The 70,166-nt window shown below is 47.6% G+C and overlaps 4 protein-coding genes across 7 annotated transcripts in view; all 4 read left to right on the plus strand.

Annotated features, from left to right (window-relative positions):
- LOC310745929 (uncharacterized protein) overlaps nt 1–661 on the plus strand; it is a 55,640-nt gene extending 54,979 nt beyond the window's left edge. Inside the window, exon 23 of the mRNA XM_083579230.1 lies at nt 1–661. This exon is cut by the window's left edge and continues 1,124 nt beyond it. The gene's annotated coding sequence lies outside the window, so the exon portion shown is untranslated.
- Nucleotides 662–7,193: 6,532 nt separating this feature from the next.
- Nucleotides 7,194–37,772, plus strand: LOC310746173 (uncharacterized protein). 3 transcript variants are annotated; one of them, XM_083580003.1, is made up of 11 exons: nt 7,194–7,446; nt 15,397–15,450; nt 15,726–15,782; nt 17,262–17,351; nt 18,947–19,036; nt 24,845–24,898; nt 25,165–25,221; nt 26,141–26,230; nt 32,241–32,369; nt 35,442–35,561; nt 37,346–37,772. In XM_083580003.1, exons 1-11 carry the CDS (start codon nt 7,384–7,386, stop codon nt 37,490–37,492), a joined length of 951 nt encoding a protein of 316 aa, XP_083436129.1. In that variant the 5' UTR covers nt 7,194–7,383; the 3' UTR covers nt 37,493–37,772. The 3 variants fall into 3 exon arrangements, with proteins under 3 accessions (XP_083436129.1, XP_083436130.1, XP_083436131.1); XM_083580004.1 differs by lacking the exon at nt 17,262–17,351 and having other exon boundaries at nt 15,726–15,794; XM_083580005.1 differs by lacking the exons at nt 18,947–19,036; nt 32,241–32,369; nt 35,442–35,561; nt 37,346–37,772 and adding an exon at nt 26,945–27,801 and having other exon boundaries at nt 7,228–7,446.
- A 921-nt stretch (nt 37,773–38,693) lies between these two features.
- On the plus strand, nt 38,694–52,872 carry LOC310746116 (uncharacterized protein). 2 transcript variants are annotated; one of them, XM_083579868.1, is made up of 4 exons: nt 38,694–38,784; nt 41,556–41,705; nt 45,821–45,947; nt 50,934–52,872. In XM_083579868.1, exons 2-4 carry the CDS (start codon nt 41,682–41,684, stop codon nt 52,241–52,243), a joined length of 1,461 nt encoding a protein of 486 aa, XP_083435994.1. In that variant the 5' UTR covers nt 38,694–38,784; nt 41,556–41,681; the 3' UTR covers nt 52,244–52,872. The 2 variants fall into 2 exon arrangements, with proteins under 2 accessions (XP_083435994.1, XP_083435995.1); XM_083579869.1 differs by lacking the exon at nt 38,694–38,784 and adding an exon at nt 40,766–40,965.
- Nucleotides 52,873–57,705: 4,833 nt separating this feature from the next.
- LOC310746112 (uncharacterized protein) overlaps nt 57,706–70,166 on the plus strand; it is a 14,706-nt gene continuing 2,245 nt past the window's right edge. Inside the window, exons 1-4 of the mRNA XM_083579863.1 lie at nt 57,706–58,190; nt 62,831–62,951; nt 64,808–64,924; nt 68,474–70,166. The exon at nt 68,474–70,166 is cut by the window's right edge and continues 163 nt beyond it. Of these exons, the coding sequence (XP_083435989.1) occupies nt 58,185–58,190; nt 62,831–62,951; nt 64,808–64,924; nt 68,474–69,747 (1,518 nt within the window). The 5' untranslated portion in view covers nt 57,706–58,184 and the 3' untranslated portion in view covers nt 69,748–70,166. The remainder of the gene's footprint in view (nt 58,191–62,830; nt 62,952–64,807; nt 64,925–68,473) is intronic.

The following is a 70,166-nucleotide window of genomic DNA, read 5'->3' on the forward strand; positions in this document are numbered from 1 at the left end:
GCTGCCAGCCCAGTTGGCTGCTGTGGGCGCCATTTTGCCTCCGGGGTCCTTCCCCACATTCCTGCCCCTGCTTCTTCGTCATTTCTCTGGAGCTGCTTGGCAAAATCTTTTGGATGCCATTTGAGCTTAGGTCCTCCGTCTTGAGGGTGCCCCGTCGTCGTTTCTCAGGCTGAGGATGCCCCCCTTAAATGCACCATCCATCCAAGTTACAACAGCCCAGAGACTGGTGTTTGGGGGGGCACCCCCTTGCCATGGGGGCCAAGCTCTCTTCCTCTTAAGGCTCAGTGAAGCCCTTTCTTTGTGTTTATATTAAAGACCTTTTGGTCTGGGCAGGCCTCGGCTGGCTGGCGACAATTCAGGGTCAACGTGTGTTTTTAAAACGTGTTGCTTTTATATTTTTCAAAGAACCAATATTTTATATGGGTATTTTGCTTCTAGGTGTGGTTGTTAACATGCCTGCCCAGAGCCTTTGTGGAGAGGGTTGGCTATAAATATGAATATTAAAGAAATGAACTTGAATAATAAAGAAATGAAGTTGGGGAAATATCTGTGCCTCTTGGAAGGGTTATTTTCGAGGGTGTGTGCAGCTTCTGGGTGGCTCGTAGGTGTTTGATTGTTGAAATATTTTATTTATTTTCATCATTAAAAATTTACATGCAAACAGTTTGTGTAACCATTTTGTGAGATTCTCTGAATGAAAATTGTGGAGAATGTCCTGATACGTAGTTTTAAGTTCTGTTTTAGGGACCCATGTAGGGGATGGGGCGCAGTCACGAGGCTCATAGGTGTTTTGGGTCAGGTGTGGGGAACCTTTGGCCCTCCAGATGTTTCTGAACTACAACTCCCATCAGGCCTGGCAAGTGGGGATAATGGGAGCTGTAGTTCAGCAACATCTGGAGGGCCAAAGGTTCCCCCCACAGAGAACTTCTCTTCCTGGGCGTTCCACTTGATTTCAGCTGAGAACTAATTCCAGGGGACTGAAGCAGCAACACTAGAAGCCCGATTTCTAGTAGCACCATAGAATTTTAGAGTTGGAAGGGACCTCAAGGGTCATCTATCCCAACCCCCTGCAATGCAGGAACCCCACCTAAACGAAGGGCATGAGCTGCCCTCAGCTGCGCCCCCTCCGAGCAGCGCAGTTGATGGGCACCGATAGAGGAAATGAGCAGTGACTCCGGTAGAGGTGTCAACCTTTTCGCCTGATTCTTCCGCCTCAAACATCAGCTTCCTATTACAGCAAGCAAAACCAAAAGACAATAAAAACCCCCTCACATGGGACAGAGTTGCTCCCCGACCCCCAGCCCTGGAGTTCTGACAACCCCCTTTGCTTACTGAATCTCTGCATCCTGTCTGAAGTTTGTTAAAAGTGCAGAACGATTGCCAAGGAAAATGTGTTGGCAGCCAGTCCCGGGATCTTCTCCGCAGGCACCCAGTTCCCCCAAGTGGAACTAAAGTGGTTTTCTGCTGGTCTTCAGCCTCAAGTGCCATGAAGTAATAGGAGCAGACACAGACCCCCCTCTCTGCCTGTTGTGCCAGGCAATTTCCTGGCTTGGACACATCATTGGAGAGGCGTTTTGGACACCCTTGTGTTCCCCTGAAGCAGTCCTGCAAACTGGAGATCACCTCCATGGTGCTGTTTGTGGGGGGAAACGGAACCCCAGAATTTCCAGCTCCACCAGGCAAAGATCACCCCAACAGATGATTGGGCTACGCCATATTGATGGATACAAATGACAAAGAGTTCTTCAGAAAAACCTTACTGCTTCATCTTAGGCCACATTCACACCATATGTTTAAAGTTCTAGGATACACCTTTAAACGGTCATAAGAGCATAAGGATCAGGGCTGCAAGAACACCAATTGTCAAAAATTGGAAAAAAGAATCAATACCGACAAAAAAAAAAAAATGGCAAGGCAAATTATTTAGTTATATTGAATTGGCTGAATTGACAGAGTCTATTGGGGGTCAACCCAAGCAAAAATTCTAAAAAGAATGGGGAAAATATAGAGAATACCTTAAAAAGCAGTGCCCTCAAATTAATACTTGGACTTGTTTCAATTAACTTCTGCAAAACAAATTATGGCGTAAAAGTTAAAAACAGAAAAAAGGGGTAAGAAAGAAAATGGAAATGGTTCACCAAAAATACAAATAGAACTGTGCTGAGGATGAAGGAAGTCAGTTGGAAGAAAAGAAGAACTGAAATGTGGTATATACATATTGTTTATTATTCGTTTTGTATAAGTTTCTGTACGTTACTTTGATAATTGTTTTTTCATTTTCAGTTTTTTTCTTTATTTGTTTTTTATTATTTTTATGTTTAGTTGTACGAGTGTGTGCGTTTGTGCTGTAAAATAAAATTTAATAAAAAATTATATATACATATATATAAAAAGAACATAAGGATCAGGCCAATGGCTCACCCAGTCCATCTTCCTGTCCTCAGAATGACCAACCAGATACCTGTAGGAAACACACAAGCAGGATTCAAACACAAGAGCCCTCTCCTTTCCTACGGTTTCCAGCAACTGGGATTCAGAAGCATCGCTACCTCTGACTCTGGAGGCTGGGCAGAGCCATCAGGGCTAGGTGCCGTCCATAGCTCTCTCCTCTTCCATGAATGGCTTCCCCCGAAGAATTGTGGGTTCTGAGAGGGGTTGTGAAACCCCTATTCCCTTCCCAGAGTTGGGAGTTGACTGTTTATGAGCAAAAGCAGGATCTGGACAGTAGCGTCAGGCCGAATGAGCACAGCCACTCAGCTCTGGCAGGTCTTGCTCCCATGAAGCAGCTGCTGAGATCGGAGGACCCTGTCACCACACAGGGGAGACTGCGCCTGCATGTGCCAACCTCTCCTCCGCCCTGTTCATTCCTCTCCTAGTTCTGGGAGACAAGGCAGGAGGAGAGCTTGTCACAGCAGCAGGAGGAGACACACGTGACTCTGCACTAGCCAGACCCATCTCTGCCTCTTGGTCTCCCACCTCTCCTACTTCAGCTTCTGCTTCTAATTCTGGACTTCTCTCTGCCACAGACTCTCCCCGCTCACTAAGCCCTGTTGCCTTTTCAGCTTCCGATACCTCCTCCTCTCCCTATGACCACTCTTCGTCACCCCACCACCAATCCCTGGGCTCTGAGCCTTCTCCCCCGGGGGGGGGGGTTCCCCAGCTGGTTCCCCCCCCATTCCTCTGTGTCCAACTAGGCTATGGCACCCAGTATATACTTTGATTGGCAGCAGCTGAGAAAGGGTTGTTCTTCTCACCTGCCACCTGAGACTCTCTTCTCCAGGTAAGCTGGGAACTGATCCTGCGACCCATATTAAAGAATATGGGAATCTGCCTTATACCGAGTCAGATACCACCGCTCCCCCAAGCTCACTGTTGTCTACACTGACTGGCAGCAGCTCTCCAGGATTTCAGACATGAGCCTTTCCCAACCCTACCAGGAGATTCCAGCAGGATACTCTACCCCTGAGCTGAGCTACAGCTGAAGAGAGATGGCTCTTCTCTGCTGCCCCTTGACAGGTCACCCCTGTTTCTCAGTTTCCCGAGAGGCCTGTGCAGATACAGGGGCTGCCATGTTTTTCTGGATGTAGTTACAAGGCTGCTGTAACATTTGACTCTACCAAAGATCTCATTCAGGGCACTGATTCTTAGAGGTTGACTCTGCAAAGTCTGGACTGCTCTCTGCCACAGACTCCTCCCGCTCACTAAACCCTGTTGCCTCTTCAGATTCCAACACCACCTCTTCCGCCTTCTCCCTCTGACCACCCATCATCATCCCACCACCCCTCCCTGGGCTCTGAGCTTTCTTCCCTGGGGGGGGGGTTCCCACCCCTCTGCATCCATGTCAGGTGTGCGTGCAGGAGCCAGGCCCTGTGACCAGGACTGGGGCCTTCCTAAGTTTGTTCTGAAGAGGCAAGGCGTGGCCTTACAGGTGAGGCCGATTGGTAACTCACAGCACCTGGTGGCAAGAGCTGGGAAGGGATATAAGGTCAGCATTTCCCTTCAGCTCTTTGCCACAGCAACACGCTCCCTGCCTTGCTGTGTTTGGCTTCTTGACTCCTTGATCCTCGGACCCCTGTCTTCGTGACTCCGTACTCCTTGATCCTTGCACCCCTGACTTCGTGACTCCTTGCTTCTTGATCCTTGGACCCCTGACTTCGTGACTCCTTGCTTCTTGATCCTTGGACGCCTGCCATTGTGACTCCTTGATCCTCGGACCCCTGCCTTCGTAACTCCTTGCTTCTTGACCCTTGGCTTCTTGACTCCCAGCTCTCTGACCCTTGGACTCTTGGCTTCCCGACTCCTGGCTTCTGGACTCCCATTCCTGCTCCCACCCCACCATCTTGCCCCCGGTCCTGACGTCCCCAGCCGGGACTTCGATCGCCCATGAACCAGACCATGACAATCCAACCCGTCCGTGTCATCTCATAAATGCTTTAGCTGAGACTCCTGCATCACAGGGGGTTGGACTAGACCCTTGGGGGTGGGGGTCTCTTCCAATTCTACCATTCTATTATTTTATTATCCCCTCTGGGAATTGTCGCTCGGTGTGGGGAATAAAGCTCTTCTAACAGAGGGACGCGGGTGGTGCTGTGGGTTAAACCACAGAGCCTAGGACTTGCTGATCAGAAGGTCGGCGGTTTGAATCCCCGCGACGGGGTGAGCTCCCATTGCTCGGTCCCAGCTCCTGCCAACCTAGCAGTTTGAAAGCACGTCAAAGTGCAAGTAGATAAATAGGTACCGCTCCGGCAGGAAGGTAATTGGCGTTTCCGTGCGCTGCTCTGGTTTCGCCAGAAGCGGCTTAGTCATGCTGGCCACATGACCCGGAAGCTGTACGCCGGCTCCCTCGGCCAGTAAAGCGAGATGAGCGCTGCAACCCCAGAGTCGGCCACGACTGGACCTAATGGTTAGGGGTCCCTTTACCCTTTTAACAACTGCCCCCGTTAAATATCTAGTCCTGGATCACTTCCTCAGCCTGTCACCTGCCTCCTTTCTCTGAGGAAGGACAGCTGTAACCTTTTCCAACAAGCCACAACTCATCAGAGGCTTTTTGGCTCTCTAGATGACTTGCTTTGCCTCCTTGGGGCTTGGCTGGTGCTGCCAGACCTGTTTTCACTTTCTGCACTCCTGGATATGAAAATTGGAGATGGACAAGTTGGCTCATTCAGACCGTGGGGAGGAATAAAACCCAAAAGCCCCCTGCTATTGTCTTTAGTTGCACCAGGAAAAATGCCATGTCCTGGAGGCAGTAAATTCTGAATATGGTGGAACCTCAGTTTTCAAACGTAATCCGTTTCAGAAGGCCGTTTGACTTCTGAAACATTCAGAAACTGAGGGCTGTCGGCAAATTCAATTGAGAAAATTGAAAAACACGCAGTGGAAGCCATTCGACTTTTGAGGCACGTTTGAAAACGGAAGCATTTACTTCTGGGTTTTTTGCATTTAGGCTCCGAAACATTCGTCAATGGAGTCATTCGAGAACCGAGGTTCTACTGTACTAGTTGCTGGAAAAGGGAGGGAGGGAGGGAGGGAGGAAGGAAGGACGGACAGTTACAAGCATGTGAGGCGAGGAAGAGGTGACCTGTTAGAAGCTCATAATCGAAACAGGAGAGAATCTGTACCGGGTGGAACCCACAGAGAAGATGGAAATGATGTCTTCCCCAAGCTCAAGAGAGACAAGAGATTCCACAATGAGACCTCTGCCATTTGGCCTGCCATTTACCAGGAACCAACTATCCTGAGAGGAAACGTTCTGACACGGAGGAGCCTTCACAGAATGCTGCAGCACAATTGCTGACATGATCGAGGGCTTGTCAACAGATGACGTCTGTGCTCAGAGATAATGCACTGGCTGCCTATTTGCTACTGGGCCAAGTTCAAGGTGTTATTATTACATACCCCTCAACTGTCCCGGAAAAACCAGGACATCCTGTCACCCCCCCCCAAAATGTGGGAATTTTGGCCACTGCAATCTCATGCTGTGATCTCACCCTTTTTTCGGAGCTGTGGTTTCATACAGCGACCCCCAAAACATGTGGTTTTGGGTGTCGTGCCCCCCAAAGCACAGTTTTTTGGGGGGTTGTGATCTCATGGAAGATTCCCCCCAGTGGTTTTATTTGATCTGTTTCTGGTATCTGGCATGATTGCGGCCATTATATGTATTACAGCATGAACAAACAGTCAAAAGTTCCAAAGATCAGCATATTGCAACGATGGCGTTTTCGCATTGCTACCTTTAAGCCTACGAAAAAATGTCAGATTTCTTGATGTACATAGCAAAATCAAAGCCTTTCAGAGTTAAATGTGACTTTCATTTTTCCCTGGGCCATTCTTAATTTCTTTGTCCATTTTCCCACTAAAGCAGTGCTCCATATTTTGCTGAACCAGCAAGCTTTTGTAACTGCCTTTCATATCTCCTGAATTGTGCAATGCTCACTGCTGCTAGCTTTGCTTTTTAAACCTATGTTGTTCCAGGGGGAAATGTTCCATACCGCTAGTTTGGGTGGGGGTCTGGCTCTATATTTCCCCTCCAGATGTTTTGGAGTAGAGTTCCCATCAACCCCAACCAGTAACTTGAACGCCAGTGGCAACACAAGAGCAGGGCCTTTTCTGCAGTGGCTCCCCGTTTGGGGAATGCTCTCCCCAGGAAGGTTTGTCTGGCTGCTTCATTATACAGTGGTACCTTGGGTTAAGTACTTCATTCTGGAGGTCTGTTTTTAACCTGAAACTGTTCTTAACCTGAAGCACCACTTTAGCTAATGGGGCCTCCTGCTGCCGCCGCGCCACCAGAGCACAATTTCTGTTCTCATCCTGAAGCAAAGTTCTTAACCCGAGGTAATATTTCTGGGTTAGTGGAGTCTGTAACCTGAAGCGTATGTAACCTGAAGCGTATTTAACCCAAGGTACCACTGTATACCTTTAAGCACCACAAAGATGGCTGATAGAGTGATTTAGGGCATTTGAATACTTTCAGTACTTTCCCTTGGTACAATAGGGTCCATGTTTTGTAACCCTGTCTTGTTTAACAATAAATAGCTCCAGTCCCTGCCTTCCATGCCTGTGTTTTATTTACTTTGGTTTTATTTTATGTTTGTTTTTGTTCAACACTTTGACTTTTCGCAGTATATAAATAAGAAAGAAAGAAAGAAAGAAAGAAAGAAAGAAAGAAAGAAAGACATGGAGCTCAACAGGTGGGGGCAAGTTGTTAAGTTGTTTTTGCTAACAGGTCCTCACGGCAGAGAGTTTCCGCTTGTCCAACCCCCTCAAATTTACTGGAAACGAAGAGTCAAGGTCCAGGGCCAGAGAAAGAGGGAGGGACTTTCCTGGACTCCTCATGTCCACGTCCCTCCAGCTTTAGGCTCTGAAAACAGAGTCAAACTGGCAACCATGAAGACGTTTTGGCTGGTCCTGGCCCCTCTCTTCGCCTTTGCAGCTGCTGGCACTGGGCAGGTGAGCTTATTTTTTGCAACGCTCTTATTCCTCTTATAGTATTTTAAATGTATGCGCACAGAGAACAGAAAGCAGACAGAGAAAAGTTTCCCTTCCTCTCTTTTTAGTTTAGAGATAAGGAGAGGAAGAGGCGACATGAGAGAAGTTTGTAAAACCTTGGAGAAAACTTCTCTTCCCTCTCTCAAAAGACTAGAACCCGTAGGCGCCGAACGGAAGGTTGGAAGATTCAGAATGGACTAAAGGACATTCTTCTTCATGCAGCAGATAGTTAAACTATGGAACTCCTTGCCACAACAGGCAGCGATGGCCATCAACTTGGATGGCTTTACAAGAGCCTAGAAAAGACCGTAGGCAAGATAATATTCCATCTTTTTTATAATATTTTTTATTAGTTTTCAACCACGATCCAATAATAGCCTCATTATAACAATTCCAATTTATAATACAATTAGTAATACCAGTCGTTCAACCAAATTATATACCGGTAAGTTAGATAAGGTGGTCCCCCACATGCTAGAATTGATGGTCTGATTATTTTCTTTATTTCTGCATTCTAAAATCTGATTAATTTCAATTACATTCCAGTCATAATAATAATCCCTTATGCAACAACTGCAATATTAACAACTTCCCTTCGTATTGACACATTAAATGATTTATAAAACTGCAAGTGAGGCACTCAAACTACATCCTTGCTCATCCTGTGTGTGGCATTTATTCTGTCCGTGGTGCTGCTTCCAGATAATATTTCATCTTAGACACCTATGAGAATAAATAATGGCAAAAATGACGGCAAGAAGAAGAGTTTGGACTTCATATCCCGCCTTTCACTCCCTTTAAGGAGTCTCAAAGCGGCTAACAATCTCCTTTCCCTTCCTCCCTGACAACAAACACTCTGTGAGGTGAGTGGGGCTGAGAGACTTCAGAGAAGTGTGACTGGCCCAGGGTCACCCAGGAGCTGCAGTGGAGGAGCGGAGACGCGAACCCGGTTCCCCAGATTACGAGACTACGGCTCTGAACCACCACACCACACTGGCTACACACCACACTGGATTGTGGGGCAAAAATGACAGCATCCATCAGGGGCTGCTCCAATAAAAAATTCTATACAGAATGGGGATGCATAGGGGAATACATGAAGAAATATGGTGTTAAAGCAGAACTCTTCATAGGCAATTGTTAAGCGTGTAAGGACAAAATAAGTAATTATAATTTATTAGTTTTCATGTTATTTTATTAAAGCAACTAGAAAAAAATATTATGTTGGGAAGATCTCACACAGGTGAAGAGAAGCTGTGGGGAGGAGGGGAGGGTTGGGTTGAATTTGGGAAATAAAATACCGTATTTTTTGCTCTGTAAGACTCACTTTTTCCCTCCTAAAAAGTAAGGGGAAATGTGTGTGCGTCTTATGGAGCGAATGCAGGCTGCGCAGCTATCCCAGAAGCCAGAACAGCAAGAGGAATTGCTGCTTTCACTGTGCAGCGATCCCTCTTGCTGTTCTGGCTTCTGAGATTCAGAATATTTTTTTTCTTGTTTTCCTCCTCCAAAAACTAGGTGCGTCTTGTGGTCTGGTGCGTCTTATAGAGCGAAAAATAATATATGGGACAGCAAAGGATATAATAGATTCTTATAGAATAGTAATATATTGTAACCAGAAGAGAAGTTCAAAAGGGGAAGTAAATGTATTTTTAGTATTTTCATTATTGTAATAGTTATTATTATTTCTTATTGGTAGAAGGCAATGTTAACTTGAACTTCTTCGTTTCGCTGTCGGTATAATTTTCTTAAGTCAATTAAAAGAGAGAGAGAGAGAATACAAAATATGTGAAGTGCATTTGACAAAAAACGCTTTATTCCTGCATTGCAAGGGGTGGAGCAGGAGAGGGATCTCGTGGTCAAATCCTGATTGTGGGGTTCTCATAAGCACCTGGTCGCTGTGAGAACAGGATACTGGGCCCAATGGGTCCCTGGCCCGATTTAGCAGCCAGACGTTCCTTCTTCTCTTAGTTCCTAACCAAAAGAAATTCTGGGTTCTCAGCCGTGAAAGTTATGCCTTCCAGTTCTGAGAGTGGCATCGGTTGTGGTTTCTCAGCGAAGAAGAGGCGAAAGCACTCTGTGCATGCTCCGATCCCCTTTATACTGTTACCAGTTCTTCCTCGGTTTGAGCCCCAACACAGCCAATATGGCCCGCTAGTCTGAGCCCATCCTAAGCCACAGCGAAGAATCCATCAGACGTCAGAATGTTGCCTCTGGCTGGGTGACTCTCTGGTTTCCCAGATCCTGCACCCTGCCACATTCCCAGAAGGCCCAGGGGTTGGGAGGGAGAGGACCGACTGTCCATCACCTCTTCTGATATTTACCTGACCCTGCCGCTGCCTGCAGGGCTTGTGCAATAAGGCACACCTTCTTCCAGGAACTCTGGACAGCAATTTGTGAAATTCGGATGCAAAGGAGCCCCATAGCCAGGCCCCAATGAAAGGCAAACAGCATAGGCTCTTCTGTTGAACTATCATGTCAACACCTACCCACAAAGAAGCAGCAGAAATTGTTTCTTTTTTTCTTTTTGTTAAAATCTCATCTTTCTTTCTTTCTTTCTTTCTTTTCAAGTTTATACATTTCACTAATGTTATGCATTTCATTAATTTTACAATCATTTTGACATTTCAAAACTCGACTTCCTTCCCCCTCTTTCTGCGGTTCCTTAAATTTATTTTTAACATCTTCTGCATATCCAAATTTAATTTGCTCATTTATTCATCTTCTTTAAATATATACTCCTATGAAACTGCAGGTTATTACAATAAACCTGCCAGTGTTTTTATCTGTTTATAATTTATCTGTAAATATTCAACAAACCATTTTTATTCATTTATTTAAAAAATGTTATCTTGATTTCTTACTCTTCTGGTAAGTTTCGCCATTTCTGCATATTCCATCAGTTTTTGTATCCATTCTTCCTTTGCTGGGACTTCTGCTTCTTTCCATTTTGGGGCAAGAAACATTCTTGCCGCTGTACATGAAACATGGATAAGTTTCTATACATTTTAGGTAGTTCTGTCCCTATAATTCCCAAAAGAAAGGCTTTTGGTTGTTCTTTACAAAGGTTGTTTTAAACATCCTTTTCATTTCATTATATATCATTTCCCAGTAAGCTTTGACCTTACTACAAGGCCACCACATATGATAAAAAGAACCTTCTTTCTCTTTACATTTCCAACACTTACTTGATTTAGATTTATAGATTTTTGCCAATTTCCTCAGTGTTAGATATCACTGATACATCTTTTCCATATAATTTTCTCTTAAACCATAACATGCTGTAAATTTTATATCCATATTCCACAATCGTTTCCATGCTTCCATGTCTATATCTTGACCAATATCTATTGCCCAATGTATCATGTACTTGTTCATCCTTTGTCTCCCAGCAGACACTGGTTTCATCCTTCTGCCATTCCTTCTTTTTTCCGGACCCCAAGTACAGAATCACAGATTAGGATGATGCACTTTGTCTCTCCATGTCCAGAATGAACCACCAGCAAGACCACCCCCAACTAGGGGTGCCAAGGGGTCTTGTGCTCCTCCCCAAAAAAACCTCAGGGAAGGGCTGTCCACTGGCAAACCCACCGCAGCTGCACCCCTCACAGGCGCCTTCAAGGTTGCGCGGGAAAAAGGAGGCAAACCGCAAAGCCCATCCGTCATGTGCGCAACATATCTGCATGCCACAAGGCACAGGCCATCGATAGGCCTCTCCTCCACCCTCTTTTAATACCCAATGGTCATTTACACCTCCTGCGCCCCAGTGCCACCTCCTTAGTGCTTCCCCCCCAAGCAATCCCATTCCCCATGATTTAATAAATCACATGAAACAATTGAGCTCCATTGTGGGCTTTTATTAGGTCCCATCATGCTCATCGTCTCAACAGATTCCACAGCGGGTTTTTGTTTGTTTGTTTCGTAACAATTATATATTGCTTGATTAACCTCTTTTTAAAAGCAGTTTGCAAGAGATGAAACAATAAATTAATCAACAAATCCACGATGGGAGTTGAAAACCTGCGGAAAGTTAAATACTAAAACAGGCTGAATCAAACACTGACTTTCTAAGCATCTGCCCAGTCTTGTCCAAAAAAGAATGTTTTAAGCAGGTGCCGAAAAGAGCACGGCGAAGGTGCTTGGTTGGCATCAAGAGGCAGGGAGTTCCGCAGGCTCCGTGCTGCTTTCAAATGTGGGGGCAGGTTGGTGCGCTCTGCACAGCCAGCTGCTCCTTGGCAAACGAGGAAGTGCCCGCTTCTGCCTTTGCGTCTTAACCCACAGCTGGTTTGCCACTCCAAGGACAGAAGACGGACAGCTGGGGGAGGGTAGGGGGTCCTCCCTCAGGAAATGCTCTTTTCCCCCCACCCCTCCACTTGGCCTAAGCATTATACCATCCTGATTTGCAGCGCCCTGCAGAGACAGAAGAGCCGCTTTTATACAACCCAGATCGCTTTCGGATTCATATGCCCAGCTTGGCAGAACTGGAGCAAAGCCAGCAGGTACGTCTGGCCCTGGGGTGGTGGAGAAGGAATCCCTGTCTTCTCAGGAGTCCAGCCTAAGAGATGTTTGCCCAGCTTGGCAAGGCTCTCATTGACGGGTGAAATAGGAGCCCTTGTGGGAATGAAGGCAAGGAGGGATTATTCCAGGTTGAGGTGATGGCAAATCTGAGCCTTCCAGACGCAGCAGGGGAGAGTAAGGACTCATCCCGCCCTCTGTTTGTGGCACATTTGTTGTTGTTTAGTCGTTTAGTCGCGTCTGCCTCTTAGTGACCCCCTGGACCAGAGCACGCCAGGCACTCCTGTCTTCCACTGCCTCCCTCATGCTGGTAGCTTCAAGAACACTGTCCCACCATCCCACCCTCTGTTTGTGGCACACTTCCTGTTGTTGTTTAGTCGTTTAGTCGTGTCCGCTTCTTCGTGACCCCCTGGACCAGAACCCGCCAGGCCCTCCTGTCTTCCGCTGCCTCCCGCAGTTTGGTCAGACTCATGCTGGTAGCTTCGAGAACACTATCCAACCATCTCATCCTCTGTCGTCCCCTTCTCCTTGCGCCCTCCATCTTTCCCAACATCAGGGTCTTTTCCAGGGAGTCTTCTCTTCTCATGTATTTGAGCCTCAGCTTCAGGATCTGTCCTTCCAGTGAGCACTCTGGGCTAATTTCCTTAAGAATGGATGCGTTTGATCTTCTTGCAGTCCATGGGACTCTCAAGAGTCTCCTCCAGCACCATAATTCAAAAGCATCCATTCTTCGGCAATCAGCCTTCTTTATGGTCCAGCTCTCACTTCCATGCATTACTACTGGGAAAACCATAGCTTTAACTATACGGAGCCCCCCTGCCTTGTCGGGAGACCCCTCACTCCCTTGCCAGAAAAAGCCCCCTTGATATCCGCTGGGTCAGCTTCACAATCTGGCAGCCCAAGGAGATGGCCTGGAAACATTGCCCCGTCCCTGATTCTCTTTTGGCCCCAGGGCGGAGATTTCTCTCTGCCTGTTCCTGCAAGAGCCATGGGCTGGCTGGGAACAGGGGCAGCACTTTGATGCTCTTTTTCCTCCGTGAACAGGAGCGGAGACGAAATTGGCCGTGGTACTGCCCCGGTTGCTACACAGCTATTAGTCAGGTAAGCACAAAAGTTTTCCACAGAGAGGAGGAGAGGTGCAGAGCTGGTCTCTGAGCTGCTCCTCTGTGGACACAGAGACGGACTGGCAGCTAGTGGATTTGAAAAGGAAAATGAAGGTAGAGTCATAGAGATACAGCGGCACCTTGGTTCTCAAACTTAATCCGTTCTGGAAGTCCATTCCAAAACGAAAGCGTTCCAAAAGCAAGGCGTGTTTTCCCATTGAAAGCAATGCAAAACTGATTAATCCATTCCAGACTTTTAAAAACCACCCCATAAACAGCAATTTAACATGAATTTTACAATCTAACGAGACCATTGATCCATAAAATGAAAGCAATAAACAATGTACGACGCGGGGGGCGCTGTGGTTTAAACCACAGAGCCTAGGGCTTACCGATCAGAAGGTTGGCGGTTTGAATCCCCGCGACGGGGTGAGCTCCCGTTGCTCGGTCCCTGCTCCTGCCAACCTACCAGTTCAAAAGCACGTCAAAGTGCAAGTAGATAAATAGGTACCGCTCCAGCGGGAAGGTAAACGGCGTTTCCGTGCGCTGCTCTGGTTCGCCAGAAGCGGCTTAGTCATGCTGGCCACATGACCCGGAAGCTGTACGCCGGCTCCCTTGGCCAGTAAAGCGAGATGAGCGCCGCAACCCCAGAGTCGGCCATGACTGGACCTAATGGTCAGGGGTCCCTTTACCTTTAACTTTACAGTCACACAATCAATCAGTAGCTGAAATGGGTTCCACACAGTCACAAAAATGAAAAGAAAAAGGCAAAAAAAACAGAGAACAGACAGACCTTAGTGTAACACTCAAAATAAAGAATGTTTGGCTTCCGAAAAATGTTCGCAAACCGAAACATTTACTTCTGGGTTTGCAGTGTTTGGGTTCCAAGTTGTTTGAGTACCAAGGCGTTTGAGAACCAAGGGACCACTGTAATGGGGGGAAAGATTCCATTCTGGGCAGATGCTCTTTTGCAGTGCTCATACCTCTTTCTCAAATGCCAGTTCTTCAGGGTTTTAAAGGGGGCTTTGGAATATATCCCCTGTGGGTGGGGAATGGCTGTGTGAGTGCCACCCAAGCTAGCCAATCAGCGCTCTGCACAGCCAGCTGCTCCTTGGCAAACGAGGAAGCGCCCGCTTCTGCCTTTGCGTCTTAACCCACAGCTGGTTTGCCACTCCAAGGACAGAAGATGGACAGCTGGGGGGCGGAGGTCCTCTCTCAGGAAATGCTCTCTTCCCTCCACTCCTACACCTGGCCTAAGCATTATACCATCCTGAATTGCAGGTCCCTGCGGAGAAAGAGCCGCATTTATCCGACCCAGATCTCCTTCGGATTCAGTTTGCCACCTTGGCAGAACTGGAGCAAAGCCAGCAGGTATGTCTGGCCCTGGGGTGGTGGAGAAGGAATCCCTGTCTTGTTGAGAGTCCAGCCTAAGAGATGTTTGTCCAGCTTGGCAAGGCTCTCATTCACGGGTGAAATAGGAGACCTTGTGGGAATGAAGGCAAGGAGGGATTATTCCAGGTTGAGGTGATGGCAAATCTGAGCCTTCCAGAGGCTGCAGGAGAGAGTAAGGACTCATCCCGCCCTCTGTTTGTGGCACATTTGTTGTTGTTTAGTCGTTTAGTCGTGTCCGCTTCTTCGTGACCCCCTGGACCAGAGCACGCCAGGCCCTCCTGTCTTCCACTGCCTCCTGCAGTTTGGTCAAACTCATGCTGGTAGCTTCCAAAAGATAGCTGGTAGTTTACAAAAGATAAAGATAACAAATCCATGATGGGGGTTGAAAACATGCGGAAAGTTAAATACTAAAAGAAGGCCTGAAAGAAACACTAACCTTCTAAGCATCCGGACAGGCTTGTCCAAGCAAGAAGGTTTTAAGCAGGTGCCGAAAAGAGCACGGCGAAGGTGCTTGGTTGGCATCAAGAGGCAGGGAGTTCCGCAGGGTCCGTGCTGTTTTCAAATGTGGGGGCACGTTGGTGAGCCTGCCCCCTAGACTAAATTCTAGCCTCGGTTGCTGCACAGCTTTGTCTGACAGCAACCAAGGCTAGCCAATCAGCACTCGGCGCTGCCAGATTCTCCTTGACACAGGGGGAGCCGGTGGCTTCTGGGTTTGTGTCTCCAGAGATTGTGAACCCACAGCAGGGCCATCCCTGAAAGGACAGAAGTTGGAGGACTGCTGGAGCCTCTCGGGAAAAGCTTTCTTTTCTCCCACAACCGAGCTTGGTCTCAGTATTAGACAAGGTTGAACTGCAATGCCCTGTTGTGCAACTGTCCGGCACTCCCCATTTCACTCCTTCTGCAGGGGGCTCCCAAGAGAAACGTCCGATCGGTGGAGGACACCTTGCCAAGTCACCAGGTATGTCTGGAGCTGTGGGGGCTGGAAGGTGGGCGGAGGGAGCCCCCCTGCCTTGTCGGGAGACCCCTGACTCCCTTGCCAGAAAAAGCCCCCTTGATATTAGCTGGGTCAGCTTCACAATCTGGCAGCCCAAGGAGATGGCCTGGAAACATTGCCCCGTCCCTGATTCTCTTTTGGCCCCAGGGCGGAGATTTCTCTCTGCCTGTTCCTGCAAGAGCCATGGGCTGGCTGGGAACAGGGGCAGCACTTTGATGCTCTTTTTCCTCCGTGAACAGGAGTGGACACAACATTGGCCGTGTTTCTACCCCGGTTGCTACACACCTCTTCATCAGGTAAGCACAAAAGTTTTCCACAGAGAGGAGGAGAGGTGCAGAGCTGGTCTCCGAGCTGCTCCTCTGTAGACACAGAGACAGACTGGCAGCTAGTGGATTTGAAAAGGAAAATGAAGGTAGAGTCATAGAGATACAGCGGCACCTTGGTTCTCAAACTTAATCCGTTCTGGAAGTCCATTCCAAAACCAAAGCGTTCCAAAAGCAAGGCACGTTTTCCCATTGAAAGCAATGCAAAGCCGATTAATCCGTTCCAGACTTTAAAAATCCTCCCCTAAAACAGCAATTTAACATGAATTTTACAATCTAACGAGACCATTGATCCATAAAATGAAAGCAATAAACAATGTACTTGAAATATACTCAGAGTCGCAAAGTGATTTCATGCTCTTTATTCAGCTCATAGTGGTGAGGAGGAATGAATGAATGAAAGTCCCCTCAAAGTATCTGCTTTATATACATTATTTACACAATGGGCTGCACATGATTGGCTAATTCCGGAATTCTACTGTAAGCCAATCAAGTTGTGGATTCACTTCTATCTGGAGCATGATTGGGTGGTTCCTGCCAACCAATCATACTGCTGCATTGTTCTAGGACCAATCAGGCTGCTGCATTCTGAATCCTATTGTTCTGGGACCAATCAGACTGCTGCCTTTTGGATCCTATTGTTCTAGGACCAATCAGACTGCTGCCTTTTGGATCCTATTGTTCTAGGACCAATCAGACTGCTGCCTTTTGGATCCTATTGTTCTGGGACCAATCAGACTGCTGCCTTTTGGATCCTATTGTTCTAGGACCATTCAGACTGCTGCCTTTTGGATCCTATTGTTCTAGGACCAATCAGACTGCTGCAGTTTGGATCCTATTCAACTCAGTACATAACAGTACTGCAGTCACACAATCAATCAGTAGCTGAACTGGGTTCCACACAGTCACAAAAATGAAAAGAAAAAGTCACAAAAACACAAAATAGATAGCAAAAACAGACTGACCTCAATGTAACACTCAAAATGAAGAATGTTTGGCTTCTGAAATTGTACGCAAACCGAAACAATTACTTCTGGGTTTGCAGTGTTTGGGTTCCAAGTTGTTTGAGTACCAAGGCGTTTGAGAACCAAGGGACCACTGTAATGGGGGGAAAGATTGCATTCTGGGCAGATGCTCTTTTGCAGTGCTCATACCTCTTTCTCAAATGCCAGTTCTTCAGGGTTTTAAATGGGGCTTTGGAATATATCCCCTGTGGGTGGGGAATGGCTGTGTGAGTGCCACCCAAGCTAGCCAATCAGCGCTCTGCACAGCCAGCTGCTCCTTGGCAAACGAGGAAGCGCCCGCTTCTGCCTTTGCGTCTTAACCCACAGCTGGTTTGCCACTCCAAGGACAGAAGATGGACAGCTGGGGGGCGGAGGTCCTCTCTCAGGAAATGCTCTCTTCCCTCCACTCCTACACCTGGCCTAAGCATTATACCATCCTGAATTGCAGGTCCCTGCGGAGAAAGAGCCGCATTTATCCGACCCAGATCTCCTTCGGATTCAGTTTGCCACCTTGGCAGAACTGGAGGAAAGCCAGCAGGTATGTCTGGCCCTGGGGTGGTGGAGAAGGAATCCCTGTCTTGTTGAGAGTCCAGCCTAAGAGATGTTTGTCCAGCCTGGCAAGGCTCTCATTGACGGGTGAAATAGGAGACCTTGTGGGAATGAAGGCAAGGAGGGATTATTCCAGGTTGAGGTGATGGCAAATCTGAGCCTTCCAGACGCAGCAGGAGAGAGTAAGGACACATCCTGCCCTCTGTTTGTGGCACACTTCCTGTTGTTGTTTAGTCATTTAGTCGTGTCCGCCTCTTCATGACCCCCTGGACCAGAGCACGCCAGGCCCTCCTGTCTTCCACTGCCTCCCGCAGTTTGGTCAAACTCATGCTGATAGCTTCGAGAACACTGCCCAGCCATCTCGTCCTCTGCCGTCCCCTTCTCCTTGTTCCCTCCATCTTTCCCAACATCGGGGTCTTTTCCAGGGAGTCTTCTCTTCTCGTGAGGTGGCCAAAGTCTTGGAGCCTTAGCTTCAGGATCTGTCCTTCCAGTGAGCACTCAGGGCTGATTTCCTTCAGAATGGAGAGGTTGGATCTTCTTGCAGTCCATGGGACCCTCAAGAGTCTCCTCCAGCACCAGAATTCAAAAGCATCCATTCTTTGGCAATCAGCCTTCTTTATGGTCCAGCTCTCACTTCCATACATCACTACTGGGAAAACCATAGCTTTCACTATACGTACCTTTGTTGGCAAGGTGATGTCTCTGCTTTTTACGATGCTGTCTAGGTTTGTCATCACCTTTCTCCCAAGAAGCAGGCGTCTTTTAATTTTGTGACTGCTGTCTCCATCTGCAGTGATCATGGAGCACACTTCTTGGGCACAGGTATTTCGGAAGCATCTCTGCCTCTGACTACAGAGGCAAAGCGTGGCCCTTGTGGCTAGTGGCCATCGACAGGCCTCTCCTGCACCCTCTTTTAATACCCAATGGTCATTTGCACCTCCTGCGCCCCAGTGCCACCCCCTTAGTGCTTCCCCCCCAAGTAATCCCATTCCCCATGATTTAATAAATCACATGAAACAATTGAGCTCCATTGTAGGCTTTTATTAGGTCCCATCATGCTCATCGACTCAACAGATTCCACAGCGGGTTGTTTGTTTGTTTCGTAACAATTATATATTGCTTGATTAACCTCTTTTTAAAAGCAGTTTGCAAGAGATGAAACAATAAATTAATCGACAAATCCACGATGGGAGTTGAAAACATGCGGAAAGTTAAATACTAAAACAGGCTGAATCAAACACTGACTTTCTAAGCATCTGCCCAGTCTTGTCCAAAAAATAATGTTTTAAGCAGGTGCTGAAAAGAGCACAGCGAAGGTGCTTGGTTGGCATCAAGAGGCAGGGAGTTCCGCAGGCTCCATGCTGCTTTCAAATGTGGGGGCAAGTTGGTGCGCTCTGCACAGCCAGCTGCTTCTTGGCAAACGAGGAAGCGCCCGCTTCTGGCTTTGCATCTTAAGCCACAGCTGGTTTGCCACTCCAAGGACAGAAGATGGACAGCTGTGTGTGGGGGGGTCCTCTCTCAGGAAATGCTCTCTTCCCCCCACCCCTCCACTTGGCCTAAGCATTATGCCATCCTGAATTGCAGCGCCCTGCGGAGAAAGAGCCGCTTTTATACGACCCACATCGCTTTCAGATTCATATGCCCAGCTTGCAAGAACCGGAGCCAAGCCAGCAGGTACGTCTGGCCCTGGGGTGGCGGGAGAAGGAATCCCTGTCTTGTCGGGAGTCCAGCCTAAGAGATGTTTGCCCAGCTTGGCAAGGCTCTCATTGACGGGTGAAATAGGAGTCCTTGTGGGAATGAAGGCAAGGAGGGAGATTATTCCAGGCTGAGGTGATGGCAAATCTGAGCCTTCCAGAGGCTGCAGGAGAGAGTAAGGACTCATCCTGCCCTCTGTTTGTGCCACACTTCCTGTTGTTATTGAGTCGTTTAGTGGTGTCCGCCTCTTCGTGACCCCCTGGACCAGAGCACGCCAGGCCCTCCTGTCTTCCACTGCCTCCCGCAGTTTGGTCAAACTCAGGCTGGTAGCTTCCAAAAGATAGCTGGTAGTTTACAAAAGATAAAGATAACAAATCCATGATGGGAATTGAAAACATGCAGAAAGTTAAATACTAAAAGAAGGCCTGAAAGAAACCCTGGCTTTCTAAGCATCCGGACAGGCATGTCCAAGCAAGAAGGTTTTAAACAGGTTCCAAAAAGAGCACGGCAAAGGTGCTGGGTTGGCATCAAGAGGCAGGGAGTTCCACAGGCTCCGTGCTGCTTTCAAATGTGGGGGCAAGTTGGTGCGCCTGCCCCCTAGACTAAATCCCTGCCTCAGATGCTGCACAGCTTTGTCTGACGGCAACCAAGGCTAGACGCCCGGCACTTGGCCCTGCCAGATTCTCCTTGACACTGGGGGAGCCAGTGGCTTCTGGGATTGTGTCTCCAGAGATTGTGAACCCACAGCAGAGCCATCCCTGAAAGGAGAGGAGATGGAGGACTGGTGGAGCCGCTTGGGGAAAGCTTTCTTTTCTCCCACAACCGAGCTTGGTCTCAGTATTAGACAGGGTTGAAGTGCCATGCCCTGTTGTGCAACTGTCGGGCACTCCCGGTGTTATGTACTGAGTTGAATAGGATCCAAACTGCAGCAGTCTGATTGGTCCTAGAACAATAGGATTCAGAATGCAGCAGTCAGATTGGTCCTAGAACAATGCAGCAATATGATTGGTTGGCAGGAACCACCCAATCATGCTCCAGATAGAAGTGAATCCACAACCTGATTGGCTTACAGTAGAATTCCGGAATTAGCCAATCATGTGCAGCCCATTGTGTAAATAATGTATATAAAGCAGATACCTTGAGGGGACTTTCTTTCATTCCTCCTCACCACTATGAGCTGAATAAAGAGCATGAAATCACTTTGCGACTCTGAGTATATTTCACTGGCGACGAAGGTGGGATCCCGCTGAGCTGACTGCCACACACAGCACCGCAGCACCGCCACCGGCCGCACCGCTGCCTCGCACCGTGTATCCAGGCTTCAGCTCCGGGACACAAGGAACTCAGAATGGCAACCGACAGCAGCTTCTCGCCGTTCAACCCAGCATCTGGAGACTGGGAAGCGTATGCCTCCCGTTTCACCTTCCTCCTAGAAGCCAAAGGGGTCACCGATGAAGAAGACGCCAAGAAGAGGGCGATATTCTTCAGCGTCTGCGGAGAGGAGACGTTTGAAATCGCCCGGGCTCTCCTTGCACCCGAAGACGTCGCTACTGTTCCATACAAAACAATAATGGAACAGCTGAAGGGGCACTTTTCGCCACAGCCCTCTGTGGTGGCTCGTCGAAATGCCTTCTATGCAAAGCGGCAAGCCCCTGGGGAAACCATAACTGGGTTTGTGACCTCTCTCCGCCAAGCTGCCCGGTTCTGCAACTTCTCAGAGCTGGAGAACATGCTTCGTGACCGCCTCGTCGGTGGCCTGAAGGATGAGAAGCTGCAACGACGCCTCTACGCTAAGAAGGACCTAACGTTCCAGGTCGCTCTGGAGGAGGCCCTGGCAACGGAAGCTGCCGAGAGGTCGACGCAAGAGGCACGGCCGAGCCAGCCGTCCCAACCGAGGGTCCACCACGAAGACCTCACCGACGACTCAGGATCCAACAGGGAGGAGGTGCACCGAGTACAGCAGCGCACTCAAGCAGCCCACATACCACAGCTGCCTCGACGAGAAGCAGGGAACTGCGCAAGCTGTGGAGACAGTCACGAGAGGAGGACCTGCCGTTTCCGCAACGCAGAGTGCAGGCAGTGCAGAAAATTGGGACACATCGCCCGGGTGTGTCGAGCTCGGCCCACCCGACGCCAGGCATCAGATGACCAATCCAAGAGCCCCAGGTCCCGGGGCCCAACACACCAAGGCAACTCGACGGAGCTCACGGACTTCCAGGTATACCAGTTGCCCCACCCCAACGTAGAGAAAATTTATGTAGAGGTACAGATAGAGGGGGCCCCATGCCGCATGGAGCTTGACACGGGTTCAACTCTATCCATAATCTCGGCAAGGACCTTAAGGAAACTGTGTCCTACTGGGGGTCCCAAACTCAGGCCGGCCCCATTCACCCTCCGGGACTTCCAGAAACGTAAGGTCCCCACAATGGGGGTGGGGACCTTCAGGGTGCAATACCGAGGGCGGACGCGGCAACTGGACTTGCTTGTGGTCAAGGGCCCCTACATTAGCTTACTGGGATTGGCATGGTTTGGACCACTGGGGCTAGCCGTCACCGGGGTGAACCACACGAGCTTACAAGTGGACGTGGACGCCATATGCAAGGAATTTCCGGGGGTTTTTGATGGGAAATTGGGACAGTATACGGGCCCCCCCATTGCTCTACAGCTTGACCCCGCAGTACGACCAGTCAGGCTCAAGGCCCGCCGGGTCCCGTTCGCCCTGAAACCCCGTATAGACGAGGAATTGGACCGACTCGTGGAGCAAGGCATGCTGGAGCCGGTGCCTAATGCCCCCTGGGAAACCCCAATCGTCACACCCGTCAAGCCGAATGGTTCGGTCCGCATCTGCGCAGACTACAAATGTACCATAAACAAGGCCCTCACGGCCCATGCATACCCAGTGCCAGTGGTCAGCCATGTCCTTGCCACCCTGGCTGGGTCGAAAATTTTTGGCAAGCTGGACTTGGCCCAAGCATATCAACAACTGCCAGTAGATGAGGCCACAGCAGAGGCACAGACGATTGTGACGCACAGAGGAGCGTTCAGGGTAAAGCGGCTGCAATTCGGTGTCAGCGTGGCACCAGGCATATTCCAGAATCTAATGGACTCTCTCCTTAAAGGGATTCCTGGCGTCACCCCCTTCTTCGATGATGTGTTGATTGCCGGGCCCACACCAGAGGAGTTTGAGGACCGCCTCCGCACCGTTCTGCACCGTTTCCAGACGGCGGGTCTCAAGGTGAAGCGGGAAAAATGTCTACTAGGAGTGCCTCAGGTGGACTTTCTGGGATTTATGGTGGACGCAGAAGGGGTCCACCCGACTGGGGACAAGGTACGGGCCATTTGTGATGCCCCAGCGCCCAAGAACAAGACTGAACTTCAGGCCTTCTTGGGACTATTGAACTTTTACCATTCCTTCCTTCCCCACAAGGCGGCGGTAGCGGAGCCCCTACACAGACTCCTGGACAAGCGGGCCCCTTGGGTGTGGGGCCAGCGCCAGGAGGCCGCATTCCAGGCAGTCAAGGACTTGCTTGTCTCAAACTCGGTCTTGGCACACTTCGACGAGAGGCTGCCGGTGGTGCTAGCATGCGACGCCTCACCCTATGGCATTGGCGCTGTCCTGGGACACCAACTCCCGGATGGAAGAGAGGTACCGGTGGCATACTTTTCCCAGACACTCAACGCAACCGAGCGGAACTACTCGCAAATCGACAAGGAGGGTCTGGCAATCGTGAAGGGAGTAAAAAAATTCCATGATTTCTTGTACGGGCGGCCCTTCACCGTGGTGACTGACCACAAGCCCTTGCTTGGCTTGTTTGCCTCCGAAAAGCAGACCCCCCAAGTGCTGTCTCCTCGTGTCCTCAGGTGGTCAATTTTCCTTGCCAGCTACCAGTATGCACTGATTTACCGCCCTGGGAAGGCGATGGGCCATGCGGACGCCCTCAGCAGGCTACCACTACCGGAAACAGGCCCCGACCCAGCACCTGCACAAGAGGTTATGAGCCTGGAGCTGCTTCCCGACCGCCCCATTCAGGCACAAGAAGTTGCACACCATTCCAAGAAAGATAGGGTCATCTCCCGCGTCCTGGACTGGGTGTGGAGGGGATGGCCCAGCAGCAGCCCCGGGCCAGAATTCGCCGGCTACACAACCCGCAAACATGAACTGTCGGCCCACAAGGGGTGCCTGTTATGGGGAAGCAGGGTCGTTGTTCCCCAGCCCCTCCGCAAAAGGGTCCTCACAGCCCTACACGAGACACACCCAGGGGTAGTAAGAATGAAGGCCCTTGCCAGGAGTTATGTGTGGTGGCCAGGGATTGACGGAGAGATAGAGGCCTGGGTCAAACACTGCCAGGCCTGCCAAGAATCCCGCCCAGATCCCCCAAGGGCCCCAGTCCAGTCCTGGGAGTCCGCCCGAGCACCATGGTCACGCCTGCATGTGGACTTCGCTGGCCCCTTTCAGGGGAAAACATTCTTCATAGTGGTGGACTCCTACACCAAATGGCTGGAAGTCGCATTGGTACCGTCCACTTCTACGTCCGCAGCCATCCGGGTACTACGCAGGCTGTTTGCAACCCACGGGCTCCCTGACACTCTCGTCTCAGACAACGGGACTGCATTTACGTCAGGAGAATTCCAAACCTTCACAGCGCAGAACGCCATCCGCCACATCCGTTCGGCGCCATTCCACCCTGCCACCAATGGCCAAGCAGAACGCATGGTGCGGACCACCAAGGACACCCTTCGCCGCATGACGCAAGGGGATTGGGAGTACCGCCTTGCCACATTCCTCCTAGCACAACACAGCACCCCCAGCTCAACGACTGGCCGGAGCCCCGCTGAACTACTAATGGGTCGGCGCCTTGCAATCAGATTGGACCGCCTTCACCCCGATAGAGCTCAGGATGAGGTAGTGGTGGGGGAAGGCAGGAACCCCCGGACCTTCGAGGCCCAGGACCCAGTGTACGCAAAGAATTTTGGGGCAGGCCCAGCATGGGTACCCGCCACAGTCACCAGGGTCACTGGTCCCGTGTCGTACGAGGTGCTAACGGATGGGGGGCAATGCTGGCGCCGCCACTGCGACCAGATACGGCGACGATTCCCGGGAGAAAACCAGGAGGAGGAAAGGTCAGAGGAGTCCCAAGGGAACAGAGGGGCAGTGAGGCCCATAGAGCAGGAGGGGCCAGCAGGAGAGGCAGAATCAGTAAATACAGAGAGGACCCGCGAAGCCAAAAGGACACCGGAACCAGAACCACGACTGAGCGAGCCGGTTGCACCAGACCAGACAGGCCCATCACAGCCAGCATCCTTGGAACATGAGCCAGAACCTGAACCCCGGACCAGGGAACACCCCAGGCCGCAACGCACACGTAGGCCACCGGCGTACCTCGAGGACTATGAATGCGACCTCCCGGGCAGGACTGGAACTTAGAGGGGAGGGGTGTTATGTACTGAGTTGAATAGGATCCAAACTGCAGCAGTCTGATTGGTCCTAGAACAATAGGATTCAGAATGCAGCAGTCAGATTGGTCCTAGAACAATGCAGCAATATGATTGGTTGGCAGGAACCACCCAATCATGCTCCAGATAGAAGTGAATCCACAACCTGATTGGCTTACAGTAGAATTCCGGAATTAGCCAATCATGTGCAGCCCATTGTGTAAATAATGTATATAAAGCAGATACCTTGAGGGGACTTTCATTCATTCCTCCTCACCACTATGAGCTGAATAAAGAGCATGAAATCACTTTGCGACTCTGAGTATATTTCACCCCATTTCACTCCTTCCGCAGGGGGCTCCCAAGAGAAACGTCCGATCGGTGGAGGACATCTTGCCAAGTCCCCAGGTATGTCTGGGGCTGTGGGGGCTGGAAAGTGGGCAGAGGGAGCCCCCCTGCCTTATCCGGAGACTCTTGCCATAAAAAGCCCCCTTGATATTCACTGCGTCAGCTTCGCAATCTGGCAGCCCAAGGAGATGGCCTGGAAACATTGTCCCGTCCCGGACTCTCTTTTGGCTCCAGGGCGGAGGTTTCTCTCTGCCTGTTCCTGCAAGAGCCATGGGCTGGCTGGGAACAGGGGCAGCACTTTGATGCTCTTTTTCCTCCGTGAACAGGAGCGGAGTCAACATTGGCTGTGGTACTGCCCAGGTTGCTACACAGTTATTAGTAAGGTAAGCACAAAAGTTTTCCACAGAGAGGAGGAGAGGTGCGGAGCTGGTCTCTGAGCTGCTCCTCTGTGGACACAGAGACGGACTGGCAGCTAGTGGATTTGAAAAGGAAAGTGAAGGAAGAGTCATAGAAATATAGCGGTAACTTGGTTCTCAAACTTAATCCGTTCCGGAAGTCCGTTCCAAAACCAAAGCGTTCCAAAAGGAAGGTGCGTTTTCCCATTGAAAGCAATGCAAAGCCAATTAATCCGTTCCAGACTTTAAGAATCCTCCCCTAAAACAGCAATTTAACATGAATTTTACACGAGACCATAACAAGATCCATAAAATGAAAGCAATAAACAATGTACCGCAGTCACACAATCAATCAGTAGCTGAACTGGGTTCCACACAGTCACAAAAATGAAAAGAAAAAGGCACAAAAACACAAAATAGATAGCAAAAACAGACAGACCTCAGTGTAACACTCAAAATGAAGAATGTTTGGCTTCCGAAAAATGTCCGCAAACCGAAACACTTACTTCTGGGTTTGCAGTGTTTTGGTTCCAAGTTGTTTGAGTACCAAGGCGTTTGAGAACCAAGGGAGCACTGTAATGGGGGGAAAGATTCCAGTCTGGGCAGATGCTCTTTTGCAGTGCTCATACCTCTTTCTCAAATGCCAGTTCTTCAGGGTTTTAAAGGGGGCTTTGGAAAATATCCCCTGCGGGCGGGGAATGGCTATGTGACTGCCAGCCAAGCTACCCAATCAGCGCTCTGCACAGCCAGCTGCTCCTTGGCAAAGAGGAAGCGCCGGCGTCTAGCCTTGCGTCTTAACCCACAGCTGGTTTGCTGGACAGAAGATGGACAGCTGGGGGGGGTCCTCTCTCAGGAAATGCTCTCTTCCCTCCACCTGGCCTAAGCATTATACCATCCTGAATTGCAGGTCCCTGCGGAGAAAGAGCCACAATTATCCGACCCAGATCTCCCTCAGATTCAGATGCCCACCTTGCCAACACTGGATCCAAGCCAGCAGGTACGTCTGGCCCTGGGGTGGCGGGAGAAGGAATCCCTGTCTTGTCGGGAGTCCAGCCTAAGAGATGTTTGCCCAGCCTGGCAAGGCTCTCATTGACGGGTGAAATAGGAGTCCTTGTGGGACTGAAGGCAAGGAGGGATTATTCCAGGTTGAGGTGATGGCAAATCTGAGCCTTCCAGAGGCTGCAGGAGAGAGTAAGGACTCATCCTGCCCTCTGTTTGTGCCACACTTCCTGTTGTTGTTTAGTGGTTTAGTCCTGTCCGACTCTTCGTGACCCCCTGGACCAGAGCACGCCAGGCCCTCCTGTCTTCCACTGCCTCCCGCAGTTTGGTCAAACTCATGCTGGTAGCTTCCAAAAGATAGCTGGTAGTTTACAAAAGATAAAGATAACAAATCCATGATGGGAGTTGAAAACATGCGGAAAGTTAAATACTAAAAGAAGGCCTGAAAGAAACACTGACCTTCTAAGCATCCGGACAGGCATGTCCAAGCAAGAAGGTTTTAAGCAGGTGCCAAAAAGAGCACGGCGAAGGTGCTGGGTTGGCATCAAGAGGCAGGGAGTTCCGCAGGCTCCGTTCTGCTTTCAGGTGTGGAACAGATGTGAAGTGAAACCTGGAGTTGTTTCCGCCGATCAAAGCGGTTGGGTGGGCGCAGGCAGGGGGGGTGAGGTTTGTTGGGGTGTCTCCTACCTCCTCCTTCCCCCTTTCCCTGCAGGATCTGTGGTTCAAGCCCAGGACGAAGAGGTCCGCCAGGGGGGCTGCCTCAGCGCGGGCCAGGGGGAAGCAGCGCTCGGGTGCCCGGGCTGTCTGCCGGGGCTGCTACTCGGGGCTGATGATTGTGGCCCCGCCTGCCCAGGGGAGCAAAAACGAGACTTGGATCGGGAGCCACTCGGAGTCCGAGGGAGATTCCAGTGAGGAAGATACTCTGCCTCCCAAAGCCTGAGACCCCACCCAGGGCACAGAGTCCTCGCCGGACGCTGAAGACCAGACCTGGAGGGGACACCAAGGATCATCTAGTCCAACCCCCTGCCATACAGGAATCGCAGCTAAACATGTTGCTGGAAGTATTTTAGTGTGCCTTTCAGATTATGTGTTATCACCGATTGTAACCTTGTAAGCTGCTTGGAAGACATTTTGACATGTAAGAAGTCGATTAATTAATTAACAAAACATGCAATAAATAATCAATAATTTCAATATTTTTATTTCTTTTAAAAAAATAGAATAGCAGCTGGGAGGGGAGGATTCTGGAATTTGGGAACATGTCGAGGTGAGGGGATTTACAGCATACAATGGTATCTTGGTTTACAAACTTAATCCGTTCCAGAAGTCCGTTCCAAAACCAAAGCGTTCCAAAACCAAAGTTCGCTTTCCCATAGAAAGGAATGCAAAACAGATTAATCCATTCCCAAGAAAGTAAAATCTCTCACTGCCTCCATTTCTTCCCCTTCTGTTTGCCAGGAGGTGATGGGACCAGTGGCCATGATCTTCGTTTTTTTGATGTTAAGCTTCAGACCATATTTTGCGCTCTCCTCTTTCACTCTCAATAAAAGGTTATTTAATTCCTCCTCACTTTCTGCCATCAAGGTTGTGTCATCTGCATATCTGAGGTTGTTGATATTTCTTCTGGCAATCTTAATTCCGGCTTGGGATTCATCCAGCCCAGCCTTTCGCATGATGAATTCTGCATATAAGTTAAATAAGCAGGGAGACAATATACAGCCTTGTCGTACTCCTTTCCCAATTGTGAACCAATCAGTTGTTCCATATCCAGTTCTAACTGTAGCTTCTTGTCCCACATAGAGATAAGGATTACAAATCAAATAGAGATTACAAACTCTAAGGGAGATTACAGACTCAAACTCATAAAGAAATGTATAACACAATAATTCATTACAGAATTAGAGATAAGAGTTGGCCTGAGTTCTTGGTGTGCTTTTTTCTTGGTATATTTAATAACAAGAACTCCAAATTATTTAACATGTGATAATGTAGTCGCTGCACATATTGCGCGTGCACATGGTCATCGCGTTGCCTAGACATTGCTGACGTTCTCTTTGCAACACAGGGGTTTGTTTGTTTCCTAAAAAGAAGGCACACCCACCGCCTCTAAGCCTCTCAGCCCCCTACTCACCCCCCTGCTCCCATGTTTTCCTGCCCCATCACCTGGTCCAGGTGTGGGGTCAAGTGGAAAAACCCCAGATGAGCAGCAATCAGGATTTCTCTCTGCTGGATTTACTAATGTTTAACAACTGGCGCCGCCTCCGTGACTCAACCTCTCCTGACTGCAACGGCGGGACGGGGGACATAAAGCAGCAAGAGGAGTCGGGGCAAGCATCCCGCAGGGACCCTCTTCGCAGGACCCTCGGAGATGGGGCCCTGGCTGTCCTGGAGCTTAGCTGCCACCTTCGCTCTTGTGGCTTTTTCCGATGGGGGATATGGAGCAGAGGCCCCCAATGCTCTTCCAGAGGCAGAGGTTGGTACTCTGTGGGGTGAAAGGGTTTTTTCCATGTATCTGGTGGTTCCACAGACCTCTTTCCCCGTCTCATAGCTTATGAAGAAAGCTGGTTCCAGTTCTTGGAGTTGAACCGCGCTTGTGGAGTTTCTGGTTTGATATGGGGCAGGGGGATGTTAGACGCTCCAAGTGTCCCTATTTCCCAGGGACAAGCCCGGATTTAGAAAAGTTGTCCCTGTTTTTGATATGATCCAGGAATTTCCCGCTATTCCTGAGGGCATCCCTATTTACATCAGTGAAATGTTAGTGGGTATGGAGTTATGTGACCCCTGAGCCAAGGATGTACGTAGTTATATAACCTTTAGAAGACACCTGAAAGCAGCCCTGTATAAGAAAGCCTTTTAAGGTTTTATTATGTTTTTATATATGTTGGAAGCAGCCCAGAGTGGCTGGGGCAACCTAGTCAGATGAGCGGGGTACAAATATATTATTATTATTATTATTATTATTATTATTATTATTATTATTATTATTATTACCTCGGATTACAGACACTTTGGGTTGTGCGATTTCGGGTTGCGCACCACGCTGAACTTGGAAGTACCAGAACAGGTTACTTCCGGGTTCCGGCGCTTGCGCATGCGCAGAAGCACCTAATCACAACCCATGCATGCGCAGACGCAGCGCTGCGGGTTGCGAACGTGCTTCCCGCACGGATCACATTCACAACCCGAGCGTCCACTGTATTATTATTATTATACAGGAAAGCCCTATTTATCATCAGAGAAGTGTTGGAGGGTATGAGATGTTTGGGATCATTAGGTATTACCGTAGTATTTTTAGAGGTAATATGTAATGTGGGGGGTGGGGTGGGGGGGAGTATCTTCAACATTTATCCTAATCCTCAGCTGTTAAGGAGCTACAATTTGGAGATTTCAGAACTGGAAGGGACGTGGAATGCATGAGGCAGCTGTGACTCAATGCCAGAGCACCTCCTTTGCATGCAGAAGGGGTCAGGATCAGACCCTGACGTCTCCCGTCTGTCTGAAACCCTTGGGAGTCGCTGCTGCCCAGTGTAGACCCCCAGACACGACTGAGTTAGATGCCCTAGTGATCCAGTTCAGCATAAGGCAAGATCTTTGTCGTACACTGGAAAGCACCTGATTTTGGTTCACTGAGATCCATATCGGGTTGGTACCAGTGCCGGATTTACATGTAAGCTAAACAAGCTATAGCTTAGGGCCCCATTCTCTTGAGGGCCCCCAAGAAATTTAAAGGAAGAAAAAACTGGATGTACATTTCCAAAAAAATAAGATAAAAAGCAAATAAAATAAAACCTACCTACAGCAACAGTGTTTTGTGTTGTGTAGGATCCTATGATGTAAGTCACGGGCCCCCCTGCTAGCCTGCTCCCTCAAATATCATTCATTTACTATTATTATTTCATGTTATAGCAAATTTCTAGAGACAAGATGATGAGTCTTTGTAAATTGTGTTTCTAAAGGAACTTTTCTTCTTGCCAAATGCCAATGTGTTTGCATTATTAAGTTTGTTATGAATAAAAAATCCTTTCAAGTTAGAGCTTAATAATTATTTCACTATTAATATACTACTTCTTAATTGTATTTCAGTTCAACAATATCCTGCTCCCTAAAATATCCCTGGTTTGCTCCTTTCTATATATAGGGTGCCTACATTCTGCATGTGCAAATGGCTTTAATAATAATAATAATAATTTTATTTATACCCCACCCTCCCCGGCCAGAGCCGGGCTCAGGGTGGCTAACACCAATAAAATTTCAATAAAAACATAATAAGAAAAGGAAAAGGAAAAGGAAAAGGAAAAAAAAAAGCACAATTTAAAATGCAGCCTCATTTTAAAAGTCAAAACCATAAGGGGAGGGAAACATAAGAGTCAGACTGAGTCCAAACTAAAGGCCATATACCTATGAGGTCCATAAATTACCATATAGCATATATTCAACACAAAAAACAGTGACAATTTGTGGTTGACAAAGGACAGCTGGGCATAGAAAGGGCCCCATTACCTTCAGGAGCTGAGGGCCACATCAAACCTAAATCTGGCCCTGGTTGGTATATTTGTTAGGACAACAAGAATGTCATGAAATACGCTTGCCATCTTCCGAGCTCTTCACAAAGTTGGCACACACACGGTTTTGTGGGACTTTGCAGAGGACTCTGGTGGCACCTTCAACATGGAGAGTCGTAGCCACCAACTCGTTCCCATGCATGCAAAGATTTACACCTGCACAGTGGAACCTCTCTGCTCTTTCCCCCCTTGGTATCCTATAAATCTATTCTGACAGTTCCAACAACAACAACAACAACAACAACAACAACAACAACAACAACAACAACAACAACTTATTATTTGTAACCCGCCCATCTGGCTGAGTTTCCCCAGCCACTCTGGGCGGCTTTCAACAAAGATTAAAAATACATTAAAATGTCACACATTTTAAACTTCCCTAAACAGGGCTGCCTTCAGATGTCTTCTAAAAGTCGGATAGGTGTTTATTTCCTTGACATGTTCCACAGGAGAGCGTTCCACAGGGTGGGCGCCACCACCGAGAAGGCCCTCTGTCTGGTTCCCTGTAACCTCACTTCTTGCAGTGAGGGAACCGCCAGGAGGCCTTCGGCGCTGGACCTCAGTGTCGGGGCAGAACGATGGGGGTGGAGATGCTCCTTCAGGTATACTGGGCTGAGGCCGTTTGGGGCTTTAAAGGTCAGCACCAACACTTTGAATTGTGCTCAAAAACGTACTGGGAGCTAATGTAGGTCTTTCAGGAAAGATGTTATATGGTCATGGCAGCCACTCCCAGTCACCAGTCTAGCTGCCACATTCTGGATTAGTTGCAATTTCTGGGTCACCTTCAAAGGTAGCCCCTGAGAGCCTGGTGCCCAGGTGCCCCACATCCCTAGTGCCTATGGGTAAGAAAGCCCTGGCTCCAAGCAATAGCTTGTTTAGCTTATATGTAAATCCAGCGCAGGTGGCACTGTGAGTTAAACCACAGAGCCTAGGACTTGCTGATCAGAAGGTCGGCGGTTCGAATCCCCATGACGGGGTGAGCTCCCGTTGCTTGGTCCCTGCTCCTACCAACCTAGCAGTTCAAAAGCACGTCAAAGTGCAAGTAGATAAATAGGTACCGCTCCGGCAGGAAGGTAAACGGCGTTTCCGTGCACTGCTCTGGTTCGCCAGAAGCGGCTTAGTCATGCTGGCCACATGACCCGGAAGCTGTACACCGGCTCCCTCGGCCAATAAAGCGAGATGAGCGCCGCAACCCCAGAGTCGGCCACGACAGGACCTAACGGTCAGCGGTCCCTTTACCTTTACCTTTAAATCCAGCACTGAGTGGGGAAGCTTTCCCCCAAGGCATCGGGCTGCCTGCTGAGAGAACAGGGTGCAAGAACAGGATCGGGACCCTGACCCAGCAGCCAGGTTTTCCATAGGTTCTCAGGCCCTCCAGACCCACTGATGCTGAAATCCTAATTGGAGACTCTCCAATATCACTGCCATTTGCTGTTGACCTTGCAGGACGACCCCGGGAAGAGGGACCTGGAGGTGCTGCGGATTCCCAGGACGACCCAGCGCCAGAGAAGCAGAATGACCGCTTACCGAACCGGCAGCCTCTCCGCCCTCAGCAGAGGCCTCATGACGAACTTGGTGAGTGTCTGGGCTGTTGTGTGACGTCAAAGATGTCTCACCCTGAGTCAGAGCGGTGGTCCATGGTGCCCACTGACTGGCAGCAATTGCTCTTCAGGGTTTGGGGTTTGGGTCTCTCTGAGCCCTACCTGGGGATGTTGGGGGTTGGCACGAGAACATATCAAGACCCACCTGGATCAGGCCAAAGGGGGCTCATCTAGCTCCGCATCCTGCTCACACTGGCCAACCAGGTCCCCCTTATGAGAAACCCTCACGCAGGATCTGAGCATGAGAGCACTTTTCTCTCCTGGGGCTACTGGGATTCAGAAACATTGTTTCCTCCAGCTTTGGCTCATAGCCATCAATAGCCCCCTCCTCCTCCTCCAGTCCTCTTTTAAAGCCATTTTGGCCATCGCTACTTCCTGTGTCGGGGAGTTCCACAGCTAAACTACTCATGGTGCAAAGAAGCACTTTCTTTTACCTGCGCTGAATCTTCCAGCCTTCGGCTTCATTCCAAGTTCTAGTGTTACAGGAGACTGTACCCACTTCCTCCAGGTAACGCATAAGTTTGCAAACTTCCTTTTTTTAATTAATATTTTATTAAGTTTCCAAAAATAACAACAAAAGCATCATCAGCAAGTTTTTAAACCATAATTTGGATTGACACCCCTCCCCTCCCTCTCTTGGTTCCATTATTTAATACACGTCCTTAAATCCTTGCACTCTTAATATTTCAATTTTAAACCTTCATCTTATTACAAGCGACTTTTAAAAGTTATACTAATGGAAAAATCAACACACAAAGCTTAAACAATATGCATTGAACATGTGTCCCTTTTTAAAAACTCAAAGTCCTCTTTCTTTCTTGGGTTTCAAGTTAACTAATTTGTCCTGCATAGTTCAGTAGTTTATTTTGCCAATCTTCTTTGGCGGAGGGTTCTTCCTTCTGTAGGAGCTGGCTAGTCTGGCTAGTTGGTCTTGGCCTGGGATCCACTCCTGAGTACTGGAACAAAGTCTTTCGTTCAGTAAGTCCAACAAAGCCTGGACATCTCAATGTCATAATTTCGATTTTTTTTACAACAGTCATTTTCCACATTCCTTTCCCGTCTTTATATGTCTTCTCCCAGGCCTAATTTTGCAAACTTCTATCCCGTTTGCCTCTCGCCCGCCTTTTCTCCCCACCGAAACAACCAAAGGCTTTCCTCGAAACCGAGAAGCCTGTGGCCTTCTGCATGCGCGGCACCTGCCCTCTCCGTGCCGAGATGCTCAGACGGGGCAGCCCCCCCTGGACCCCCAGGACACTCTGTCCTCTCGGGGCTTAATCTGGCTCCTGGAGGGAATGTCCTCTTGGTAATCCAGGACGGCCAGACAGTCTAAGGACTCCTCATTCTGCTCCACGGAACAGATGAGCCCAGGGATCGCGGCCACAATGCGGCCAGAGTCTAGTTGCAATCCTTTCTATCGGACAGGCTCCAAAACACGTTTTGTCTCGGCCAGCTCCCTCTGAAGCTGGATCCAAGGAAGATTCCTGGAGAGAGACAGGGACGCAGACTGCGAGTTTTGCAGACTGATAATTTCTCATCTCCTGCCTTAGCTAGTAAATTCCTCAGTTGAGCCACACTAGCCTCTCGGCTCAGTTTCACAAACTATAGAGCCATAGAACCATAACCCACTGGTCTGTAAGGGCGGAGGTGTTCTTTTAGTATACAGGACACTCCATTAATTTAGGGTTTTGTTTTAATTTTTTTATTTTTATATTTTATTTATTTCTACTTCTCAATTTTCTACATTTCACTCATTTTATACATTTCACTTATTTGCAATCATTTTGACATTTCAAAACTCGACTTCCTTCCCCCTCTTTCTGCGGTTCCGTAAATTCGTTTTTAATACCTTCTGCATATCAAAATTAATTTGCTCATTCATTCATCTTCTTTAAATATATACGCTTATAAAACTTCAGATTATTACAATAATCCTGCCAATGTTTTAATCAGTTTGCAATTTATCTGTAAATATTCAACAAACCGTTTCCATTGTTTTATAAAACAATATTGTTATCTTGATTTCTTATTCTTCTGGTAAGTTTCGCCATATTTGCATATTCCATAAGATTTTGTATCCATTCTTCCTTTGCTGCAACTTTGGCTTCTTTCCATTTTAGGTCAAGTAACAGTCTTGCAGCTGTAGTCGCGTACATTAATAAGTTAAAATTTTTATTAAAATATTTTTAAAATTAAATTTTACATAACAAATTGAAATTCAAACATTAAACACCCACATCATCATTTAAGATTCCCTGAATCCTTCGACAGTTACAATTATCATTCTCCCCCCCCCCCCAGCTTACCTTATTTTCTCTTTTTTAAAAAAGAAAAATAATCTATTTTTACCATAGTTTTTTTGTACACTACAAGCATTACTCAAACCCTGCCAAAGTTTTTAGTTCTTTACAGTGTTCTCTTAAATACATTCTAAATTTTTCCCATTCTTTCTTAAAATTCTTCTCTTCCTGGTTTCTGATTTCCCCCGTCAATTTTGCCATTTCTTCGTAATCCATCATCTTCATCAACCATTCGTCTCTGGTACATGAATAAGTTTCTATACAGCTTAGGTAGTTCTGTCCCTATAATTCCCAAAATTTGGGGAATAATTAATTTCGGGTTTTAAGCACCGGGAGCTCCTTTGGGTTTTCAAAATACAGAGGTACATTTCCAAAATATAAGATAAAAGCAAATAAAATAAAACCTACATCCAGCAACAGTGTTTTGCGTTGTGTAGGATCCTATGATGTAAGTCAGGGGCCCTGAGGGCGTGGCATGCCATCCGTAGGGGCGTGGCATGCATCCTGGGGGCGTGGTGTGCCATCTGTGGGGGTGTGGCATGTGCCCTGGGGGCGTGGCGTGTGTCCTGGGGGCGTGGCGTGCCGCCTGCAGGGGTGTGGCGCCTGGGGTAGTGGTGTAGTGCGCTCGGCACGTGTCCCATGGGGGTGGCCACGTTGGTACCCCCCCTCTCCGATGGTGCCGGGAGCGGTATGCCCCCCCGTTCCTCCGCCAGCGTTTCCAACTCTGCACTCTCTTTCCTCCCTCACAGAGCGCTTCAGAAAAAGAGAGAGGAGAAAAGGTCCGCCACGAGAGAAGAGCAAGCAGAAGCAGGGACCTTTGCTGGGGATGCGACGGGACTCTGTTACCCATCCGAGGAGGAAGCAGAGAGGTAACCCTGTTGTCTAGGCTCTGTTAAGCTCTAGGTTAGATTACGGCAGTGTCGGATTTACGTACAAGCTAAACAGGCTATAGCTCAGGGCCCCACTCTCTTGGGGGCCCCCTCAAAAAACAACCTGGATGTACATTTCCAAAATGTAAGTTAAACAGCAAATAAAATAAAACCTACCTACAGCAACAGTGTTTTGTGTTGTGTAGGCTCCTAAGATGTAAGTCAGGGGCCCCGCCTGTTCGCCTGCTCCCTAAAAAATCACTGCTTTGCTCCTTTTTACATATAGGGTGTCTACATTCTGCATGGACTGGTCACATAGCAACATGGGCAAATGGCTTGAGATACCTATGAGGTCCATAAATGGCCATATGGCATATATTCAACAAAAAAGCAGCGACAATTTGCTGTTGACAAAGGACAGGGGGACACAGAAAGGGCCCCATTACCTTCAGTAGCTGAGGGCCTCATCAAACCTAAATCCAGCCCTGGATTATGGCAACATGTTATATGTAGGGCTGCCTCTGAAGACAGTTTGAAACTTCAGCTGGTGAAGAATTTGGCGGCTAGATTGCTGACTGGGGCAAGGAGGCACAACCTCCAACATTTCTCCGATTAAAATAGGGACGTCCCACTCCATAATGATAATTTTAATATTTATACCCCACACATCTTACTGGGTTGCCCCAGCCACTCTGGGCAGCTTCAAACATATAGAAAAACACAATAAAACATTACACATTTTAAAACTTCCCTATACAGGATTGCCTTCTGACAGCTCGGGGGTCGGATAACTCCAAACCCTCCAATATTTTTCCAAGAAAAATAGGGACGTCCTAAGGAAAAGCGGAACATTCCAGGATCAAATCAGAAACCGGGACGGCTTCTCCAAATCAGGGATGTCCATGGAAAATAGGGGCACTTGGGGGGTCTAAGGTGGTTTGAGCATCTTACACCGATCCTGGTCCGACTGCGCTGGCTGCCAGTTAGTTTCCGAGCCCAATTCAAAGTGCAGGTTTTGACCTATAAAGCCTTAAACGGCTCAGGACCGCAATGCCTCAAGCACTGCCTCTTTCCGTATGAACCTACCCAGACCCTGAGATCACCTTCTGAGACCCTCCTTCATGTGTCTCCTCCACGAGAGGTTCGGAGGGTGGCAACACAAGAGCGGGGCCTTTTCTGCAGTGGCTCCCTTTTTGGGGAATGCTCTCCCCAGAGAGGTTCTTCTGGCTCCTTCATTATATACCTTTATGCACCACATAGATGGCTGATAAAGTGATTTAGGGCATTTGAATACCTTCAGTACTTTCCCTTGGTATCATAGGGTCCATGTTTCGTAACCCTGTCTTGTTTAACCATAAATAGCTCCAGTCACCACCTTCCATGCCTGTGGTTTATTTATTTTGGTTTTATTTTATGTTTGCTTTCATTCAACAGGGGTCTATAATTGTATATGGATTATGCATATTGCCATCAGATCCTGTTTGATAGCACCGTATTTTGCAGAATCTTGTGTAACCTTTTTAATGAATAGATCAATAGATAGAGGAACAACTGTTGCTGCCTGTGTTGTGATTTTTATTTTCCTCTTCCCTCCAAGTTCCTTTCCCCTTGCATGCCATGTATTATTTTTTTTCCAGATTGTGAGCCTGAAAGTAAGGATTGTGTTGTTTTGATTGTACATAAGTCACTCTGGGAGCCTTTCTGGCTGGAGAGCAGGGAACAAAGTGTTCTAAATATGTAAGTAATAAATAAATTTTCTCATGCCTTCCTGTCTCCTGGCACAGGGCGACTCCAGCAAGAAGCCAAGAAGCAGCCAGAAGACTAGGGACTCCGATTCTCTGGAGGTGCCGTTGAGCCATCACAACGTTACAGAGGACGGTGAACAGAAAAAGGCCAGGGAATGGTTGCCGCAAATGAAAAGAAAAGGTTAAAAAGAAGAACATGCAACATTTCCAAGCAACCTGAAGATCATCTGTCACTGGCGATGAAGGAATTGTGGATGTTACGTGAGCAGCGTTGTATTTGTGGGCAATTTGCTCCCCTTCTTAACCGTCTCTGGATTCCTTTCTGCAGAATAAGAATGAGAGAAGCCTTGAAAAAGCCTTGGAGAATCCAGCAACTGGGCTTAAGCAAGGGATCTACTTGCTCTTGAGTTGCTCTCCTTCTCTGGAATCCATAAAAGTAAAATAAAAAGTATTTGCCACCTGTGAATTCTGTTTTGCTTCTTTCTTTCTTTTTTATATATAATTTTTATTAAATTTTTCTATTTTACATTTTGGAATATTCATTTAAACAGTCTTAAATCAATGACTTCCCTTCTTCTTTTCCGTAGTTCAGTTTACATACCATAAATCACTGCATAATTTACATAAGCTAAACCGTCCAGTATTTCATTATTACAACTATGTATCTACCCTGCTGAATTTATTTCAATGCTGCCGGCGTTTTGAAACATACACAATTTTCACCCATATATTCAGTAAACCTTTTCCAATCTGTTCCTTCTTTCTTTAGTTTTTTTCCTTTATTTCCTGGAGATGAGCTTGTTTCTTCTTTAATTGAAGTGAAAACTTCAATAATAAAAAAATCAAAAAGGGAAAAAGTTTGAGAAACTGCTGCTCAAATTGTTGCACCATGCCGGTTCTCAATAATAATAATAAATAAATAGATAAATTTTATTTATACTCCGCCCTCCCCGGCCAGAGCTGGGATCAGGGCAGCTAACACCAGTAAAATTACAGTAAAAACATAATAGGGGGGGGGAACCCCAATTTAAAATACAGGTTAAAATGCAATTTAAAATGCAGCCTCATTTTAAAAGTAGCCCATAATGTAGGTTTTGAACTTATTTGCGCACCTGAATGCTGCAAGCCACTTTGAGACATCCCCCCCCCAAAAAAAAGAATTAAAGAAAAGGATCACATCATTTTGCCGCCCGAGGCAGCTGGAGGAACCCCTGGCTGAGGCAGGCTGCCCTCTCCCTGCAGCCCAGCAGAGGGCGCCCCTGGGGGATCTCTCCAGCCTTCCCTTGGTGCACGCAGGGATGGGGTGCTCTGAGGGTTAACATGAGAGAGGGCAACTTTCTAGAGAGGCGAGAGAGGAAGTGACGTAAGAGGGGTACCATAGAGAGAGGGGAGAGAGAGAGGACTTGGGAGGACTGCCAAGCATTGAGCTGGGAGAAAACAAAGGGAGCCCACGCTGGAGGTGCCTCTGGGGCCGGAGGGTGAGTTTTGGGGGGCCGGGGGGGCCTGGGAGGAGGGAGGGGAGGAAGAAAGAACCCCCAATATCCTGTGCCCCCTCCCCAACTGGAACAGATGGAGCATATTATTATTATTATTATTATTATTATTAATTGCATTCATTATTATTCCATAGAACTGGTGTGGCAGCTGCTATCCTGTTGCTTCATTATTTCTGTTGCTGGTGCATTTGCCATTTCGAGGAATTCTTGTTCGCTGCCGCTGTTTCTAGTCTACTGCTATTTTTTTTATTTTTTTATTATTCCTTATTAATTCATAGACTATCCTAGTCCTTTGCCGTTGGCATTCATTGCTAGTGCATTTGCCGTTTCGAGGAATTCGTCTTCGCTGCCGCCCCGTTTCAGCCTATGGCAATTATTTTATTAACCAGGATTGCTTTATTATTTCATGGAGTCGCAGGGATGCAGAGATGGGAGGGAGAGATTCCTTGCCCTTCAGGGCCAAATAGTCCAAAAATAACAACAACCCCCCCCCCCAGACACCATTCAGTGCAGGAATCACAGCTCATCACAGGAACCACAAATATTTGGTACCATAGCCACTCATTGATTTTCAAGAGGTTATGAGTTGCCCGTGTTGCAAAAAGGTCTCCAAGGGTTTATAGTCATAATCGTAAATACATTATGCTGCACAAGGGGTGTGTGTCAAATAATGCACTAAATATTAACATTTTCAGAAGAACAACCTGCCATATATTGCACATACAGCCCCCCCAACTAACTCCACCCCCATAACATTCACTGGAAACTTGGGAAGCAGACTTAAGTGGAGAAAGAAACCATTTCAGTCCATCAAAGGCCGGGGGGGGGGGGACATACCAGCCTCCCAGCCTTTGCACCCAGAGCCAGGGCTTCAGGAGCATCTGCATTGCAGGGGGTTGGGCTAGAGGACCTTTGGGGGACCCTGCCAACTCTGCAATTCTAGGGTTCTGTATCCTCTGGAGCTTGCAAGAGGCCACTGGTGCAAGGGGAGGGTAGTAGGGGATGTGCCCCCCTCAGGATGGGCAGACCTCAAGGAAGGGGGTGCGTGTGTGCCCAGGTCAGGAGCAACAAGCGACCTGGGCAGTCAAGGGAGACAGCTTGCAGCTCCTGCAGAGTATTAGGGGGTTCCCCAGGGGTCATCCAGCCCAACCTGCTGCGATGCAGGGATCACAGCTGAAGAATCCCAGATGGATGGCTGTCCAACCTCTCTTTAAAAAGGCAGGAGAGTCAGCTTCCTCCATCTCCCAGGTTCAGCCCCTGTTGTCTCCAGGTAGGATGCAGCAGGTAGCAAATGATGCAAAAGACCCTTTCTGCAACCCATAGGAACAACGGAAGCCGCTTTCTGCCGGCAGACAGTTGGGTCCATTGAGCCCAGAGCTGTCTGCACTGGCTGGCAGCATCTCTCTGGGTTTGCAGGTGGGGTTCTCTCCCAGCGCTCCCTGGAAATCTGTTTCAGGGACTGGACCTGGGACCTTCTGCATGCCAAGCAGGGCTACAGCCCCTCCCCTGGGGAGCCCCCCACCAGCTGAAAACAGAGGAGACTATCTGGGCAAAGAGTCTTGACTTCCTACTAGGCAGCTTCCCAAGTCCTGGAGGGTGTCGGAGAGGAAAGCCAGCCAGTTGAGCAGGAAAGTTGGGTCCCTGCAATTATTATTACCGTATGTTTTGCTCTACAAGACTCACTTTTTCCCTCCTAAAAAGTAAGGGGAAATGTTTGTGCGTCTTATGGAGCAAATGCAGGCTGTGCAGCTATCCCAGAAGCCAGAACAGCAAGAGGGATTGCTGCTTTCGCTGCACAGTGATCCCTCTTGCTGTTCTGGCTTCTGAGATTCAGAATATTTTTTTTCTTGTTTGCTTCCTCCAAAAACTAGGTGCGTCTTGTGGTCTGGTGCGTCTTATAGAGCGAAAAATACGGTACCTTTTTTTCCTGCAACGTCTGCAGTTTCATTTAACCCCTTTCTCCATTCGCTGTGAAGCTGGGCAGCTTCTCGACATTGCGACTGGATAGGCAAAGTTTAGCAAGTTCGGTGAATTTTTCTCGGATGATTTAACCCGGATTTGCATGACCTGCTTCGGACTACAATTCCTATCAGCCAGAACCAGCTTGGGGGAGGCAGAATAAGAACTGTCAGGCGCCCTCTTTTGCGGTCCTTCTGCCGGCAGGTGAAGACCTCCTTGTTCCAAGAGGCCTCAGGGAACCGACTGCTTTTAATAGTTCAGTCTCTTAATCTCAGGGTCTTGGGTTCGAGCTCCACATGGGGTGAAAGATGGGTTGGACTAGATGACCCTTGGCTTCCTTCCAACTCTACAATCCTATGACTGGGCTGGTGCCATGCAAATATTAGCTGTGTGATTTCAGTAGAGTTCATACATGCTTGTTGTTTTACTTCTAACAAAGTTTACTTGCTTTTAAATGCCCCCACCAATGTTTTTAGAGGTTTGCATACATAACCTGCCTTGTGGCTTGTCAGGGAAGAAGATAGAGTATTGATAATTAATAATAATAACAACAACAATAGAATTGAACGCCGTGTTACTTTTATTGTTGTTAGCCGCTCTGAGCCCGGCTTTGGCTGGGGAGGGTGGGATATAAATAAAAAATTATTATTATTTATTATTATTATAGAACAACAAAGTCACATAGCTTATAAAATTATTTAAATAAATATAAGCCCTCCCCCCAACCCCTCCTCTTCTCCCTTCCCAGCTGCTTATCATACCTCTTCGTTCATCTCTTTCCTGACCCCCCCCAGATATGTTGATCTGCATTGACGTCTGCTCCCCAAGTTTTGGTTGCTGAGGAAAGTCAGGAGCCTCCTTCAGCGACAGGCCAGCTTCACACCTCTGCCCGGATCCAGCCCTCAGAGGGACCCAGCATCATGGCGGAAGACATCGTGATTCAGGTGAGGAACTGATGTGGGGGCCTGGCAACGTCCTGCAGGGGCACCCCCTTGAGTAAACGTAAGAACCTAAGAAGTGCCCACTGGATCAGGCCAAAGGGAGCCTTCTGGTCCAGGATCCTGGGCTCACAGCCAGATGCCTGCAGGAAACCCGCAAGCTGGATCTGAGCCTCCTCCCCCCGCCACAGTTTCTGGCAATTGGGATTCAGAAGCATCACTGCCTCTGACTGTGGAGGCAGAGCCATCCTTTAATAATAATAATAATAATAATAATAATAATAATAATAATAATAATAATAATAATAATTTATTAAGAATTTCAACATAGCAAATTATCAAAACATATCATCTTCATTATTTCCCCCCTTTTTCCCCTCCCCCCCAGACTTCCCTCAGTTCCTCTCTCTGATTTCTCAATATATGTTATTCTCTGCATATTGTAAAATTATATAAATCCTAACATTATCTGTTTATTATGTGACCCGTCAATAAATCTGTGTATGTTCATGGAAAGCCTGCCAAGGAGTCCGATTCATTTTGTTATCTTTTTAAGTAGTTTGTAAAAAGTTCCCGTTCTTCTTTGAAGTCACATTTGTCCTTATCTCTCAATTTGTATGTCAATTTCGCCAGTTCTGCATAATTCATCAGCTTTTCTTGCCGTTGTTCTTTCGTTGGGATTTCCTCATTCTTCCATCCTCGTGCTATCAAGACTCTTGCCACTGTTGTAGCATACATAAATTAATTCTTTATTTTCCTTGGCAAGTCTTTTCCTACCATCCCTAACAAAAATGCTTCTGGTTGTTGTTTTTTACAAATGTTAATTTAAACATTTTATTCAATTCATTATATGTCATTTCCCAAAAATTTTTATTTTCTCTGCATTCCCACCACATATGGTAAAAGGTCCCTTCTTTTTCTTTACATTTCCAACATATGTTTGACCCGGTTGAGGCAGAGCCATCCTGACTAGGAGCCATCAATATCCTTCGTGAATTTGTCTATTCCTCTTTTAAAGCCTCCCGTCGCTTTCTCCTGTGGGAGGGAGTTCCAAAGATTAATGATGTGCTGCTTTAGAGTCTTCGTCACAGAGGTGGGGAGCCTTTGGCTCTCCAGAAGTCACTGAACTCCCACTATCAATGTTCTGACCTGCTTTTACCTTTGTCTTCCGTGTGTTAGAATAATAGAATCTTAGAGCTGGAAGGGACCCCAGTGGTCATCTATTCCAACCGCCTGCAATGCAGGAATCTCAGCTCAAGCATCCATGACAGATGGCCATCCAACCTCTGCTGAAAAACCTCCAAGGAAGGAGAGTCCACCACCTCTCATGGGAGTCTGTTCCACTGCTGAACAGCTCTGACTGTCAGAAAGTTTTTCCGAATGTTTAGTCGGAATCTCCTTTCTTGCAACTTGAAGCCATGGGTTTGAGTCCTACCCTCCACAGCAGGAGAAAACAAGCACACTCCTTCTTCCATGTGACAGCCCTTGAGATATTTGAAGATGGCTCTCCTATCTCCTCTCAGTCTCCTCTTTTCCAGGCTAAACATCCCCAAGCTCATCAACTGTTCCTCCCAAGGAACTTTGTCTCCAGACCCTTGATCATCTTGGTCACCCTCCTCTGCACACCTTCTAGTTTGTCAACCTCCTTCTTAAATTGTGGTGCCCAGAACTGGACACAGTATTCCAGGTGTGGTTTTGATCAAGGCAGAACAGAGCGGGACTATGACTTCTGTTGATCTGGACACTAGACATCTGTTGATGCAGCCTAGAATAGCATTCACTTTTTTGCTGCTGCATCACACTGTTGACTCGTGTTCAGCTTGTGGTCCACTAAGACCCTGAGATCCTTTTCACATGTACTGCTAGTAAGCCAGGTGTCCCCCATCCTATATTTGTGCATCTGGTTCTTCCTGCCTAAGTGCAGAACTTTACTTTTGTCCCTACTGATATTCAGTCTGTTAGTTTGGGCCCAGTTCTCCAATCCGTTTGTCATTTTGAGTTCTGATTCTGTCTTCTGTGGCATTAGCTACCCCTCCCACTTTGGTGTCATCTGCAAATTTGATTAACATCCCCTCAATTCCTTCATCCAAGTCATTTATAAAGATGTTAAACAGCAACTTGCCCAGGACAGAGCCCTTCGGCACCCCACTTGTCACTTTCCCCCAGGGTGATGAGCAGCCATTAATGAGTGCTCTTTGGGTTCAGTCGGTCAGTCAACCAACAGGATGGCCTAGGTAGGTACAAATTTTATTTGTTTAGCTGTAAGCCATGAAAAAACAGCAACCCAGAAAGAACATCGTGATTTAGTTCTTCGTTTCCTGCCTGTCAGGGCAAATAAGGAAGCAGGGCAAAGCAAGACAAGGTCTCATTGTCAGAAAGAAACAGAAATAGAAAATCATAATTGTGCATTGATGATATCAGGTTGTTATACGTGACCCTTGTTTCAGAAGTATTTGCACCTGCAAAGGTTTCAGGACAGACTCGCTGCTTCGTTTCCAATCAGTTCCCAGACCTTTCTGCTGAAATCCTGAAATTGTCCATGCCACAAGTATTCCAGAGACTGGTATGCAAACAATTTTTACTTTGAGTAGACTTATTGAAATTCATGGACCTAACTTAGTCTCATACAAGAGAGGCAAACGGACAAGGAAACCGCTGCTTTTTAATCAGCCTGGCATGGTTTTGTTACCTGTGCAACATCAATGGAACGTGGCTTCTGAGAAGACAAGGCGATTTGCGGAACCTTCATTTAAAAACTGAAATGGCTTAAAAGTTAAATGTGATTCAATAGACGTTTGGTCTTCTGGACAGGGAGAGGGATTAGAATCATAGAATCGTAGAGGTGGGAGGGATCCTCAACGTCATCTAGTCTGACCCCCTGCAATGCAGGGATCTCAACTGAAGCATCTGTGACAGATGGCCGTGTAGAAACAAAACAGCAGATGGATTATTTTGGGGCAGATAGATTGTTTTAAGAAATTAGCTGCGTGTGAATCACTGTTTATCGCTGATGCAAACTGCAAATAAAGACAAATGCAATAGGGGGGAAATGGACTTGTAGGCTTGGAAGAGACCCTGAGGCTCATCTAGTCATCTAGCCCTCTGGAAGGCAGGAACTAGAGCTAAATTTAGGCACGTTTATTTATTTCAGTGGATCTGCTCTGAATAAAGGTTGGCGGAATACCACCCTGGAGTAGTCCTGGTTTTGTTCCAGCAGAGCGTTCTTCCAGCCAAAAACAATGTCCTGAGATCTACAGATGAAGGGCCCTAAGGAAGCCAGACTATCCTCCACCAGGGCCAGGGCCTTCTCAGTGATGGCTCCAACCTGGTGGAATGCTCTGTCCCACGAGACTAGGGCCCTTCAGGATTTAACCTCTATCCGCCGGGCCTGTAAGACAGAGCTATTCCGCCTGGCCTACAGTTTGAATTAGCCTGATCTTCTGTTCCCTTTTCCCCTCTCCTCTTCTATGAAGAAACCCTTTCTGGGACCCCACATTTAAATTCTTCCCTGGTCTCCTTGCTGGCCCTAGTAGGACCAACTTGGCCAGTTAGCCCTGGTGATCAATTGATGTTTACTGACTGGGTTCCCCCCTCCCCCAAAATGACCCCTGATTTTTTGAATTTTATTGATATTGATGCTGCATTTTAGATTGTATTTTTTGCTGTTTTTAAGTCACATTTTAATCAGTGCTTTATATTTGCTGTTAGCCGCCCTGAGCCCAGTTTTTAAAGCGGGAAAGGCAGGGTAAATAATAATAATAATAATAATAATAATAATTATTATTATTATTATTATATAAAATTAATTACTACTACTACTAATAATAATGCAACAGTGTTGGAGCAGCATGACAGAACAACTAAGAAAACTGGCTGTTGTGCAGACAGAACCGTAGGAATCCCCACGAATGCACTGTTATTATTACATCAGTGGTACTTTGCAGAATACACCTGGGAGATGCCACCAGTGTGTGTGTGGAGAGCAGGGCGATGAAAGTTTACCTGGAACAAATGCAGAAAATACGGATCTCTCTTTAATCAACGGAACCAGGGGGGAAACGCTTGGAATTAGCTGGCAGGTTTCCTGGCAAGGAATGCTCTGACCGCCTTTGTCTCTGCAGGACATGGTGACGTTTGAGGACGTTGCCGTCTCGTTCTCCCCCGAAGAATGGGAGATGATGGAGGACTGGCAGAGGGAGCTGCACTGGGAGGTGATGATGGAGAACTACAGAATGCTCATCTCTCTGGGTAAATGCCCCTCTTCCCTTTCACGGCAGGGTCCCGGGTCTTCTTATCTGTGGGGCAGAACATGGGGGACATTCTGTATGGGTAATAATAATCTGTTGGAAGCCACTCTGGGCGGCTTCCCACAAATCTAAAAGCATAAGAAGACATCAGGCATTTAAAACGTCCCTTTCCCCCCCCCCCCCCAATTTTTGTATTCATTTTATAACACAACTGAACAACACAAACAAAAATCAAAAACAAAACAAAAAAACAAACAATATAAATTCTTGTCTTATCCTTATTTTTTCTAAACATTGTTAGGTGAGCTTCCCCAAGTCCCCCCTATCTGATTTTCATTTTACCTCATCTTTAGCAGTTTACATATATCATAATTTTTAACCATATTTTTTATCACACTTACTTTTACCATAAAAATCTTCACATTTTATCCCTTACAAGTAATCCTGTTTTAAAATACACTATCTTCTACTTCTAACCCTACAGCCTATATCCACTTCCAAAGCTGTTCTAAGATTTAAATATTAACATATTTTTTCAAATATTCTTTAAACTTCTTCCAATCTTCTTCCACCGTCTTTTCTCTCTGGTCCCAGAGTCTCCCAGTCAGTTTGGCAAGTTCCATATAGTCCAGCATTTTCATCTGCCATTCTTCGATAGTTGGTAAATCTTGTTTCTTCCAATTCTTTGCTAGTAATATTCTTGCAGCTGTTGTGGCATACAGGGAAAAAAAGTAACATCCTTTTTGGGGATTTCACCCCCCCACTATACCAAGTAAAAAGGCTTCTGGTTTCTTAATAAATGTGTTTTTCAACGCTTTTTTCAGTTCATTATAAATCCTTTCCCAGAAGACTTTTACCTTGGGGCATGTCCACCACATGTGGTAAAAGGTTCCTTCTTTTTTCTTACATTTACAGCATTTATTATCATGAGCACGAGCGTTCGGCAGAGTCAAGGCACAACCGCTGATCTTGGCGGTGTCGGCTTGCTCCAACCTGGTGCCTTTCAGACGTCCGGGACTACAAATCCCATCAGCCCCAGCCAGCACAATGGGAATTGTAGTCCAAAAAGAACTGGAGGCTGTTTCTGTATACATAGTTAACGTATGAGAAAGGCCCTCAGTAACAAATGTGAGGCAGTAGATAATATCTGCTTCTCCAGCTGCTTGGGGCAATATAGCTTGTGAGGGCTTGTGCTCTTCACTGAGGCTGCCTTGCAGATCCCGGACTTTAGTGGCAGCAAAGATGGCAAGAGAGGGTCTCTGGGATTTTGGCTGAAGCCTGGGAGTTAATCCAACATTAATCCAACAAGCACCAGGGTCTCCCTCACAATGAAATGTCCCTCCCTTTAGCATCTCCACTTCCTAACACAAGCCGGTCAGCAGGCCCAGATCTAAGCACTATACATAAAATCAGGAGTCACAGCGAAAGAACCCCTGACATCTGGCCATCCAATGATCCTTAAAATTTCCTTAAGACGAGGATTTCTGAGTTTCCATAAATGCCTCCCCCATTGCTGCTCAAATACAACATTCCTCTTTTTTTGGTTAAATAATTTTTATTAATTTTCAATTATTAAAATCCAATAACAGCCACATTTTACCAATGTCAAATTACAATTCACATCCATATATATATATATAAAATATAAAGCCAATTATACAATTTGTGTGACTTCCCATGTGCTGGGTTTCAGGGTATAATACAACAGCCACTCCTAAGTCTTCCGGTACAGAGAGAATGACTAATAATAATAATAATAATTTTATCATTTATACCCTGCCTGTCTGGCTGGGTTGCCCAGTTTGGCCATTTGGGGGCCTGTAGTGGCAATAAAGCCTAGGCTTAAACTCCTTGAAATCTTCCCAAAATTCTCTTCCTGATTAAGGGAGACGTGGATCGTGTTTCTCTTTGCTTTCCCGCCTCTTGCCTGCCTCTTCCAGCTCTACAATTCTATTATTCGAAGCTGCCTGCATTTTTCAGGTCCAACTCTGTTTTGAAAGTGGTTTGCGCTCAAAATTGCTGCCTCTGAGTTTCCGACAGAACTTGCCAACTGGGATGGAGAGGGGGCTAAGTGGGGGGAAAGAGGAATTTGCTCCAGTATCTGCTTCAGCCACAGCTCCTAGCAGCAGCTTCAGATGAGCATAGACTCATAGAATTGTAGAGTTGGAAGGGACCCAAAGGTCATCTAGCCCAACCCCCTGGAATGCTGGAATCTCAGCTAAATAATAATAATAATAATAATAATAATAATAATAATAATAATAATAAATTTTATTTATACACCGCCCTCCCCAGCCAAGACCGGGCTCAGGGCAGCTAACACCAGGTAAAAACAATTGATTAAAATACAACTTGAAAACAAGTACAACATTAAAATGCAGCCTCGTTGCAGCAGAAACTCAAATCAAAAATTTTTGGGGATGAAAACGTCAAATCTTCACCAAGGCCAACTATCCAGACTGGTCCTACGTGGGCCAGAAAAAAGCCAGGGAAGTCCCCAAATAGGAGTTCCATCACAGAAGGAGAAAGGAAAAAGGAAAGAGGGGATCAAGTTGATTGTAGGCAGAACAACTCTGTCTTACAGGCCCTGCGGAAAGAAATCAGATCCTGCAGGGCCCTGGTCTCATGAGGCAGAGCGTTCCACTAGGTCGGAGCCATCACTGATAAGGCCCTGGCTCTGGTTGAGGCTAATCTGACTTCCTTAGGGCCGGGGACCTCTAGGGTGTTGCTATTTATGGACCTTAAGGCCCTCCATGGGGCAGACCGGGAGAGGCGGCCCCGTAGGTATGAGGGTCCTAGGCAGATGGCCATCCAGCCTCTGCTTAAAATCCTCCCAAGGGAGGAGAGCCCACCACCTTCTAAAGGAGACCTTTCCACTGTCGAACGGCTCTTGCTGTCAGAAATTTCTCCCTGATGTTTAGTCGGAATCTCCTTCCAAGAACCGCGGTTTCTTCACCAGCTGTTGGAGACCTGAACATCATGTTCCCAAGATGTGTGCTCTCTGGGCCCACCTTGTTCTTAAGGTGTGGTCCAAGTCACAGCGATCTTTTGGCAAAGAATCTTTTGGCATTAGCTGACATAACGAGCTCCGCAGCTGCAGTTCTCCTGGGAACGTAACTTGTCGGTGCTGGTTTACTGGGAACATCTCTCGCTTCTTCCTAGCCAGGGGAGGATCCCTTTGTGGTGCTCCGCTGAGAGAGAAGCCACGTTTTTGTAGCCCCACCTTTCGGCAGGGATGTGATCGGCTCAAGCCGAGCCTTTGCCATTTGGTAAGCTAGAAATATGGATCGCCAGGGCCGGAATTATTGATTGCCATCAATTATATTTATTTCTCACTTTCTTGCACCAAAGTGTCTCAAATCATCTTACAGGATATAAACAGGAATAACAAGAAGTGTTGACACCAAATATAAAAAACAGCAACCAAGCAAGGCCTAAAGTGCTCAGCATATGTATATATATATGTGTGTGTGTATTTATAGTATAATATCATAAATATATAATATATAATATAAATATATAATATATAATATAAAACTATATATTTTTATATATGGAAATATCTATCTATCATCTATCTATATTGTCTATCTATATCATCTATCATCTATCTATCTACATATTTATATTTATGTATATAAATATAATAAATACTACATATATATATGTGTGTGTTGGTATTTATTATGTTTCTGCACCACTTGATTGTAAAAAGAACAAACAACAACCTCAAAATGCATCACAACGAGAATAAAACTATCAGTAAAAGCAACACTTTAAAACATTCAAAAGATAAAATCAGGAACAAACTGAAAGCAGATTAAAAATGTAAATTAACATTCCGCATGTCTGGACAGGCTCGTCTAAAAATGCTTTTAGCAGGTGCCAAAGAGAGTGGCTCAAAGGTGCCTGAGTCAGTAGGTAGGGAGTTCCAGAGTGTCGCTGCACCAAAAGACTGATTTCTTCCAAAGGCAGAGCGGGTATTCTGTGGCACCTTTGGCAGGGCCAATTCTGCATGTGGGGCAAGGCCATTTTGCAGGCAAACTGGTCCCAAGGTGTCCAGGGCTTTATGCACTAAGAGTCACACCTTGAACCTGGCCAGGTAGAAGACAACAGCCCCTGTAGCCTGCCTCAAGGAGGAGCATATCCAGCTACCCTCAGCCTAGTTGAATACAAAATGCTTTTGCCTAAAAGCAGGCAACAGTAGTGCCAGCCATGCTTCCCTGGGAAGCCGGGAGCCACCCCTAAAAAGCCCCTCTTCTCATATTGCCACCCTTTGCATCTCGGAAACTGGACCCAGAGATGGACCCTTCACACAGGTTTCCCAGACAACCTCATAACAGTAGCGTTCCTGACATCTTCTGTAATTGGAAGTCCAAATCACGGGCTACCTGAGATCTTGCAGTCAGCTTTGAACCCGGGTTTACATGCAGAACCCTTGATCTCCCGCTTTCTCTCCTTTAAGAAACCTGACTTTTATTGTTTGTTCCATCTTGGACCAACCCCGTGAGACACGGCAAGACCTTTTTGACAGGGGAAGGTGATGGACTCTCCTTCCTTGGAGTTTGGTTGGCCACCTCTCAGGGATTCTTCAGCTGTGATTCCTGCATTGTGGGGGGTTAGACCACATGACCCCCCAACTCTGCAATTTTAGGGTTCCCATTTCAGAGAGATCTGGGCTGGTTCTGCTGCAAGCTCTCTGTGCCTCTGATAGAATCGCAGAATCGTAGAGGTGGAAGGGACTGCCAAGGATCATCAAGTCCACCCCCTGCAGTGCAGGAATCACTGCTAAATAATCCCTGATGGCCGTTGTCTAAAAACCTCCAAGGAAGCAGAGCCTGATACCTCCCGAGGGAGTCGGTTCCACTGTCAAACAGCTCCTTCCACCAGAAAGTTTGTCCTGATATTTTGCCCGAATTTTCTTTCTCGTCAGCTGAATCCGTTCTCATGCTCACCCTCTTGCTATGTGAATCTTTCCATGTCCCAGGAAACGACCTCTACCTCCTTTCCTCGAGCGGAATGTTCTGGAACACGTCGGACGAAGACAATGTCCCTGCCGAGCCGCAGAGAGGTCCTGCGCTGGGGTCGCCGGAGACTTCGCCCCTCCGTATCCTTGAGTGCCAAACGGAGCTAGAGGAAGCCTTCGTGCCAGAGCAGCAACCGTTGCCGCGGGGCGCTAGCCCTGCGGGGAGCCCGTATCCCTGCCCGCTGTGTGAGCAGTGCTTCCGGGGCAGGAAGGAACTCGATCGGCACCAGAGGAGCATCCACCTGGGGGACAAACCCCACGGGTGTGAGGAGTGCGGGAAAGCCTTCCGAGACAAGAGCGACCTTCGCGTCCATCAGAGAATCCACACGGGGGAGAAGCCCTTCCCCTGCGAGGTCTGCGGCAAATCCTTCCGGGAGAAGAGCAAGCTCATCGTTCACCAGCGGATCCACACGGGGGAGAAGCGCTGCGTTTGCCAGGAGTGCGGGAAATCCTTCCGGGACAAGCATTACCTTCGGGACCATCAGAGAATCCACGCGGGCGAGAGGCCCTACCACTGCGAGGACTGCGGCAGGAGCTTCCGGACCCGGAGCCATTTCACCCTGCACCAGAGGATCCACACGGGGGTCAAGCCCTACGTCTGCAACGAGTGCGGGAAGACCTTCGTCCAGAAGAGCAACCTCGTCAGCCATCAGAGAATCCACACCGGCGAGAAGCCCTTCCCTTGCGAGGAATGCGGGAAGATGTTCCGGGACCGGAAAACCCTCCGGTACCACCGGAGGATTCACATGGGGGAGAAGCCCTACCCGTGCCAGGAGTGCGGGAAGACCTTCCGGGACAAGAGCAGCCTGACGGTCCATCAGAATATCCATTCCGGGGAGAAGCCCTTCATCTGCTGGGAATGCGGGAGGAGCTTCCGGGAGAAGATGTACCTGAAGGATCATCAGAGAATCCACACCGGGGAAAAGCCCTTCTCTTGCCAGGAGTGCGGGAAGACGTTCAGAGCCAAGAGGACCCTCACGTACCACGAGAGGATCCACACGGGGGAGAAGCCCTTCCCCTGCCTGGAGTGCGGCAAGACCTTCCGGGGCAAGAGCAGCCTGACGGTCCATCAGAGGATCCACTCGGGAGAGAAGCCGTTCATGTGCTGGGTCTGCGGGAGGAGCTTCAGGGAAAAGATGTACCTCCAGGAGCACCAGAAAATACACCTTGAGGAGAAGCCCTACCCCTGCGGGGACTGCGAGAAGAGCTTTGTCCACAAGAACCACCTCATCCGCCACCAGAAATTCCACGTGGCCTTCTCCATCCAGTGAAGGTGGACGGTGCCGTAAGGACAACGCCAGAGGACCCTCGCACGACGGGGGCCGGCCTTTTTGGCCCAGCAAATGCAACCGCACGGAGGGCTCCCTCAAATTGCCCTGCTGCGTGTTCTGGGTTCGGATTCTGTATAAAGCCGGTGGCAGGGAGTAGCGTTAGGAATTAGGAAGAGTCCCGAGACCTGGAGGGGCGATTTTAGCTGCTAAATACCGCACCCCGTAAGCGACGAGGCCCCTCCCTCTGTTTCCGCAGCAACCGTTTTGCCTTGGGATGCGGTTGCATTTATCCTACTGTAGTTGTGTCGAGAGTTTTTTTGTGTGTGGGAGGCGGGGCTGTGCATGGGATTTGCCAAATGAATAGTTAATTGTCGGGTTCGTTTCCCCCTTATTGTAAACGGCCTTGTGGGTTTTTGTTGGCTGAAAGAGGGCGTGTAGATTTGGGGCAGCGGGGAATAAAACCAAGATGTGTCCGGGAGCCGCAATAAAATCTATACACTTTGCTGTATGAATTGCTCTCATCCCCTTTTCCCCTAAATGTACTCGGTGTGACATGAAGAAATCTGTTCTTTCACATGCCCTGAACCTGCTCCAAATAAATTCCGTTGGGCGGCTCCAAGTTCTTATATGAGGGAGGGAAATGTTTCTCCACCTACGTTCCGTACGCCATGAATATGTTTATGTGCCTTTTCCCCCAGACATGGGGATAGCAGTTGTGGTGGCCCCCTGATCCTGGTGGACTACAAATCACATCATCCCTGACCATTGGCCGCACTCACCGAGGCTGATGGAAGTTGTAGTCCCAAGGATCTAGAAGGCACCAGGTTGACAAATGCTTTAAACACGACCTTTTCCAAGAGGGGAGTTTGCTCCAGCCCCTGGATCATTTGGGCTGCCCCTTATTTGCAACTTGCTTTTCCAGCTCAGAAAGTATTATTATTATTATTATTATTATTATTATTATTATTATTATTATTATTATTATTTATACCCTGCCCATCTTTCCCCAAAAGGTTTCCACAGTTTTGGCCACTAGTGTAAATGCAATCCGAGCATGAGATTGTGGGCAGGGAGGCTCACATCATTAGCACCCAAACGGATCCTGCTTCTCTTTTAGTCACAGCTTTGGATCCAGCACGGAGCAAGCAGGTCTCTGTGTCTCCAGCTTCCAGCTCAGCTCACCCACAACTCCCTGGCTGATTTCTCTCCTGCTTAGCAGCAGGTAAGGGAGGTGGAGGAAAGGTCCATCCATTAGTTTGGAGGACACCCTCACTTACCTGTAACTCTCGCAATTATTAATATTTATAATAGTAATTTATTATTTGTACCCTGCCCATCTGGCGGGGTTTCCCCAGCCACTCTGGGCAGCTTCCAGCAAAGATTAAAAATACATTAAAATGTCACACATTAAAAACTTCCCTAAGCAGGGTTGCCTTCAGATGTCTTCTACAAATCAGATATTTATTTCCTTGACATTGTGACTGGAGGGCGTTCCACAGGGCAGGTGCCACTACCGAGAAGGCCCTCTGCCTGGTTCCCTGTAACTTGGCTTCTCACAGTGAGGGAACCACCAGAAGGCCCTCAGAGCTGGACCTCAGTGTCCGGGCAGAGCAATGGGGGTGGAGACGCTCCTTCAGGTCTACTGGACCGAGGCCATTTAGGGCTTTCAAGGTCAGCACCAACACTTTGAATTGTGCTCGGAAACGTACTGGGAGCCAATGCTGATCTCTCAGAACCGGTGTTATGTGGTCTCGGCAGCCGCTCCCAGTCACCAGTCTAGCTACCGCATTCTGGATTAGTTGTAGTTTCTGGGTCACCTTCAAAGGTAGCCCCACGTAGAGCGCATTGCAGTAGTCCAAGCGAGAGATAACTAGAGCATGCACCACTCAGGTGAGACAGTCCGCGGGCAGGTAGGGTCTCATCCTGTGTACTAGATGGAGCTGGGAGACAGCTGCCCTGGACACACAATTGACCTGTGCTCCATGGACAGCTGTCCAAAATGACTCCCAGGCTGCGCACCTGGTCCTTCAGGGGCACAGTTACCCCATTCAGGACCAGGGAATCCTCCACACCGGCCCGCCTCCTGTCCCCCAAGAACAGTACTTCTGTCTTTTCAGGAGTCAACCTCAATCCATTAGCTGCCATCCATCCACCTTTCAGCCGAGAACCATGGGGTGGTTTGCATCATAGTTCATTATTTTGGGATGCTGATGAAGACACTCAAGTAGCCGGCTAAGGCCATCATCTTAGAAAACGCCTCTGTTAAATTCTAACCTGGGAAACCCAACCAGATGGGCGGGATATAATTATTATTATTATTATTATTATTATTATTATTATTATTATTAATCTTCACTGGGTACAGGACCCTGAGAATTGGGAGGGGCACTGGTCACCAGACTGACCCACCTCCAAGCCACAGCAATAATAACATTTTTGGCAATACATTCATCTTTATAGCTGCAATTCGACCCAACAAGGAAAGCTTCAAATTTGACCATATTTCTAAGTCTTTTTTCACTTCTGTCCAACATTTCTCATAGTTATCTTTAAATAAGTTTAAGTTCTTAGCAGTCATATTAACCCCCAGATATTTTACTTTCTTAACTAATGTTAAACCTGTCTCCTTCTGAAACCTCTCTTTCTCAATCGGTGTTAAGTTTTTCTCAAGAACTTTAGTTTTTCACTTGTTCAGCTTAAATCCTGCCACATGACCAAATTCTTGAATCAGTTCTAATACTCTTTTCGTGCTAGATTCTGGCTCCTGTAACGTCAAAACTAGGTCATCTGCAAAAGCTTTCAATTTGTATTGTTTGGCTCTGACCTGAATACCTTTAATCAGACGGTCCCTTCTAATCATATTTAACAAAACCTCCAGGACCGAAATAAAAAGCAATGGGGAAATTGGGCAGCCTTGTCGTGTCCCTTTCTCTATCTTAAATTCCTCTGTCATCACATTATTAACTATTAGCTTAGCCTTTTGTTCTGAGTAAATTGCACTTATACCATTTTCAAACCCTAGACCCACCCCCATCCCCTGAAGATTTTTCTTCATGAAATTCCAAGAAATATTGTCAAAGGCTTTCTCCACATCTATGAAAATTAAAACTGCTTTGGTATTCATGTTCACTTGCAACTTCTCCAAAATGTTAATTATGTTCCTCGTGTTGTCAGACAAGTGTGTACCTGGGAGAAAGCCAGCTTGGTCCTTATGTATCTCTTCCACTAATACTTTTTTTAATCCATTAGCCAAAATATCAGCAAATATTTTGTAATCCACATTGAGCAGGGATATGGGGCGGTAGTTCTTAAGTTGTGTCTTTTCAGACTCCGTTTTCGGTATAAGCGTAATATAAGCTTCCTTCCACGACTGGCGCTTTTTTCCCCTCCAAAATTTCTTTACAGACCTCCTTTAGTGGTTGAGTTAACCAATCTTTCAAAGATCTATAGTATTTTGAGGTTAAGCCATCCGGCCCTGGAGATTTACCCAACTGCATATTCTGAATGGCACCTTCTACCTCCTGTTCTGTAATTTTGTGGTTCAGCATTATCTTGTATACTTCTAGTATATCCAGTGCTTTTTTTCCTGGGGGTAAGCAGGGGTACGCATACCCCTAAGCCATGAGTCAGCAACCTAAGGCCCATGGGCCACAAGCAGCCCACAGGGATTGTTTAACCGGCCCACGAGCCACCCCTGAACACAGCCGGCCGCTCAGTGAGTCCCCGTGCGCTGCGCTAAACCGGTGCAGCGCAGTGCGGGGACTCGTTTCCGTAGTGCCAGAAACTGCATCTGCGCAGATGCCGGAAATCGCGCGCACTTTCATGCACAATCCGGCTCACAGAAGGATCTCCGCTGGAGTGAACCGGCCCAGGCGAGGTTAACCTGCCAACCCCTGCCCTAAACATTTTGTGAATCTAACAGGGAAGAAACTAATTTTTTTAAATTGTTTAGTTTCTTCTCTAACACGGTGAATTGTCAGTTCCATTGCTAACCTCAATGGCGGCCACATTTCCTGTCATGGTATATCCTGAGTCTCAGGCGGACTAAGAATACCCATAAACATTTTTTAAGGAGAAAAGCACTGAGTATATTATTTCTGTGCACAGTATTCCAAGCGCAGCCGCACCACAGTTTTCCATTAGGGCAGTTTTATTTGCAGTCCCTTCGTTCGTGATCCCTAACATGGAATTTGGATTTTCTACACGCTGAATTGCCTCTCTGACAAAATCCTCAAGGTATTTCATGTTTTGTCAGTTGCTTCAGACTCCACCTTTAGTGTATATACGGAACCAGACTTTTTGCCCTGGAATCCATCGATTTAACTTGGGGCAGACCCACAGCAGACATTCGAAGCACCTCTATCACATGACTTCCCCCTCCTCCCCGCAAAGGATTCTGGGAGCTGTAGTTTGCCCTCACACAACTCCCAGCACCCTCAGCAGACAGGTGGCAGCTGGGCGCTGGAGGTGTAAATCAAGACTTTGAAAAGGCGGCATCCTTGGATCGAGTCCATCAGTTTTGCTGAATTAATTAAAGAAAATAGGTTTGCTTGGATTTTGAATCAATGTGCAATTCAGTGCCGGATTTACAGTACAAGCTAAACAAGCTATAGTTTAGGGTCCCACTCTCTTGGGGGCCCCCAAAAAATTTAAAGGGGAAAGAAACTGGATGAACATTTCCAAAATATAAGATAAAAAAACAAATAAAAGCTACATACAGCAACAGTGTTTTGTGTTGTGTAGGCTCCTATAATGTAAGTAATGTTATTAATATACAGCGGACGCTCAGGTTGTGAACGTGATCCATGCAGGAGGCACGTTCGCAACCCGCAGCGCCGCCCCTGCACACACATGGGTTGCGATTTGGCGCTTCTGGGCATGTGCAAAGTGCGATTTAGCACTTCTGCGCATACGTGACCGCCGAAACCCAGAAGTAACCTGTTCCGGTACTTCCGGGTTTCGGCAGCCCATAACCCAAAGAAATGCAACCTGAAGCGTCTGTAACCCGAGGTATGACTGTACTTCTTAATTGTATTTCACTATTAATATACTTTTTAATTGTATTTCCGTTCAACAATTACTTTGATAAAATACATATTTTGTTATGTGCAAATGTCTTTAGGTCCATAAATGAACATATAGCATAGATTCAACATAAAAAACAGTGACAATTTGTGGTTGACAAAGGACAGCTGGACATAGAAAGGGCCCCATTACCTTCAGGAGCTGAGGGCCGCATCAAACCTAAATCCGGCCCTGAATTGATTGCTACCGATTTGAATTGAAAGATGCTTTTCATAGGGTAGGGGGGCATCGGTGGTGCTTTGATGGAACCAAGAGGGGGGTGGTCCCCAAAATTAGGAGACCCCCCCCGCGCTCTATAAATCCCAGGCCAGTTGCAAAAAAAGGGGTCCACGTCGTCTCCACCATCTGGGATGTGGCAACGGCTTTGCACGGGGAAGTTGGAGGGAGGAGCCGCGTTGCAAAACAGAGAGAGGCGCGTTTTGCAGCAGGGAAGGCGAAGCAGCAGCCGGAGCGGGTCTTGGGCTTTGCAGCCGGGTTGCCAACTGACCCGAAGGAAGCCCCGCCCCCGGCTGCCCTTCTGCCTCCCCGATGCCCTGCGACGTCGGGGGAGGGAGGAGCCGCGTTGCACCAAAAGGGGAAAGGGAGAGAAGAAGCCTTTTTATTTTTTGCAGGAAAAGGCCGGGCGCTTTGCAGCCGGGTTGCCAACGGACCAGAAGAAAAGCCCGGCTGCTCCTGTGCCTTCCGCTGCCCCGTGACGTCGGGGAAGGAAGGAGCCGCCTTGCAAGGAAGAAGGGCTTTTCTTGCACGAGAGGCTTCTTTGCAGCTTCGCCTCTGCAGCCGGGTTGCCAACTGACCCGGAGGAAAGCCTGGGCTGCTGCTGCGCCTTCTTGCCGCCGCGGAAGCTTCTTGCTCCAGGATGGAGGTAAAAGCGCCTCTGCCTTTGTGCAATGCACCGCCTGTCCCGAGCAGGCCGGGCTCCCTTTCCCCGGCCCGGCAAGCGCCCCCTCGCCGCCGCCGCCTGGCTCTTTGTTCCCCCTGGCGGGCCGGGCGCGATGGAGGCGCGCGTAAAAGCGCCGCGCGTAAAGCTCCGGCCCGCAACGCCTTTCCAAGCGCTGGAGGGGGCCGCCTGCGCCCTCCAAGAGAGAAGCAGGGGGAGAGATCGCTGGGGGGAGGGGAAACATTTCGGGATTCGAACCCAGAACAGCAGCAATTTGGGCCCGGCACCTATTTCCCAGGCCTGGAGGAGGAGGACCTGAGTGGTCCAGCTCAGTCAAGGTTCCTTATTCTGGCCGCCAGCGGCTCCCCAGAAATCATCATCATCATCATCAGCGCTGTTTTTCTAGAAAAATGGGTTGCTGAGTGAACATCAATACCAAAGCAGTTTTAATTTTTATAGATGCGGAAAAAGCTTTTGATAATATTTCTTGGAATTTTATGAAGAAAAATCTCCAGGGGATGGGGGTGGGCCAAGGGTTTGAAAATGGTATCAGTGCAATTTACTCAGAACAAAAGGCTAAGTTAATAGTTAATAATGTGATGACAGAGGAATTTAAGATAGAGAAAGGGACACGACAAGGCTGCCCAATTTCCCCATTGCTTTTTATTTCGGTTCTGGAGGTTTTGCTGAATATGATTAGAAGGGACCGTCTGATTAAAGGTATTCAGGTCGGAGCCAAACAATATAAATTGAAAGCTTTTGCAGATGACCTAGTTTTGACGTTACAGGAGCCAGAATCTAGCACGAAAAGAGTATTAGAATTGATTCAAGAATTTGGTCATGTGGCAGGATTTAAGCTGAACAAGTCAAAAACTAAAGTGCTTGAGAAAAATTTAACACCGATTGAGAAAGAGAGGTTTCAGAAGGAGACTGGTTTAACATTAGCTAAGAAAGTAAAATATCTGGGGGTTAATATGACTGCTAAGAACTTAAACTTATTTAAAGATAACTATGAGAAATGTTGGATAGAAGTGAAAAAAGACTTGGAAATATGGTCAAATTTGAAGCTTTCCTTGTTGGGTCGAATTGCAGCTATAAAGATGAATGTATTGCCAAAAATGTTATTTTTGTTTCAATCATTGCAAATTTTGGACAAGATGGACTGTTTCAAGAAGTGGCAGAGAGACATTTCCAGATTTGTCTGGCAGGGCAAGAAGCCCAGAATAAAATTTAAAATATTAACTGATGCAAAGGAAAGAGGTGGATTTGCCCTGCCAGACCTTAAACTTTACTATGAATCAGCAGCATTCTGCTGGTTGAAAGACTGGCTGCTTCTTGAGAACACAGACATTTTGGACCTAGAAGGTTTTAACAACGTTTTTGGATGGCATGCATATTTGTGGTACGACAAGGTTAAAGCACATAAAGCATTTAAAAACCATATTGTCAGGAAAGCATTGTTCAATGTCTGGATAAGATACAAAGATTTACTGGAAAATAAAACCCCAAGGTGGTTGTCAACAATGGAAGTGAAGGCTCAGAAAAAGCTCAATATGGAGGCCAAATAGCCGAAATATTGGGAAATTCTGGAACAAGAAGGAGACAAACTGAAATTGCAGAGTTTTGAGAAATTAAAAGATAAAGTGCGAAACTGGCTTCATTGTTATCAAATAAGAGAGGCCTATAATTTGGATAAAAAAATTGGCTTCCAGGTGGAAAAATCAAAATTGGAAACAGAACTGTTAGATCCCAAAACTAAGATACTTTCAAGAATGTATAACTTGCTGTTAAAATGGAATACGCAGGATGAAACGGTTAAATCTGCTATGATTAAATGGGCACAAGATATTGGTCACAACATTATGTTTGCTGACTGGGAACAGTTGTGGACCACCGGTATGAAATTTACGGCATGTAATGCCTTAAGAGAGAATATTATGAAAATGATTTACAGGTGGTACATGACACCAGTCAAGCTTGCAAAAATATATCATTTGCCCGATAATAAATGTTGGAAATGTAAAGAAAATGAAGGTACATTCTTTCACCTTCGGTGGACGTGCCCAAAGATTAAGGCTTTCTGGGAGATGATCTATAATGAAATGAAAAAGCTATTTAAATATACCTTCCTGAAGAAACCAGAGGCCTTTCTCCTGGGCATGGTCGGCCAATTGGTGCCAAAGAAGGATAGAACTTTCTTTATGTATGCAACAACAGCAGCAAGAATACTTATTGCAAAGTATTGGAAGACACAAGAACTACCCACCCTGGAAGAGTGGCAGATGAAGGTGACGGATTATATGGAATTGGCGGAAATGACTGGCAGAATCCGAGACCTGGGAGAAGAGTTGGTGGAAGAAGACTGGAAGAAATTTAAAGACTATCTTCAGAAATACTGTAAAATTAATGAATGTTAAAATGATGTTGGATTGAAAATAAGTGGCATTAGCAACAAAGTTAATAAGAATATGCAAAAATGAATTGATAATGGATGAAAATATAGAGTTATAATATGTTAAGATACAGAGTTAAGATAAACGAAAGAGGGTAAGGATTTGCTGATTTGATTATTTAAATAGGAATACAAAAAGGGGAGGTGTGAGGAGGCCAAGGAAATAAGCTAATGAGTTCAAAGTTACAAAGTTCAAAGTCTTTTGTATTTTGTATTTTTATTCTTCGTTTTTCTTTTTCATGTATTTTTCTATGTTCTTTTTTTGTGTATCTTTTTCTTTTTATATGACCTTTCTTCATTTTGTAAACTTACGTTTTTGGTAAAACTTATATATCTTTTTTAAAAAAATAGAAAAATGGGTTGCTGAGCTCACCTGAGAGGTGCTGGAACTGAGTTCTGGTTGAAACCAAGCCTTGATGATGATGATGATGGGACTTATAGATTTTCATTTTGCAGTGTACCTGCAGCAGATTGAAGAGTCATTGCAACAGGCGGAAAGTAAAGAATGAATAATATTATAAAAGAGGCAAGCAGAATGTGGTGCCCGCTCTGGAACGCCCTCCCACCAGATGTCAAAGAAATAAACAACTACCAGACTTTTAGAAGACATCTGAAGGCAGCCCTGTTTAGGGAAGCTTTTAATGTTTGACGGATTACTGTATTTTAATATTTTGCTGGAAGCCGCCCAGAGTGGCTGGGGAAACCCAACCAGATGGGTGGGGTATAAGTAATAATAATAATAATAATAATAATAATAATAATAATAATAATTAACGGGGCAGAGGTTAGACTAGCAGAGCCATGAATGCCCTAAGCTCAAGGAAGGCAGAATCATATACAGTGGTGCCTCGCAAGACGAAATTAATTCGTTCCGCAAGTTTTTTCTTCTTGCGAGTTTTTCGTCTTGCGAAGCACGGTTTCCCATAGGAATGCATTGAAAATCAATTAATGCGTTCCTATGGAGACCGCTTGCCAGGCTGGCGGTGCGGAGAAGGGCTTTTCTCCCCACCGCAAGCCTTCAGGACAGGTACGGGAACAGAGGGGAAGGCGCGCAGCGCTTCTCCTCTGTTCCCGGGGCTTGCAGTGGGAGGAGGGTTTTTCCTCCCCACCGCCAACATTCAGAACAGCATTCTGAATGCTGGCGGTGGGAAGGAAAACCCTCCTCCCACCGCAAGTCTTCAGGACAGCCATCTGAAGGCTGGCGCGGGGAGAAGGTCTCTCCGCCCCACCGCCAGCCTTCGGAGGAGCCTTCCGAAGGCTGGCGGCGGGAGGAGGTCTCTCCGCCCCACCGCCAGCCTTCGGAGGAGGTCTGAGGACAGTGGGGAAGACGCGCTGCGCTTCCCCGCTGTCCTGGAGATTTCCCTATGGGCTTTCGTCTTGCGAAGGAAGCCCATAGGGAAATTCGTTTTGCGAAGCGCATCGAAAAACGGAAAACCCTTTCGTCTAGCGGGTTTTTCGTCTTGCGAGGCGTTCGTCTTGCGGGGCACCACTGTAAAAAAGGAGGTTCTAGTCCTGGTGGAAATCTCAGATTATTTGTAATTTTCTCCATGACAGCTCTGTTCCAGAGTGAGTGGCCCCAAGCATTTGGTGTAAAATTTTGGGCCGCTTTCCAATGAGCTGCAATTGCTATTCTTGCTGCCAAGATAATATATCCTTTGGACAATACATTTCCACTGGTATTACCAACAAAGCTCTGAACTGTTCTTATACATCTTGCCCAATTTGGTCAGGTACCATCTGTATAACATCTTCATTACGTTTTCTCTAATATCGTAACATGCGGTGTTGTCACCGCATGTCATCCAGATTTGCCTTTGGCACTCAGCCTTGACACTGGTCCATAATAATAATAATAATAATAATAATAATAATAATAATAATAAAAATTATTATTTGTACCCCGCCCATCTGGCTGGGTTTCCCCAGCTACTCTGGGCAGCTTCCAACAAAGATTAAAAATACATGACATTAAATTAAATTACATTAATGCCATATTCTAGAAAACCTGAGGCGGTCGTAGGGTTTGTTTTTGAGGTGAGGAGGACCGTGTTGCGGCAAACCTCGGCATCTTTCATGGAGGGACGTTGGCTTCCATCTGCGTTGCCGGGGGTTGGGCTGGATGACCTTTGGGGGTCCCTTCCCCCTCTACGATTGTACGTCTTCGTTTCCGCAGGTGACGTTTGAGGACGTGGCCGTCTACTTCTGCCGGGAAGAGTGGGCGGAATTAATTCCGTGGCAGAAGGAACTCTACCGGGGTGTGATGGTGGAAAACTACGAGGCGGTCCTTTCCGTGGGTAAATATACCGCCGTCCTCTGGAACTCGGTTCGCTGGCGGGTGGGCAAGGTCACGGTGGTCGGTCAAGTGGTCCAACCCTGGCTTCATTTGCAGAGCCCATTAGTTACTCAGAAGTAGACTGCCTCTGCCTGTGGAGGTTCAATTTAGCTCTCACGGCTGTTTGATTGATAGGCCCCTCGTCCTCCAGGAATTTCCCTTTCTTAATCATATTTTTAAAAATTGATGTACATACAATTTAACAAATTTAGTTCCGTTTCCATACAGTAACCCCTTAGCATTTTGTCTTTTTCACCCTTACGTCCATGATGTTTTGTTCAAATCCTTTTCTCCACTGCCTTAGAAATAATACTTATTTCTATTACATATATCCTCCGTTATATTCCTTTATCATTCTCATTCCTTTGCTTAGATTTCCAAACCTGCCTGCAATTTCATTTGACTCGGATAATCTGAAAAGGGTCCATGAAATTTCTCCACAAGTATCGTTTTGCTAAATAGAAGAGATCATTTTCGCCCAGGCTCAGAGAGTTCTTCCTTCTCACTGAAGGTGGTCAGCCGCAAACAGAGCGCGATATTCATGCTCTTTTGACAGCATCTGAGACGGAGCGATATACTACCCCTGACTGTGGAGGTTCTGTTAAGCAGCCATCTGAGCTAATAGCCATTGAGAGATTATCCTCCAGAGTTGGCGGGTTAAATGCCTTCCGTAAAGAGGCAAATGGCGGCACTGCCCACCATTTGACTTCACTGGTTGACCTCCAGCATATTGGGAAAGGGGCAGAATTCGTCCCTGGCCTCTTCCTGGCTGCTGGATCCATGGGAATGTTCAGGGATGCAGGAGAGGATATATTGTCTGATTATAGCCTTTCCAACTTGTGTAAACAAGTTCACAATTTAGCAGAGTAACATTTCCCCATTTTTAAACTCGCAGCGGATGCGTTTGCTCAGGTTCGCTAAAGCCTCTATAATAACTGTTCTGGTATTTTCCCCTTATTCCCTCATAAAAGATAAGATACGACACAGTCTTCTATAAAAGTATAAAAAGCTTTACTCACACATCATTCAGTTCACAATCGGATCCCAGAAGGCAGACTTTGCTTAGAAAAGTAACATACACCTGGAAACTATCTCATAAGGAGACAGTCCCTTTGTCCTTGGCTGGAGGCCAAGAGAGCATCTTTGGCTAAGCAGATGTTGCTTCTTCGATGCATGTAGTCAAAGAGAGAGAGTTGGCTGCTCTGCCCTGTGCTTTTATCATTACCTGCACAGGTGAGGCCACACCCACCTCTAGTCACATGCAGAGGAAGTCTGTCCCAGCCCGGAAGGAAACAGGAAGTTTACCTGCTGGCTGGACAAACATTCCTCCCCATGTGTAAACATGTTCACTCTAGGAATGTTGTACTTGACTGCTCTTGTGTTTCACATCCCACAGGATCAGACCAAACTCCTGTCTAGTCCAGGATCCTCTTCTTACCGTGGGCGGTGGGAAGAAGGACTCAAACGCCATTCGAATTAGCCTTTATAAACTGCAGTCAAGTCCTTCGTGTATCACAGGGTTAAACTGTGGAACTCCCCGCCACAGGATGGCCACTAACTTGGGTGGCTTTGAAAGAGGATCATGCGAATCCATGGAGGAAGAGAGGGCTATGGAGGGCTCCTGGCCAGGACGGCTCTGTTCCACTTTCCTGGGCGCTTCCTGTAATAGGCATCTGGACAAGATTCCTGCATTGCCGGGGTTGGGCTAGATGACCCGCAGGCCCCCTTCCAACTCAACAATTCTCTGATGCTGCACTAGGTGGGCCGCTGGCCTGAAATACTACCAAAATAAAATGGAAGTGTCTCTCTCCCACGCAGGGCACTTGTCTGTGAAACCGGAGATCATCAGCAAAATTGAACGGGAGGAGGCCGAGCTGTGCGTCGGAGAGTTTTGGAAGCCCCCCCAGTGGAGAGACCCTTCGGGCCAGTGGCTAGGTCAGTAGTCCATGTTGCGTTCTAGTTCCCCCCACTCTTTTGGTTTGGTTTTGTTGTTGTTTTTTTTGAATTTTTTTTATTAGAAATTTCAACATAACAATTAATCAAAAACACATCATCTTCATTTTTCCTCCCCATTTTTCCCTCCCCAAGAAAGAAAAACCCACCCTCTCGCGCGCCCCCTGACTTCCCTCAGCTCCTCTCTGGATTTTCAGCACATGTTATTCTCTGCATATTATAAAATTGTAAAGATCCTTAATTTATCTATCTATATGTTACCAATAAAAAGTTTGTGAGTGTTTATTCAAAGCCTGCCAAGGAGTCCAGTTCATTTTGTTGTTTCTTGAAGTACTTTGTGAAAGGTTCCCATTGTTCTTTAAAGTCACAGTTGTCCTTATCACGTAGTTTATGTGTCAACTTTGCCAATTCCGCATAGCCCATCAGTTTCTCTTGCCACTGTTCTTTTGTCAGGATTTCTTCGTTCTTCCATCCTTGTGCCATTAAGACTCTTGCCACCATTGTCACGTACATAAAGATGTTTTCAATTTCCTTGCCAGGTCTTTCCTTACAATCACTAACAAAAATGCTTCAGGCTTTTTTGCAAATGTTAATTGGAACATTTTCTCTAACTCATTATATATCATTTCCCAGTATTTTTGTATTTTACTACAATCCCACCACATATGGTAAAAGGTCCCTTCTTCCCCCCCCCTTTTTGAAAGCTGCACAACAGCCCTTGGAGGTAGACTGGCCTCAAATTCGCCCTGCAAGATCTTTGCAGCCAGGAGGTCTTTACCGTAGAGCTCAGAGCTGGAGCGCTTGCTTTTCAGGCAATAGACCAGCAGGTCCAGTCCTTGGCGTCTTCAGATCAGATTGGGAGACAGCCCTGCTGGAGAACTGCTGCCAACCAGTGCAGGCACCACTGGGCTAGGCAGGCTAATAGATCTGACGTAGCGGAAGGCGACTTCCTGAGCTAAATTGTCAACCAGCCCCTTTTCCGGAACCACGAGGACTAGAATATTGTTTCATTTTTGGGGGAAAGAGCTGCTGCCAGCCCGTGTAGACAGCCCTAGGTGGCCCAATAGATCTGGGTTGGTCTGAGGCGACTTCCTGTGTTTCCGCAAAGGTCCACCAGAGTTGCACGCTGCCAAGCGGGGGTTGTCCTCTTGGGGAGGGAAAGAGGAGGTGTTGCAAAGGGCCCAGGCCACGATGGTGGGACTCCCATCCTCACCTGCCTTGCAGGGATGTTGTTGCGACACTGACACGGGAGGGAGGCCTTGCGGGAAAGTCGGGAGGCCCAAGTGCCAGCTGCCGCCTTAAACTTCTCTCTGAAGTCCTGTATCCCCCTTGTGGAAAGAGCTGATTTAATGGCTGAGTTAAAAGTACCAGTCTGCTCAGTACCGTCTGACATTGGCATTTTAGACCCTTTGCAGGCTGCACATTTGTTACCTGCCCTCTTGTTTCGCGCAAGACTTGCATCACACTGCCTGTGGGCTGGCTCTTGTTTCAAAGCATCTCCAAGTCCTGAAACAGTTCCAGAGAAAGTACTTCTTGCAGGCCTTGTGTAAACTACTGTGCTTGCTGCAACAGGCGGCACGGCTGCTGCTGAGTTTGTGGTTGAAGCAAAGCCAGGACTCTTTATTTTTTTTATATAAAATATTTATTGAAATTTTACAAAAACATAGGTTTACAGAATACAAAAAGAAACATAGGAAAAGAAAAAGATAAAAAACAAAAACATACAAAAATTCATAAAAAATAAAAGTAAAAATACAAGATACAAAAAACAGATAGATAAAAAAGGGTTAAAAACAAATCCATTTTTTATAACTTTAAATTCATTAGCTTGTTTCCTTGACCTCCTCACACCTCCCCTTTTTGTATTCCTATTTAAGTAATCAAATCAGCAAATCCTTACCCTCTTTCGTTTATCTTAACTCTATATCTTAACATATTATACCTCTATATTTTCATCCTTTATCGTAAAGTTTAAGGTCTGGCAGGGCAAATCCACCTCTTTCCTTTGCATCAGTTAATATTTTAAATTTTATTCTAGGCTTCTTGCCCTGCCAGACAAATCTGGAAATGTCTCTCTGCCACTTCTTGAAACAGTCCATCTTGTCCAATATTTGCAACGATTGAAACAAAAATAACATTTTTGGCAATACATTCATCTTTATAGCTGCAATTCGACCCAACAAGGAAAGCTTCAAATTTGACCATATTTCCAAGTCTTTTTTCGCTTGTGACCAACATTTCTCATAGTTATCTTAAAATAAGTTTAAGTTCTTAGCAGTCATATTAACCCCCAAATATTTTACTTTCTTCACTAATGTTAAACCAGTCTCCTTCTGAAACCTCTCTTTCTCAATCGGTGTTAAGTTTTTCTCAAGCACTTTAGTTTTTGACTTGTTCAGCTTAAATCCTGCCACATGACCAAATTCTTGAATCAATTCTAATACTCTTTTCGTGCTAGATTCTGGCTCCTGTAACGTCAAAACTAGGTCATCTGCAAAAGCTTTCAATTTATATTGTTTGGCTCCGACCCAAAGCCAGGACTCTTTAAAATACCCAGCACACTTCCTTCTTTCAGGATTTTTGCAGGCTTAAAGGGACCATCACAGTCACATTCTCGCTTTGACGCTATTGACCGCTGCATTATGCAGAGGCAATACTGGGGTATCCTCGGGTCCTGAAAGATCAGATGCTTTTGCAACAGGAGCACTAAATCTGATTGCACCAGCAGACACTGACGCCTGTACAGTGTTGCAACTAGAGATGAAAATTAGAGATGATTTTGCAATTAGAGATGAAAATCTGTTCACAGGACTGCCGGCATTACTGGCCGGTTGCACCTTTTAAGCCACTGATTGCGCAGAACTGACAGGCGAAGATGAGGCAGTATTTTGGCAAAGGTGACGTACCGATGGGCAAAGATATTTCTGGTAGCGCTGGCGTGCCCATTTCCTCCTCTTGTGCAGGTTTTGATACATAGGGGACACCTCTTTCCCTTCTCATCTTGCCGCCACCACCTCCTACTGAAGGAGGAAGGCTGTTGGTTGCAGAGGTCCTGAACCTGGGAGTTTGTGAAGCTTTCTGGCGATTCTGTCTTCCGGTCTATGGCCAGATTTTTCTCTTGTACAGTGGTGCCTCTGGTTGCGAACGGGATCCGTTCCGGAGCCCCGTTCGCAACCTGAAAGGAATGCAACCCGTGTCTGCACACGCGTGGGTCGTGATTCGCCGCTTCTGCGCATGCGCGTGATGTCATTTTGCGCGCTTGTGCGAGTGGTGAAACCCGGAAGTAACCCTTTCCTATACTTCCGGATTGCCGCGGGACGCAACCTGAAAAAACGTATCATGAAGCAAACGTAACAAGAGGTATGACTGTACTCCCTTATGGATCATCTCTGTTCTCTGTCAAATCTTGCGAAAGTTGGGAGGTGGACAACTGTCAATAAAACGTCTCAGTCCTGCTGGCAGATTGTATGTGAGATTTCTCCCCCAACCCCCCATCAGTGACGCTGACTCCCTTTCCTTTCTTCCCAGCAGGAGATGGCATCAGGATGGCAGACGATGAAGACCTTGAAAGGGTAGCCCCCATTCGGCGGCGGCGAGGGAGAAGGAAGAAGGTCCCGTCTTCAACAACAGAGAAGCAGATGGCGATCGTGCCCCCCAAGGACAAGGGGGCCCCAAAGTTGACACTGAAGATGAAACCTGCAAAGTGTCCCGAGTGCGGCAAGAGCTTCCTGAGCAACGTGGCGATGGCCATCCACATCCGGACGCACACCGGGGAGCGGCCCTTCAAGTGCCACCTGTGCCCCAAGGGCTTCCCCTCGCGGGGGGACCTGAAACGGCACATCAAGACCCACCTGCGCCCCAAACGGAGCCCGCCTCCCCCCGTGGAGGCCGCCTGCGGGGGCAAGAAGCGCCTGGCCGCCAAGCTGCAGCTGCTGAGCCACCTGCAGCACCCGCCGGACCCCCGGAAGCCCCACGTGTGCGCCCAGTGTGGCAAGGGCTTTGGCACACCCCAGAGCCTCCGGAAGCACCAGGGGACGCACTCCACCGAGCGCCCCTTCTCGTGCGCCCAGTGCGGGAGCAGCTTCCGCCTGAAGCAGATCCTAGTGGCACACATGGACTGCCACGCCACCGAGCGCCCCTACCCGTGCCAGGAGTGCGGGAAGACCTTCGTGCAGGAGCGTGGCCTCCGCAGCCACCAGCTCGTCCACACGGGCGAGAAGTGCTTTTCGTGCGAGGCCTGCGGGCGCCGCTTTGCATACAAGCAGCCCCTCCTCAAGCACCTACGCCTGCACACCGGCGACCGGCCCTTCTCGTGCGCTGAGTGCGGGAAGACCTTCCGGGACCGGGCGACACTCAGCATCCACAACCGGATGCACACGGGCGAGCGCCCCTACAGCTGCCCGTTCTGCGGCAAGGCCTGCCGGCAGAAGCAGCACCTCAACAGCCACCTGAAGGTGCACCGGGGAGAGGTGCTCCCCCCCAGCGACGGCACGGGACGGGCCCTGCAGAAGGCCTGGGCGAAGGAGAAGCCCCACGCCTGCCCCAGGTGCGAGAAGCGCTTCCGCAACAAGCGCGTCATGAGGGCCCATCTGCTGACTCACGAACAAGAGTCCTTGTCCGCCGGGGACGCTGGCCCGGCCCAGGCAGAGGCCAAATCCCCCAGCGGGAGAGGCGGGGGTCGGAAGCAGCCCGCCTCTCTGCGTGCAACTGCCCCCCCTGAAAAGTTGCCTTTTGGGTGTGCTCATTGCGGGAGGAAGTTTCTGCAGCGGAAATCCCTCCTGTTGCATCAGAGGAGCCACAGGTGAGGAGGGATGGCTCCCGCCGAGAGTCCAATCCTGGCGTCCTTTTGGGAGGGAGCCTTGCATTTTGACAGCAGTACATCGCACTGAGCTAGTCAAACCTCATGAAGAAAGCAACTCGTGTTGTGCCCTCTGATTAGTTCCCGAGACCGAACGTCCCTGTCACCGCAGGGCTTTCCTCAAGCAATCGGAGACTATGCCTGCAAGAAGCCTCTCTCTCCCCTGCCCTTTTCATGCCTCTTCTGGTTCTGGGAGAGCATGGCAGAGGTGAGCTTGTTGCAGCAGGAGGGGGAGATGCCGGTGCCTGTTCCCCAGCCAGACCCATCTCTGCCTCTTGGCCTCCCTCCTCTCCTTCTTCAGCTTCTGCCTCTGAGTCTGGACTGCTCTCTGCCACAGACTCCTCCCGCTCACTAAGCCCTGTTGCC

This window comes from Podarcis filfolensis (assembly GCF_964270895.1).
Source record: "Podarcis filfolensis genome assembly, chromosome: 12".
Lineage (NCBI taxonomy): Eukaryota > Metazoa > Chordata > Lepidosauria > Squamata > Lacertidae > Podarcis > Podarcis filfolensis.

Coding starts and splice junctions, on each gene's coding strand:
- LOC310746173 (XM_083580003.1), top strand. CDS start 7,384: ATGAAGACGTTTTGGCTGGTCCTGGCCCCTCTCTTCGCCTTTGCAGCT. Junction 15,451..15,725: donor ACACCTTGCCAAGTCACCAG/GTATGTCTGGAG, acceptor CTCCGTGAACAG/GAGTGGACACAACATTGGCC. Junction 19,037..24,844: donor AACCGGAGCCAAGCCAGCAG/GTACGTCTGGCC, acceptor CTCCTTCCGCAG/GGGGCTCCCAAGAGAAACGT.
- LOC310746116 (XM_083579868.1), top strand. CDS start 41,682: ATGGCGGAAGACATCGTGATTCAG. Junction 41,706..45,820: donor CGGAAGACATCGTGATTCAG/GTGAGGAACTGA, acceptor TTGTCTCTGCAG/GACATGGTGACGTTTGAGGA. Junction 45,948..50,933: donor CAGAATGCTCATCTCTCTGG/GTAAATGCCCCT, acceptor TCCATGTCCCAG/GAAACGACCTCTACCTCCTT.